Consider the following 65,875-nt stretch of genomic DNA (forward strand, 5'->3'; position numbering starts at 1 on the left):
ATTTAGTTCCAAAACTTGTCACTAGATGGCGCTGATTTCAACACTTAGAAAAACGCACTTCTACTGCTCAGAACCATGTGAAACAAACATATTCTTGATCAGCATTTCACGCTGAACACGATGCGATCATAAGAAAATTTAGTTCCAAAACTTGCCACCAGGTGGCGCCTATTTCCATACTTAGAAAAAGGCACTTCTACTGCTCAGAACCATTTGAAACAAACATATTCTTGATCAGAATTTCACGCTGAGCACGATGCGATCAAAATAAAATTTAGTTCCAAAACTTGTCACTAGATGGCGCTGATTTCAACACTTAGAAAAACGCACTTCTACTGCTCAGAACCATTTGAAACAAACATATTCTTGATCAGAATTTCACGCTGAGCACGATGCGATCAAAATAAAATTTAGTTCCAAAACTTGTCACTAGATGGCGCTGATTTCAACACTTAGAAAAACGCACTTCTACTGCTCAGAACCATGTGAAACAAACATATTCTTGATCAGCATTTCACGCTGAACACGATGCGATCATAAGAAAATTTAGTTCCAAAACTTGCCACCAGGTGGCGCCTATTTCCATACTTAGAAAAAGGCACTTCTACTGCTCAGAACCATTTGAAACAAACATATTCTTGATCAGAATTTCACGCTGAGCACGATGCGATCAAAATAAAATTTAGTTCCAAAACTTGTCACTAGATGGCGCTGATTTCAACACTTAGAAAAACGCACTTCTACTGCTCAGAACCATTTGAAACAAACATATTCTTGATCAGAATTTCACGCTGAGCACGATGCGATCAAAATAAAATTTAATTCCAAAACTTGTCACTAGATGGCGCTGATTTCAACACTTAGAAAAACGCACTTCTACTGCTCAGAACCGTGTGAAACAAACATATTCTTGATCAGAATTTCACGCTGAGCACGATGCGATCAAATAAAAATTTAGTTCCAAAACTTGTCACTAGATGGCGCTGATTTCAACACTTAGAAAAACGCTTTTCTACTGCTAAGAACCATGTGAAACAAACATATTCTTGATCAGCATTTCACGCTGAACACGATGCGATCAAAATAAAATTTAGTTCCAAAACTTGTCACTAGATGGCGCTGATTTCAACACTTAGAAAAACGCTTTTCTACTGCTAAGAACCATGTGAAACAAACATATTCTTGATCAGCATTTCACGCTGAACACGATGCGATCATAAGAAAATTTAGTTCCAAAACTTGCCACCAGGTGGCGCCTATTTCCATACTTAGAAAAAGGCACTTCTACTGCTCAGAACCATTTGAAACAAACATATTCTTGATCAGAATTTCACGCTGAGCACGATGCGATCAAAATAAAATTTAGTTCCAAAACTTGTCACTAGATGGCGCTGATTTCAACACTTAGAAAAACGCACTTCTACTGCTCAGAACCATGTGAAACAAACATATTCTTGATCAGCATTTCACGCTGAACACGATGCGATCATAAGAAAATTTAGTTCCAAAACTTGCCACCAGGTGGCGCCTATTTCCATACTTAGAAAAAGGCACTTCTACTGCTCAGAACCATGTGAAACAAACATATTCTTGATCAGCATTTCACGCTGAACACGATGCGATCATAAGAAAATTTAGTTCCAAAACTTGCCACCAGGTGGCGCCTATTTCCATACTTAGAAAAAGGCACTTCTACTGCTCAGAACCATTTGAAACAAACATATTCTTGATCAGAATTTCACGCTGAGCACGATGCGATCAAAATAAAATTTAGTTCCAAATTTGTCACTAGATGGCGCTGATTTCAACACTTAGAAAAACCTCTTCTACTGCTCAGAAACATGCAATCTAGGGTATATTCTTGATCAGAATTTCACGCTGAGCACGATGCGATCAAAATAAAATTTAGTTCCAAAACTTGTCACTAGATGGCGCTGATTTCAACACTTAGAAAAACGTACTTCTACTGCTCAGAACCATGTGAAACAAACATATTCTTGATCAGCATTTCACGCTGAACACGATGCGATCATAAGAAAATTTAGTTCCAAAACTTGCCACCAGGTGGCGCCTATTTCCATACTTAGAAAAAGGCACTTCTACTGCTCAGAACCATTTGAAACAAACATATTCTTGATCAGAATTTCACGCTGAGCACGATGCGATCAAAATAAAATTTAATTCCAAAACTTGTCACTAGATGGCGCTGATTTCAACACTTAGAAAAACGCACTTCTACTGCTCAGAACCGTGTGAAACAAACATATTCTTGATCAGAATTTCACGCTGAGCACGATGCGATCAAATAAAAATTTAGTTCCAAAACTTGTCACTAGATGGCGCTGATTTCAACACTTAGAAAAACGCTTTTCTACTGCTAAGAACCATGTGAAACAAACATATTCTTGATCAGCATTTCACGCTGAACACGATGCGATCATAAGAAAATTTAGTTCCAAAACTTGCCACCAGGTGGCGCCTATTTCCATACTTAGAAAAAGGCACTTCTACTGCTCAGAACCATTTGAAACAAACATATTCTTGATCAGAATTTCACGCTGAGCACGATGCGATCAAAATAAAATTTAGTTCCAAATTTGTCACTAGATGGCGCTGATTTCAACACTTAGAAAAACCTCTTCTACTGCTCAGAAACATGCAATCTAGGGTATATTCTTGATCAGAATTTCACGCTGAGCACGATGCGATCAAAATAAAATTTAGTTCCAAAACTTGTCACTAGATGGCGCTGATTTCAACACTTAGAAAAACGTACTTCTACTGCTCAGAACCATGTGAAACAAACATATTCTTGATCAGCATTTCACGCTGAACACGATGCGATCATAAGAAAATTTAGTTCCAAAACTTGCCACCAGGTGGCGCCTATTTCCATACTTAGAAAAAGGCACTTCTACTGCTCAGAACCATTTGAAACAAACATATTCTTGATCAGAATTTCACGCTGAGCACGATGCGATCAAAATAAAATTTAGTTCCAAAACTTGTCACTAGATGGCGCTGATTTCAACACTTAGAAAAACGCACTTCTACTGCTCAGAACCATTTGAAACAAACATATTCTTGATCAGAAATTCACGCTGAGCACGATGCGATCAAAATAAAATTTAGTTCCAAAACTTGTCACTAGATGGCGCTGATTTCAACACTTAGAAAAACCCCTTCTACTGCTCAGAAACATGCAATCTAGGGTATATTCTTGATCAGAATTTCACGCTGAGCACGATGCGATCAAAATAAAATTTAGTTCCAAAACTTGTCACTAGATGGCGCTGATTTCAACACTTAGAAAAACGTACTTCTACTGCTCAGAACCATGTGAAACAAACATATTCTTGATCAGCATTTCACGCTGAACACGATGCGATCATAAGAAAATTTAGTTCCAAAACTTGCCACCAGGTGGCGCCTATTTCCATACTTAGAAAAAGGCACTTCTACTGCTCAGAACCATTTGAAACAAACATATTCTTGATCAGAATTTCACGCTGAGCACGATGCGATCAAAATAAAATTTAGTTCCAAAACTTGTCACTAGATGGCGCTGATTTCAACACTTAGAAAAACGCACTTCTACTGCTCAGAACCATGTGAAACAAACATATTCTTGATCAGCATTTCACGCTGAACACGATGCGATCATAAGAAAATTTAGTTCCAAAACTTGCCACCAGGTGGCGCCTATTTCCATACTTAGAAAAAGGCACTTCTACTGCTCAGAACCATTTGAAACAAACATATTCTTGATCAGAATTTCACGCTGAGCACGATGCGATCATAAGAAAATTTAGTTCCAAAACTTGCCACCAGGTGGCGCCTATTTCCATACTTAGAAAAAGGCACTTCTACTGCTCAGAACCATTTGAAACAAACATATTCTTGATCAGAATTTCACGCTGAGCACGATGCGATCAAAATAAAATTTAGTTCCAAAACTTGTCACTAGATGGCGCTGATTTCAACACTTAGAAAAACGCACTTCTACTGCTCAGAACCATGTGAAACAAACATATTCTTGATCAGCATTTCACGCTGAACACGATGCGATCATAAGAAAATTTAGTTCCAAAACTTGCCACCAGGTGGCGCCTATTTCCATACTTAGAAAAAGGCACTTCTACTGCTCAGAACCATTTGAAACAAACATATTCTTGATCAGAATTTCACGCTGAGCACGATGCGATCAAAATAAAATTTAGTTCCAAAACTTGTCACTAGATGGCGCTGATTTCAACACTTAGAAAAACGCACTTCTACTGCTCAGAACCATGTGAAACAAACATATTCTTGATCAGCATTTCACGCTGAACACGATGCGATCATAAGAAAATTTAGTTCCAAAACTTGCCACCAAGTGGCGCCTATTTCCATACTTAGAAAAAGGCACTTCTACTGCTCAGAACCATTTGAAACAAACATATTCTTGATCAGAATTTCACGCTGAGCACGATGCGATCAAAATAAAATTTAGTTCCAAAACTTGTCACTAGATGGCGCTGATTTCAACACTTAGAAAAACGCACTTCTACTGCTCAGAACCATTTGAAACAAACATATTCTTGATCAGAATTTCACGCTGAGCACGATGCGATCAAAATAAAATTTAGTTCCAAAACTTGTCACTAGATGGCGCTGATTTCAACACTTAGAAAAACGCTTTTCTACTGCTAAGAACCATGTGAAACAAACATATTCTTGATCAGCATTTCACGCTGAACACGATGCGATCATAAGAAAATTTAGTTCCAAAACTTGCCACCAGGTGGCGCCTATTTCCATACTTAGAAAAAGGCACTTCTACTGCTCAGAACCATTTGAAACAAACATATTCTTGATCAGAATTTCACGCTGAGCACGATGCGATCAAAATAAAATTTAGTTCCAAAACTTGTCACTAGATGGCGCTGATTTCAACACTTAGAAAAACGCACTTCTACTGCTCAGAACCGTGTGAAACAAACATATTCTTGATCAGAATTTCACGCTGAGCACGATGCGATCAAAATAAAATTTAGTTCCAAAACTTGTCACTAGATGGCGCTGATTTCAACACTTAGAAAAACGCTTTTCTACTGCTAAGAACCATGTGAAACAAACATATTCTTGATCAGCATTTCACGCTGAACACGATGCGATCATAAGAAAATTTAGTTCCAAAACTTGCCACCAGGTGGCGCCTATTTCCATACTTAGAAAAAGGCACTTCTACTGCTCAGAACCATTTGAAACAAACATATTCTTGATCAGAATTTCACGCTGAGCACGATGCGATCAAAATAAAATTTAGTTCCAAAACTTGTCACTAGATGGCGCTGATTTCAACACTTAGAAAAACGCACTTCTACTGCTCAGAACCATGTGAAACAAACATATTCTTGATCAGCATTTCACGCTGAACACGATGCGATCATAAGAAAATTTAGTTCCAAAACTTGCCACCAGGTGGCGCCTATTTCCATACTTAGAAAAAGGCACTTCTACTGCTCAGAACCATGTGAAACAAACATATTCTTGATCAGCATTTCACGCTGAACACGATGCGATCATAAGAAAATTTAGTTCCAAAACTTGCCACCAGGTGGCGCCTATTTCCATACTTAGAAAAAGGCACTTCTACTGCTCAGAACCATTTGAAACAAACATATTCTTGATCAGAATTTCACGCTGAGCACGATGCGATCAAAATAAAATTTAGTTCCAAAACTTGTCACTAGATGGCGCTGATTTCAACACTTAGAAAAACGCACTTCTACTGCTCAGAACCATTTGAAACAAACATATTCTTGATCAGAATTTCACGCTGAGCACGATGCGATCAAAATAAAATTTAGTTCCAAAACTTGTCACTAGATGGCGCTGATTTCAACACTTAGAAAAACGCTTTTCTACTGCTAAGAACCATGTGAAACAAACATATTCTTGATCAGCATTTCACGCTGAACACGATGCGATCATAAGAAAATTTAGTTCCAAAACTTGCCACCAGGTGGCGCCTATTTCCATACTTAGAAAAAGGCACTTCTACTGCTCAGAACCATTTGAAACAAACATATTCTTGATCAGAATTTCACGCTGAGCACGATGCGATCAAAATAAAATTTAGTTCCAAAACTTGTCACTAGATGGCGCTGATTTCAACACTTAGAAAAACGCACTTCTACTGCTCAGAACCATTTGAAACAAACATATTCTTGATCAGAATTTCACGCTGAGCACGATGCGATCAAAATAAAATTTAGTTCCAAAACTTGTCACTAGATGGCGCTGATTTCAACACTTAGAAAAACGCACTTCTACTGCTCAGAACCATTTGAAACAAACATATTCTTGATCAGAATTTCACGCTGAGCACGATGCGATCAAAATAAAATTTAGTTCCAAAACTTGTCACTAGATGGCGCTGATTTCAACACTTAGAAAAACGCACTTCTACTGCTCAGAACCATTTGAAACAAACATATTCTTGATCAGAATTTCACGCTGAGCACGATGCGATCAAAATAAAATTTAGTTCCAAAACTTGTCACTAGATGGCGCTGATTTCAACACTTAGAAAAACGCTTTTCTACTGCTAAGAACCATGTGAAACAAACATATTCTTGATCAGCATTTCACGCTGAACACGATGCGATCATAAGAAAATTTAGTTCCAAAACTTGCCACCAGGTGGCGCCTATTTCCATACTTAGAAAAAGGCACTTCTACTGCTCAGAACCATTTGAAACAAACATATTCTTGATCAGAATTTCACGCTGAGCACGATGCGATCAAAATAAAATTTAGTTCCAAAACTTGTCACTAGATGGCGCTGATTTCAACACTTAGAAAAACGCACTTCTACTGCTCAGAACCATTTGAAACAAACATATTCTTGATCAGAATTTCACGCTGAGCACGATGCGATCAAAATAAAATTTAGTTCCAAAACTTGTCACTAGATGGCGCTGATTTCAACACTTAGAAAAACGCACTTCTACTGCTCAGAACCATTTGAAACAAACATATTCTTGATCAGAATTTCACGCTGAGCACGATGCGATCAAAATAAAATTTAGTTCCAAAACTTGTCACTAGATGGCGCTGATTTCAACACTTAGAAAAACGCACTTCTACTGCTCAGAACCATGTGAAACAAACATATTCTTGATCAGCATTTCACGCTGAACACGATGCGATCATAAGAAAATTTAGTTCCAAAACTTGCCACCAGGTGGCGCCTATTTCCATACTTAGAAAAAGGCACTTCTACTGCTCAGAACCATTTGAAACAAACATATTCTTGATCAGAATTTCACGCTGAGCACGATGCGATCAAAATAAAATTTAGTTCCAAAACTTGTCACTAGATGGCGCTGATTTCAACACTTAGAAAAACCCCTTCTACTGCTCAGAAACATGCAATCTAGGGTATATTCTTGATCAGAATTTCACGCTGAGCACGATGCGATCAAAATAAAATTTAGTTCCAAAACTTGTCACTAGATGGCGCTGATTTCAACACTTAGAAAAACGCACTTCTACTGCTCAGAACCATGTGAAACAAACATATTCTTGATCAGCATTTCACGCTGAACACGATGCGATCATAAGAAAATTTAGTTCCAAAACTTGCCACCAGGTGGCGCCTATTTCCATACTTAGAAAAAGGCACTTCTACTGCTCAGAACCATTTGAAACAAACATATTCTTGATCAGAATTTCACGCTGAGCACGATGCGATCAAAATAAAATTTAGTTCCAAAACTTGTCACTAGATGGCGCTGATTTCAACACTTAGAAAAACGCACTTCTACTGCTCAGAACCATTTGAAACAAACATATTCTTGATCAGAATTTCACGCTGAGCACGATGCGATCAAAATAAAATTTAGTTCCAAAACTTGTCACTAGATGGCGCTGATTTCAACACTTAGAAAAACGCACTTCTACTGCTCAGAACCATGTGAAACAAACATATTCTTGATCAGCATTTCACGCTGAACACGATGCGATCATAAGAAAATTTAGTTCCAAAACTTGCCACCAGGTGGCGCCTATTTCCATACTTAGAAAAAGGCACTTCTACTGCTCAGAACCATTTGAAACAAACATATTCTTGATCAGAATTTCACGCTGAGCACGATGCGATCAAAATAAAATTTAGTTCCAAAACTTGTCACTAGATGGCGCTGATTTCAACACTTAGAAAAACGCACTTCTACTGCTCAGAACCATTTGAAACAAACATATTCTTGATCAGAATTTCACGCTGAGCACGATGCGATCAAAATAAAATTTAATTCCAAAACTTGTCACTAGATGGCGCTGATTTCAACACTTAGAAAAACGCACTTCTACTGCTCAGAACCGTGTGAAACAAACATATTCTTGATCAGAATTTCACGCTGAGCACGATGCGATCAAATAAAAATTTAGTTCCAAAACTTGTCACTAGATGGCGCTGATTTCAACACTTAGAAAAACGCTTTTCTACTGCTAAGAACCATGTGAAACAAACATATTCTTGATCAGCATTTCACGCTGAACACGATGCGATCAAAATAAAATTTAGTTCCAAAACTTGTCACTAGATGGCGCTGATTTCAACACTTAGAAAAACGCTTTTCTACTGCTAAGAACCATGTGAAACAAACATATTCTTGATCAGCATTTCACGCTGAACACGATGCGATCATAAGAAAATTTAGTTCCAAAACTTGCCACCAGGTGGCGCCTATTTCCATACTTAGAAAAAGGCACTTCTACTGCTCAGAACCATTTGAAACAAACATATTCTTGATCAGAATTTCACGCTGAGCACGATGCGATCAAAATAAAATTTAGTTCCAAAACTTGTCACTAGATGGCGCTGATTTCAACACTTAGAAAAACGCACTTCTACTGCTCAGAACCATGTGAAACAAACATATTCTTGATCAGCATTTCACGCTGAACACGATGCGATCATAAGAAAATTTAGTTCCAAAACTTGCCACCAGGTGGCGCCTATTTCCATACTTAGAAAAAGGCACTTCTACTGCTCAGAACCATGTGAAACAAACATATTCTTGATCAGCATTTCACGCTGAACACGATGCGATCATAAGAAAATTTAGTTCCAAAACTTGCCACCAGGTGGCGCCTATTTCCATACTTAGAAAAAGGCACTTCTACTGCTCAGAACCATTTGAAACAAACATATTCTTGATCAGAATTTCACGCTGAGCACGATGCGATCAAAATAAAATTTAGTTCCAAATTTGTCACTAGATGGCGCTGATTTCAACACTTAGAAAAACCTCTTCTACTGCTCAGAAACATGCAATCTAGGGTATATTCTTGATCAGAATTTCACGCTGAGCACGATGCGATCAAAATAAAATTTAATTCCAAAACTTGTCACTAGATGGCGCTGATTTCAACACTTAGAAAAACGCACTTCTACTGCTCAGAACCGTGTGAAACAAACATATTCTTGATCAGAATTTCACGCTGAGCACGATGCGATCAAATAAAAATTTAGTTCCAAAACTTGTCACTAGATGGCGCTGATTTCAACACTTAGAAAAACGCTTTTCTACTGCTAAGAACCATGTGAAACAAACATATTCTTGATCAGCATTTCACGCTGAACACGATGCGATCAAAATAAAATTTAGTTCCAAAACTTGTCACTAGATGGCGCTGATTTCAACACTTAGAAAAACGCTTTTCTACTGCTAAGAACCATGTGAAACAAACATATTCTTGATCAGCATTTCACGCTGAACACGATGCGATCATAAGAAAATTTAGTTCCAAAACTTGCCACCAGGTGGCGCCTATTTCCATACTTAGAAAAAGGCACTTCTACTGCTCAGAACCATTTGAAACAAACATATTCTTGATCAGAATTTCACGCTGAGCACGATGCGATCAAAATAAAATTTAGTTCCAAAACTTGTCACTAGATGGCGCTGATTTCAACACTTAGAAAAACGCACTTCTACTGCTCAGAACCATGTGAAACAAACATATTCTTGATCAGCATTTCACGCTGAACACGATGCGATCATAAGAAAATTTAGTTCCAAAACTTGCCACCAGGTGGCGCCTATTTCCATACTTAGAAAAAGGCACTTCTACTGCTCAGAACCATGTGAAACAAACATATTCTTGATCAGCATTTCACGCTGAACACGATGCGATCATAAGAAAATTTAGTTCCAAAACTTGCCACCAGGTGGCGCCTATTTCCATACTTAGAAAAAGGCACTTCTACTGCTCAGAACCATTTGAAACAAACATATTCTTGATCAGAATTTCACGCTGAGCACGATGCGATCAAAATAAAATTTAGTTCCAAATTTGTCACTAGATGGCGCTGATTTCAACACTTAGAAAAACCTCTTCTACTGCTCAGAAACATGCAATCTAGGGTATATTCTTGATCAGAATTTCACGCTGAGCACGATGCGATCAAAATAAAATTTAGTTCCAAAACTTGTCACTAGATGGCGCTGATTTCAACACTTAGAAAAACGTACTTCTACTGCTCAGAACCATGTGAAACAAACATATTCTTGATCAGCATTTCACGCTGAACACGATGCGATCATAAGAAAATTTAGTTCCAAAACTTGCCACCAGGTGGCGCCTATTTCCATACTTAGAAAAAGGCACTTCTACTGCTCAGAACCATTTGAAACAAACATATTCTTGATCAGAATTTCACGCTGAGCACGATGCGATCAAAATAAAATTTAGTTCCAAAACTTGTCACTAGATGGCGCTGATTTCAACACTTAGAAAAACGCACTTCTACTGCTCAGAACCATTTGAAACAAACATATTCTTGATCAGAATTTCACGCTGAGCACGATGCGATCAAAATAAAATTTAGTTCCAAAACTTGTCACTAGATGGCGCTGATTTCAACACTTAGAAAAACGCTTTTCTACTGCTAAGAACCATGTGAAACAAACATATTCTTGATCAGCATTTCACGCTGAACACGATGCGATCAAAATAAAATTTAGTTCCAAAACTTGTCACTAGATGGCGCTGATTTCAACACTTAGAAAAACGCTTTTCTACTGCTAAGAACCATGTGAAACAAACATATTCTTGATCAGCATTTCACGCTGAACACGATGCGATCATAAGAAAATTTAGTTCCAAAACTTGCCACCAGGTGGCGCCTATTTCCATACTTAGAAAAAGGCACTTCTACTGCTCAGAACCATTTGAAACAAACATATTCTTGATCAGAATTTCACGCTGAGCACGATGCGATCAAAATAAAATTTAGTTCCAAAACTTGTCACTAGATGGCGCTGATTTCAACACTTAGAAAAACGCACTTCTACTGCTCAGAACCATGTGAAACAAACATATTCTTGATCAGCATTTCACGCTGAACACGATGCGATCATAAGAAAATTTAGTTCCAAAACTTGCCACCAGGTGGCGCCTATTTCCATACTTAGAAAAAGGCACTTCTACTGCTCAGAACCATGTGAAACAAACATATTCTTGATCAGCATTTCACGCTGAACACGATGCGATCATAAGAAAATTTAGTTCCAAAACTTGCCACCAGGTGGCGCCTATTTCCATACTTAGAAAAAGGCACTTCTACTGCTCAGAACCATTTGAAACAAACATATTCTTGATCAGAATTTCACGCTGAGCACGATGCGATCAAAATAAAATTTAGTTCCAAATTTGTCACTAGATGGCGCTGATTTCAACACTTAGAAAAACCTCTTCTACTGCTCAGAAACATGCAATCTAGGGTATATTCTTGATCAGAATTTCACGCTGAGCACGATGCGATCAAAATAAAATTTAGTTCCAAAACTTGTCACTAGATGGCGCTGATTTCAACACTTAGAAAAACGTACTTCTACTGCTCAGAACCATGTGAAACAAACATATTCTTGATCAGCATTTCACGCTGAACACGATGCGATCATAAGAAAATTTAGTTCCAAAACTTGCCACCAGGTGGCGCCTATTTCCATACTTAGAAAAAGGCACTTCTACTGCTCAGAACCATTTGAAACAAACATATTCTTGATCAGAATTTCACGCTGAGCACGATGCGATCAAAATAAAATTTAGTTCCAAAACTTGTCACTAGATGGCGCTGATTTCAACACTTAGAAAAACGCACTTCTACTGCTCAGAACCATTTGAAACAAACATATTCTTGATCAGAATTTCACGCTGAGCACGATGCGATCAAAATAAAATTTAGTTCCAAAACTTGTCACTAGATGGCGCTGATTTCAACACTTAGAAAAACCCCTTCTACTGCTCAGAAACATGCAATCTAGGGTATATTCTTGATCAGAATTTCACGCTGAGCACGATGCGATCAAAATAAAATTTAGTTCCAAAACTTGTCACTAGATGGCGCTGATTTCAACACTTAGAAAAACGTACTTCTACTGCTCAGAACCATGTGAAACAAACATATTCTTGATCAGCATTTCACGCTGAACACGATGCGATCATAAGAAAATTTAGTTCCAAAACTTGCCACCAGGTGGCGCCTATTTCCATACTTAGAAAAAGGCACTTCTACTGCTCAGAACCATTTGAAACAAACATATTCTTGATCAGAATTTCACGCTGAGCACGATGCGATCAAAATAAAATTTAGTTCCAAAACTTGTCACTAGATGGCGCTGATTTCAACACTTAGAAAAACCCCTTCTACTGCTCAGAAACATGCAATCTAGGGTATATTCTTGATCAGAATTTCACGCTGAGCACGATGCGATCAAAATAAAATTTAGTTCCAAAACTTGTCACTAGATGGCGCTGATTTCAACACTTAGAAAAACGTACTTCTACTGCTCAGAACCATGTGAAACAAACATATTCTTGATCAGCATTTCACGCTGAACACGATGCGATCATAAGAAAATTTAGTTCCAAAACTTGCCACCAGGTGGCGCCTATTTCCATACTTAGAAAAAGGCACTTCTACTGCTCAGAACCATTTGAAACAAACATATTCTTGATCAGAATTTCACGCTGAGCACGATGCGATCAAAATAAAATTTAGTTCCAAAACTTGTCACTAGATGGCGCTGATTTCAACACTTAGAAAAACCCCTTCTACTGCTCAGAAACATGCAATCTAGGGTATATTCTTGATCAGAATTTCACGCTGAGCACGATGCGATCAAAATAAAATTTAGTTCCAAAACTTGTCACTAGATGGCGCTGATTTCAACACTTAGAAAAACGTACTTCTACTGCTCAGAACCATGTGAAACAAACATATTCTTGATCAGCATTTCACGCTGAACACGATGCGATCATAAGAAAATTTAGTTCCAAAACTTGCCACCAGGTGGCGCCTATTTCCATACTTAGAAAAAGGCACTTCTACTGCTCAGAACCATTTGAAACAAACATATTCTTGATCAGAATTTCACGCTGAGCACGATGCGATCAAAATAAAATTTAGTTCCAAAACTTGTCACTAGATGGCGCTGATTTCAACACTTAGAAAAACGCACTTCTACTGCTCAGAACCATGTGAAACAAACATATTCTTGATCAGCATTTCACGCTGAACACGATGCGATCATAAGAAAATTTAGTTCCAAAACTTGCCACCAGGTGGCGCCTATTTCCATACTTAGAAAAAGGCACTTCTACTGCTCAGAACCATTTGAAACAAACATATTCTTGATCAGAATTTCACGCTGAGCACGATGCGATCATAAGAAAATTTAGTTCCAAAACTTGCCACCAGGTGGCGCCTATTTCCATACTTAGAAAAAGGCACTTCTACTGCTCAGAACCATTTGAAACAAACATATTCTTGATCAGAATTTCACGCTGAGCACGATGCGATCAAAATAAAATTTAGTTCCAAAACTTGTCACTAGATGGCGCTGATTTCAACACTTAGAAAAACGCACTTCTACTGCTCAGAACCATGTGAAACAAACATATTCTTGATCAGCATTTCACGCTGAACACGATGCGATCATAAGAAAATTTAGTTCCAAAACTTGCCACCAGGTGGCGCCTATTTCCATACTTAGAAAAAGGCACTTCTACTGCTCAGAACCATTTGAAACAAACATATTCTTGATCAGAATTTCACGCTGAGCACGATGCGATCAAAATAAAATTTAGTTCCAAAACTTGTCACTAGATGGCGCTGATTTCAACACTTAGAAAAACGCACTTCTACTGCTCAGAACCATGTGAAACAAACATATTCTTGATCAGCATTTCACGCTGAACACGATGCGATCATAAGAAAATTTAGTTCCAAAACTTGCCACCAAGTGGCGCCTATTTCCATACTTAGAAAAAGGCACTTCTACTGCTCAGAACCATTTGAAACAAACATATTCTTGATCAGAATTTCACGCTGAGCACGATGCGATCAAAATAAAATTTAGTTCCAAAACTTGTCACTAGATGGCGCTGATTTCAACACTTAGAAAAACGCACTTCTACTGCTCAGAACCATTTGAAACAAACATATTCTTGATCAGAATTTCACGCTGAGCACGATGCGATCAAAATAAAATTTAGTTCCAAAACTTGTCACTAGATGGCGCTGATTTCAACACTTAGAAAAACGCTTTTCTACTGCTAAGAACCATGTGAAACAAACATATTCTTGATCAGCATTTCACGCTGAACACGATGCGATCATAAGAAAATTTAGTTCCAAAACTTGCCACCAGGTGGCGCCTATTTCCATACTTAGAAAAAGGCACTTCTACTGCTCAGAACCATTTGAAACAAACATATTCTTGATCAGAATTTCACGCTGAGCACGATGCGATCAAAATAAAATTTAGTTCCAAAACTTGTCACTAGATGGCGCTGATTTCAACACTTAGAAAAACGCACTTCTACTGCTCAGAACCGTGTGAAACAAACATATTCTTGATCAGAATTTCACGCTGAGCACGATGCGATCAAAATAAAATTTAGTTCCAAAACTTGTCACTAGATGGCGCTGATTTCAACACTTAGAAAAACGCTTTTCTACTGCTAAGAACCATGTGAAACAAACATATTCTTGATCAGCATTTCACGCTGAACACGATGCGATCATAAGAAAATTTAGTTCCAAAACTTGCCACCAGGTGGCGCCTATTTCCATACTTAGAAAAAGGCACTTCTACTGCTCAGAACCATTTGAAACAAACATATTCTTGATCAGAATTTCACGCTGAGCACGATGCGATCAAAATAAAATTTAGTTCCAAAACTTGTCACTAGATGGCGCTGATTTCAACACTTAGAAAAACGCACTTCTACTGCTCAGAACCATGTGAAACAAACATATTCTTGATCAGCATTTCACGCTGAACACGATGCGATCATAAGAAAATTTAGTTCCAAAACTTGCCACCAGGTGGCGCCTATTTCCATACTTAGAAAAAGGCACTTCTACTGCTCAGAACCATGTGAAACAAACATATTCTTGATCAGCATTTCACGCTGAACACGATGCGATCATAAGAAAATTTAGTTCCAAAACTTGCCACCAGGTGGCGCCTATTTCCATACTTAGAAAAAGGCACTTCTACTGCTCAGAACCATTTGAAACAAACATATTCTTGATCAGAATTTCACGCTGAGCACGATGCGATCAAAATAAAATTTAGTTCCAAATTTGTCACTAGATGGCGCTGATTTCAACACTTAGAAAAACCTCTTCTACTGCTCAGAAACATGCAATCTAGGGTATATTCTTGATCAGAATTTCACGCTGAGCACGATGCGATCAAAATAAAATTTAGTTCCAAAACTTGTCACTAGATGGCGCTGATTTCAACACTTAGAAAAACGTACTTCTACTGCTCAGAACCATGTGAAACAAACATATTCTTGATCAGCATTTCACGCTGAACACGATGCGATCATAAGAAAATTTAGTTCCAAAACTTGCCACCAGGTGGCGCCTATTTCCATACTTAGAAAAAGGCACTTCTACTGCTCAGAACCATTTGAAACAAACATATTCTTGATCAGAATTTCACGCTGAGCACGATGCGATCAAAATAAAATTTAGTTCCAAAACTTGTCACTAGATGGCGCTGATTTCAACACTTAGAAAAACGCACTTCTACTGCTCAGAACCATTTGAAACAAACATATTCTTGATCAGAATTTCACGCTGAGCACGATGCGATCAAAATAAAATTTAGTTCCAAAACTTGTCACTAGATGGCGCTGATTTCAACACTTAGAAAAACCCCTTCTACTGCTCAGAAACATGCAATCTAGGGTATATTCTTGATCAGAATTTCACGCTGAGCACGATGCGATCAAAATAAAATTTAGTTCCAAAACTTGTCACTAGATGGCGCTGATTTCAACACTTAGAAAAACGTACTTCTACTGCTCAGAACCATGTGAAACAAACATATTCTTGATCAGCATTTCACGCTGAACACGATGCGATCATAAGAAAATTTAGTTCCAAAACTTGCCACCAGGTGGCGCCTATTTCCATACTTAGAAAAAGGCACTTCTACTGCTCAGAACCATTTGAAACAAACATATTCTTGATCAGAATTTCACGCTGAGCACGATGCGATCAAAATAAAATTTAGTTCCAAAACTTGTCACTAGATGGCGCTGATTTCAACACTTAGAAAAACCCCTTCTACTGCTCAGAAACATGCAATCTAGGGTATATTCTTGATCAGAATTTCACGCTGAGCACGATGCGATCAAAATAAAATTTAGTTCCAAAACTTGTCACTAGATGGCGCTGATTTCAACACTTAGAAAAACGTACTTCTACTGCTCAGAACCATGTGAAACAAACATATTCTTGATCAGCATTTCACGCTGAACACGATGCGATCATAAGAAAATTTAGTTCCAAAACTTGCCACCAGGTGGCGCCTATTTCCATACTTAGAAAAAGGCACTTCTACTGCTCAGAACCATTTGAAACAAACATATTCTTGATCAGAATTTCACGCTGAGCACGATGCGATCAAAATAAAATTTAGTTCCAAAACTTGTCACTAGATGGCGCTGATTTCAACACTTAGAAAAACCCCTTCTACTGCTCAGAAACATGCAATCTAGGGTATATTCTTGATCAGAATTTCACGCTGAGCACGATGCGATCAAAATAAAATTTAGTTCCAAAACTTGTCACTAGATGGCGCTGATTTCAACACTTAGAAAAACGTACTTCTACTGCTCAGAACCATGTGAAACAAACATATTCTTGATCAGCATTTCACGCTGAACACGATGCGATCATAAGAAAATTTAGTTCCAAAACTTGCCACCAGGTGGCGCCTATTTCCATACTTAGAAAAAGGCACTTCTACTGCTCAGAACCATTTGAAACAAACATATTCTTGATCAGAATTTCACGCTGAGCACGATGCGATCAAAATAAAATTTAGTTCCAAAACTTGTCACTAGATGGCGCTGATTTCAACACTTAGAAAAACGCACTTCTACTGCTCAGAACCATGTGAAACAAACATATTCTTGATCAGCATTTCACGCTGAACACGATGCGATCATAAGAAAATTTAGTTCCAAAACTTGCCACCAGGTGGCGCCTATTTCCATACTTAGAAAAAGGCACTTCTACTGCTCAGAACCATTTGAAACAAACATATTCTTGATCAGAATTTCACGCTGAGCACGATGCGATCATAAGAAAATTTAGTTCCAAAACTTGCCACCAGGTGGCGCCTATTTCCATACTTAGAAAAAGGCACTTCTACTGCTCAGAACCATTTGAAACAAACATATTCTTGATCAGAATTTCACGCTGAGCACGATGCGATCAAAATAAAATTTAGTTCCAAAACTTGTCACTAGATGGCGCTGATTTCAACACTTAGAAAAACGCACTTCTACTGCTCAGAACCATGTGAAACAAACATATTCTTGATCAGCATTTCACGCTGAACACGATGCGATCATAAGAAAATTTAGTTCCAAAACTTGCCACCAGGTGGCGCCTATTTCCATACTTAGAAAAAGGCACTTCTACTGCTCAGAACCATTTGAAACAAACATATTCTTGATCAGAATTTCACGCTGAGCACGATGCGATCAAAATAAAATTTAGTTCCAAAACTTGTCACTAGATGGCGCTGATTTCAACACTTAGAAAAACGCACTTCTACTGCTCAGAACCATGTGAAACAAACATATTCTTGATCAGCATTTCACGCTGAACACGATGCGATCATAAGAAAATTTAGTTCCAAAACTTGCCACCAAGTGGCGCCTATTTCCATACTTAGAAAAAGGCACTTCTACTGCTCAGAACCATTTGAAACAAACATATTCTTGATCAGAATTTCACGCTGAGCACGATGCGATCAAAATAAAATTTAGTTCCAAAACTTGTCACTAGATGGCGCTGATTTCAACACTTAGAAAAACGCACTTCTACTGCTCAGAACCATTTGAAACAAACATATTCTTGATCAGAATTTCACGCTGAGCACGATGCGATCAAAATAAAATTTAGTTCCAAAACTTGTCACTAGATGGCGCTGATTTCAACACTTAGAAAAACGCTTTTCTACTGCTAAGAACCATGTGAAACAAACATATTCTTGATCAGCATTTCACGCTGAACACGATGCGATCATAAGAAAATTTAGTTCCAAAACTTGCCACCAGGTGGCGCCTATTTCCATACTTAGAAAAAGGCACTTCTACTGCTCAGAACCATTTGAAACAAACATATTCTTGATCAGAATTTCACGCTGAGCACGATGCGATCAAAATAAAATTTAGTTCCAAAACTTGTCACTAGATGGCGCTGATTTCAACACTTAGAAAAACGCACTTCTACTGCTCAGAACCGTGTGAAACAAACATATTCTTGATCAGAATTTCACGCTGAGCACGATGCGATCAAAATAAAATTTAGTTCCAAAACTTGTCACTAGATGGCGCTGATTTCAACACTTAGAAAAACGCTTTTCTACTGCTAAGAACCATGTGAAACAAACATATTCTTGATCAGCATTTCACGCTGAACACGATGCGATCATAAGAAAATTTAGTTCCAAAACTTGCCACCAGGTGGCGCCTATTTCCATACTTAGAAAAAGGCACTTCTACTGCTCAGAACCATTTGAAACAAACATATTCTTGATCAGAATTTCACGCTGAGCACGATGCGATCAAAATAAAATTTAGTTCCAAAACTTGTCACTAGATGGCGCTGATTTCAACACTTAGAAAAACGCTTTTCTACTGCTAAGAACCATGTGAAACAAACATATTCTTGATCAGCATTTCACGCTGAACACGATGCGATCATAAGAAAATTTAGTTCCAAAACTTGCCACCAGGTGGCGCCTATTTCCATACTTAGAAAAAGGCACTTCTACTGCTCAGAACCATTTGAAACAAACATATTCTTGATCAGAATTTCACGCTGAGCACGATGCGATCAAAATAAAATTTAGTTCCAAAACTTGTCACTAGATGGCGCTGATTTCAACACTTAGAAAAACGCACTTCTACTGCTCAGAACCATGTGAAACAAACATATTCTTGATCAGCATTTCACGCTGAACACGATGCGATCATAAGAAAATTTAGTTCCAAAACTTGCCACCAGGTGGCGCCTATTTCCATACTTAGAAAAAGGCACTTCTACTGCTCAGAACCATTTGAAACAAACATATTCTTGATCAGAATTTCACGCTGAGCACGATGCGATCAAAATAAAATTTAGTTCCAAAACTTGTCACTAGATGGCGCTGATTTCAACACTTAGAAAAACGCACTTCTACTGCTCAGAACCATGTGAAACAAACATATTCTTGATCAGCATTTCACGCTGAACACGATGCGATCATAAGAAAATTTAGTTCCAAAACTTGCCACCAGGTGGCGCCTATTTCCATACTTAGAAAAAGGCACTTCTACTGCTCAGAACCATTTGAAACAAACATATTCTTGATCAGAATTTCACGCTGAGCACGATGCGATCAAAATAAAATTTAGTTCCAAAACTTGTCACTAGATGGCGCTGATTTCAACACTTAGAAAAACGCACTTCTACTGCTCAGAACCGTGTGAAACAAACATATTCTTGATCAGAATTTCACGCTGAGCACGATGCGATCAAAATAAAATTTAGTTCCAAAACTTGTCACTAGATGGCGCTGATTTCAACACTTAGAAAAACGCACTTCTACTGCTCAGAACCATGTGAAACAAACATATTCTTGATCAGCATTTCACGCTGAACACGATGCGATCATAAGAAAATTTAGTTCCAAAACTTGCCACCAGGTGGCGCCCATTTCCATACTTAGAAAAAGGCACTTCTACTGCTCAGAACCATGTGAAACAAACATATTCTTGATCAGAATTTCACGCTGAGCACGATGCGATCAAAATAAAATTTAGTTCCAAAACTTGTCACTAGATGGCGCTGATTTCAACACTTAGAAAAACGCTTTTCTACTGCTAAGAACCATGTGAAACAAACATATTCTTGATCAGCATTTCACGCTGAACACGATGCGATCAAAATAAAATTTAGTTCCAAAACTTGTCACTAGATGGCGCTGATTTCAACACTTAGAAAAACGCTTTTCTACTGCTAAGAACCATGTGAAACAAACATATTCTTGATCAGCATTTCACGCTGAACACGATGCGATCATAAGAAAATTTAGTTCCAAAACTTGCCACCAGGTGGCGCCTATTTCCATACTTAGAAAAAGGCACTTCTACTGCTCAGAACCATTTGAAACAAACATATTCTTGATCAGAATTTCACGCTGAGCACGATGCGATCAAAATAAAATTTAGTTCCAAAACTTGTCACTAGATGGCGCTGATTTCAACACTTAGAAAAACCCCTTCTACTGCTCAGAAACATGCAATCTAGGGTATATTCTTGATCAGAATTTCACGCTGAGCACGATGCGATCAAAATAAAATTTAGTTCCAAAACTTGTCACTAGATGGCGCTGATTTCAACACTTAGAAAAACGCACTTCTACTGCTCAGAACCATGTGAAACAAACATATTCTTGATCAGCATTTCACGCTGAACACGATGCGATCATAAGAAAATTTAGTTCCAAAACTTGCCACCAGGTGGCGCCTATTTCCATACTTAGAAAAAGGCACTTCTACTGCTCAGAACCATTTGAAACAAACATATTCTTGATCAGAATTTCACGCTGAGCACGATGCGATCAAAATAAAATTTAGTTCCAAAACTTGTCACTAGATGGCGCTGATTTCAACACTTAGAAAAACGCACTTCTACTGCTCAGAACCATTTGAAACAAACATATTCTTGATCAGAATTTCACGCTGAGCACGATGCGATCAAAATAAAATTTAGTTCCAAAACTTGTCACTAGATGGCGCTGATTTCAACACTTAGAAAAACGCACTTCTACTGCTCAGAACCATTTGAAACAAACATATTCTTGATCAGAATTTCACGCTGAGCACGATGCGATCAAAATAAAATTTAGTTCCAAAACTTGTCACTAGATGGCGCTGATTTCAACACTTAGAAAAACGCACTTCTACTGCTCAGAACCGTGTGAAACAAACATATTCTTGATCAGAATTTCACGCTGAGCACGATGCGATCAAATAAAAATTTAGTTCCAAAACTTGTCACTAGATGGCGCTGATTTCAACACTTAGAAAAACGCTTTTCTACTGCTAAGAACCATGTGAAACAAACATATTCTTGATCAGCATTTCACGCTGAACACGATGCGATCATAAGAAAATTTAGTTCCAAAACTTGCCACCAGGTGGCGCCTATTTCCATACTTAGAAAAAGGCACTTCTACTGCTCAGAACCATTTGAAACAAACATATTCTTGATCAGAATTTCACGCTGAGCACGATGCGATCAAAATAAAATTTAGTTCCAAAACTTGTCACTAGATGGCGCTGATTTCAACACTTAGAAAAACGCACTTCTACTGCTCAGAACCGTGTGAAACAAACATATTCTTGATCAGAATTTCACGCTGAGCACGATGCGATCAAAATAAAATTTAGTTCCAAAACTTGTCACTAGATGGCGCTGATTTCAACACTTAGAAAAACGCACTTCTACTGCTCAGAACCATGTGAAACAAACATATTCTTGATCAGCATTTCACGCTGAACACGATGCGATTATAAGAAAATTTAGTTCCAAAACTTGCCACCAGGTGGCGCCTATTTCCATACTTAGAAAAAGGCACTTCTACTGCTCAGAACCATGTGAAACAAACATATTCTTGATCAGAATTTCACGCTGAGCACGATGCGATCAAAATAAAATTTAGTTCCAAAACTTGTCACTAGATGGCGCTGATTTCAACACTTAGAAAAACGCACTTCTACTGCTCAGAACCATGTGAAACAAACATATTCTTGATCAGCATTTCACGCTGAACACGATGCGATCATAAGAAAATTTAGTTCCAAAACTTGCCACCAGGTGGCGCCTATTTCCATACTTAGAAAAAGGCACTTCTACTGCTCAGAACCATTTGAAACAAACATATTCTTGATCAGAATTTCACGCTGAGCACGATGCGATCAAAATAAAATTTAGTTCCAAAACTTGTCACTAGATGGCGCTGATTTCAACACTTAGAAAAACGCACTTCTACTGCTCAGAACCGTGTGAAACAAACATATTCTTGATCAGAATTTCACGCTGAGCACGATGCGATCAAAATAAAATTTAGTTCCAAAACTTGTCACTAGATGGCGCTGATTTCAACACTTAGAAAAACGCACTTCTACTGCTCAGAACCATGTGAAACAAACATATTCTTGATCAGCATTTCACGCTGAACACGATGCGATCATAAGAAAATTTAGTTCCAAAACTTGCCACCAGGTGGCGCCCATTTCCATACTTAGAAAAAGGCACTTCTACTGCTCAGAACCATGTGAAACAAACATATTCTTGATCAGAATTTCACGCTGAGCACGATGCGATCAAAATAAAATTTAGTTCCAAAACTTGTCACTAGATGGCGCTGATTTCAACACTTAGAAAAACCCCTTCTACTGCTCAGAATTATGTGAAACAAACATATTCTTGATCAGAATTTCACGCTGAGCACGATGCGATCAAAATAAAATTTAGTTCCAAAACTTGTCACTAGATGGCGCTGATTTCAACACTTAGAAAAACGCACTTCTACTGCTCAGAACCATGTGAAACAAACATATTCTTGATCAGCATTTCACGCTGAACACGATGCGATCATAAGAAAATTTAGTTCCAAAACTTGCCACCAGGTGGCGCCTATTTCCATACTTAGAAAAAGGCACTTCTACTGCTCAGAACCATGTGAAACAAACATATTCTTGATCAGAATTTCACGCTGAGCACGATGCGATCAAAATAAAATTTAGTTCCAAAACTTGTCACTAGATGGCGCTGATTTCAACACTTAGAAAAACGCACTTCTACTGCTCAGAACCATTTGAAACACACTTATTCTTGCATCTTTTAAGTGTAGTTTGGTTAAATTCTGAGCTATTTTAATTTTCAAATAGGTGGCGCCACTTTCGGAAATGAGGTTTTAGTACTGTTGAGTAGACGGCGCTGCAATCGAAAATTTGTAAACTACGTTTTGAAGCATTTCTACTGGCCGGATAATTTTTGTAATCCGATATTCGTGTTCCTCGTGTCCAGTCGCATCTTCTAAGTGTATTTTGGTAAGATTCTGAGCTACTTTAATTTTGTCAAAAGATGGCGCTGACGTCGAAACTTTGAATTGAGTTTTGAAGCACTTCTACTGGTCGGATAATTTTTAAAAACCGATATTCGTGTTCCTCGTGTCAAGAACTACATGAATAAGTTATTTATGGGCTTTTTTTTCATTTTGCAGTGGTTGTCAATAGATGGCACTGATGTCAAAACTTTCGAATTACATTTTAACGCACTTCTACTGGTCGGATCATTTTAATTACATTTCAATTATTTTATTAATGCTTTTTTTCGAAAAGTTAAATGTGTTAATGCTGATTCGAAACGTGTTCGCTTGGAAAGCTAATATCGCTGTGTTGTGATTCGCAAAATTCGTCTGCTCTTGTAGAATTGAAAACAAATTTGTTGAGATTTGAGAAAAGATTTTTTCCTTGAAAATCGTTACTACCTAAGTTGATCCTTCATCATTATTAACCATCAAACTGGTTCAATTCGAAAGTCGAAACTGCCCTAGACTTGAGGTGAAATTTTGAACAGTTGTTCATTTTCATTTAATCATTTTATTCTCATGAAATACACCAGAGTTGAGTTCAAGGAATTAGCCAAATAACACATCACCGCAAATAAAAATGAAGGGTATGTACAAAGTCATTCGTCAGATTATTGCAAACCGAATCCCTGAATTAAGAATGAACCCCGACACCGCACAGGAAGAATCGAATAACAAAAGATCGCGAATAATAATTTAAAAAAAAAAATGTCTGTAAAAAGCCACTAAAGAGCAATCAAATAACTCTGTACGAACTACGAATGAATAGTCTTGGCATGAACCTAGAATATTCAGACACTTGTCGGAAACATATTATGCTTCAAAAGTTTGAAAATGTGACTTGAGCCGAGATTTAGACGACGCATCTTGGGAATGCTAATGATGTTTCTTCAACGGACTGCGTATCTTTTTGGTTTCATTCAAAAGCCTCGTTATATAGGACAGTGCGTCATCGAAAACGTCATCGACAGGAATATTGGCCGACTTGGAAACTTCAAGGCTAACGTCATCGGATTCTTCTTCGCTAGAGCTCGGCAAGGACTGCTTGGAGCTGGGCGATTGTAGAATGAGCCAAAGATCTTCGAGATCTTCGTCGGAAGCATCCGAAAAAATCGTAGGATCGGACGTTGCGTTCGGGTAAAATGACGACAAGGACAGGATCGAGTCGGGAGATATTTGGGAGTAGGTACTAGTCTGGTGAGGAGTTATAAAGTTTTCTTTGGCTAAGAGATCATCCCCTGGATTGGTTTTCGACTGTGGGTAATCACCAGAGGACGGTTGATACACATCCGGTAAGACGACCTATTAAGTATCCAATAAAAATGATTATGTCATCAGTAAATTAGAATTATTGATCATTTTTAATCACCGTAGGGACTCCCAGGTTTAGAGATTGACTCGCGAGCTGCTGCATCCAGCTGTTGTAGGATTTGGAGGCTTTACTTTTCGTCAAATCCGATTCGTCTGTGAGACATTCGCCTATTTTTTTGTTGTGCAATGAAATTTCGTCATCACTGAGATTCGGTTAAATCAAACAATTAAATTTGCTGACTGACCTGATAGGGTGAAAGCCAATCCTTCGGAGTAACCATCGTTGAGTCCGACATGTTTCAAGATAATAGTGACGTCTTCCGGCTGTTGGTTGTCGACGTACCACTGGAAGGCAGGAACGGTATGGACACGGCCGCAAATTCTTTTGAGAAAATAAAGAATGAATCCCTCCCAAATCATTTCAGAATCGTGTAAAGAATAGAGTCAGTAACTTACTTGGATTCGTTCATGAAGGGAGCCACACGATAATAGCCTCTCAAACAATCCTCATCATCGGCCAGTCGACTGCGTTCGTCAACGGTCATGGTCACGACTCCGCGACGACAGTTGTTGCTCACCTAAGTATAGGCGCAGTAGTATTAGTGCACAGGGAATAAACGGGCGAAATGAAGCCCAGCAGTTTAACGACTCGACGTACCTTGACATTCCAAGAGCATATGAGAGGAGTGATGCGATTGAACGGGAACCAAGTCGATTTGACCGTGATAAACTCTTGATGCGAATTCGGATCACTTGACAGGGGGACCAAGACGTTGCCTCGGCACGTATCTGCCGTGAAAATCAAATCATTTCAATCATTGATACTCCGCCTTCAGAAAAATCATTGACTCTGCTCGATTTAATACCTAGACGCAGTTGACCGCCATTGACAGTTGGCACGAAAGTTGAGGAGCTGTCAGTGTGCCATTCCGTGTTGTAAAATCCAGCCTGGATGCCCACACTCGGCTCTGGTGTTGTTGACGGTGTTCTAGGGGGTCGGGTGCTGGTCGTCGTCGTCATTTTAGGGACTATTTACACGCAGATGAGAAATAAACGGCCAGTGATGAATAGGAACTTTAATGAGTTCGATAGATTACCTTTCGGTGTGTAGCTGATGGTCTGGCTCGAAAGAGATGGCCGTTTAGTAAATGGACGGGCCGTTGTGGTTGGAATTTGTGTAGTTGGACGAATGCTACTGGGCCGTGCGGTAGTCGACGGGAGGCGGTAATCGGAAGTGGAGTATATGTCCGACCAGGATTGCTGGGTTGAATTGGGAGATTTCAATATGAGCCAGGGGGTCTCAGGACTATGGCTGAAAATGACGGGGCTTTTGGTGGACGTTGGCCTTGCGCTAGTCGCAGGACGTCGAGTAACTGGAGGAACTGAAGTCGATGGAACAACTTGAGTCCAAGGACGAACAGTGGTTGTTGTGGTTGACGAAGTGTGGACAAGTGGCCCAGTTTCCGACTCGTAGGAATCGTAAAAGTTGATCCAGGAACTCTTGACTGTACTAACAGGGGCTCTGGTGGTAGTAGACGGCTTCACAGTTGTCGACGGTTGGCGAATGATAACGGAAGGAATCGAGTTCGATGAGACTGGAACTGCCGACGGACGATCGGGAGCCAATATTTGAGAGGATTGCACGGTAAAATGAGTGGCTGCTGGATAAGCATTCGTCGAGGAACGATTGCCGCCGGTTTGGGGAGCTTGCAGTTGGGTGACTGTTGGTGGTGCAAATTCATCCTTGTGGCCGACGGAATTGGAAAACGAAGAGTCGTCGTACGGTTCGTCGGCTTCAATTTCGGAATAGGCCGAGTTGGTACCAAGGCCAAATACGCCAGGAATGTGAACTCTAGGGCCGTCTCCACTTTTAAAGTCTTCCAAGACACGACTCATCCATCGATTTTGAGACCAATAATTGTCAATGACAACGTCCAGTTTCTTGGCATCCGGCTTGCTCGGAATACACTCACCTAATCAAATTATAAGCCGTTACTATACCCATCGAAAGTTTAATAAAAATTTATTCTCGTCACCTTGAAGGCTAAACGAGAAACCTTCAGCTCGTCCGTCGTCGAGTCCAATGTTCTCCATAACTATCGTCACATCTTCGGGTTGCTGGTCGTCAATATACCAGTGCAGAGGCGGGGCAGTTCCGATTCGACCGCAGATTCTGTTCGTAATAACCGATTCTAGTCGTGTAATAATGAATGGGCGCAAATATTAAGCAAATGCCGTGCGACACGTACTTGGCTTGCATCATGAACGGGAAAACGGTGTAATATCCCTTGGTGCATCCCTTGACGTCAGCCAGTCGACTCCGCCCATCAACTCTCAACGTTATCCGTCCACGGCCATTCGTGCAGTTGGTGTTTCTCACCTTTTTAATTTAAAAAACAGTTGATTAAATTGTAGCCGGGAGAAATAATAGGGAATCATCACTTGATTATACCTTGACATTCCAAGTGCAGGACAATGGGAAGTTGCGTCCGGCAGGGAAATGCAACGATTCGTACGAAGAGAGACGATCAAAAGACAAGGGAACATTGATGGTACCTCCGCAAGTATCTGAAAGTAGTACAAAGTAGGTATGCAAATTGATTGTTAAAACCAATAGCGTTTAAACCATTCAAACTAAACAGGCAAACACTTTTATCTATAAAATGTTGTCGACATTTCAACGTGAAGAAAATGACATACCGTATTGATCCCAACTAACGGAATGAACCATTGTTGGACGACGAATATATGAGAGGCCGGAATCTGATGACACGCTCGGCTGGACTGGACATACCGGACAAACTGGACTCTGAGGACATGTTGGGGGACTGGCCGAGGTATTTGGTTGACGACCTTTGACGTTTGGTTGGCTCGTTGTGCTTTTACTTTTACTTTTGCTGGGTTTTTTGTTGGGCTTTTTGGTAGTTTTAGTAGCTGGACGTTTGGTAACTAACGTAGAACTGACAACCGGCTGAACTTTCGGCAGCAACTGATTGTGATTGGGAGTTTTCATTATGAGCCAAGGGATCTCGCCATTCTCGTTGATGGGCATAGGAGCGATTTTGTTCACGTGGGTATTGACTGGATTCTGCTGGTAAATGTCGGACGAGAAGGGCTGGCCTCCAGAGGAAGGCGATTTCAGGACAAGCCACGGCATATCCGAGTTATCATCATCATCAACATCCGGCCGTCGAGTTGTCGGTCGAGTTGAAGGACGTTTGGTAGTCGGCCTACTGGCGGTGGTCGTCCTAGGGCGAGTTGTTGGCTTTTTAGTTGTGGTGGCCGGGCGGGTAGTTTTGGGCGGCGACCGAGTAGTCGAGGACCGCTTAGTCGGCGGTCGAGTGGTGCTCGTTGGAGCACGAGTGGTTGGCCGATTTGTTCCGGTAGTTGGTCGGACAGTCGTCGAAGGAGGTCGGGCTGTGGACGGCTTCTTAGTAGTGGGGCGGGCAGTGGTCGATGAGACTCTCGGTGTTGGTTTCTTGGTCGTGTTTTTAGTCGTCGGCTTCTTGGTAGTTGGCTTCTTGCTAGTTGTCGATTGAGGCCGTTTCGTAACTGGTTTTTGGCTTACCGACGATTTGGCATTGGCCGGGCTACGGGTCAACACGTTTGGGGAGCCGGTCGTTGGATTCTCCCACGTTTGGTGGTCGACAGTCGATTTGTGGCTGCGGTAGTAGTCCAGGCTGAACGGCATGGTGACTATCGAAGGCGACATGGTCGTCGTTGCTAGTGGAATCTCGGAATTCCCTCCAAGCATTTCCGTGAAGTTATTGCTCATTGAAATGTCGTTGCCGGAATCATCGGTAGAGAAGACCACGATCGGGACGCCGTAATCGGTTGAATTTCTCGCGAGCCAGTGGCTGGTGGAATTCATCGAGGATTCGTCAATGGTCACGTTCACTTCGTTGGATAGACATTCACCTGATTGTAATTTGTTAATTGAGGAAATTGTCATCGCTTTGAACATTGTTTTGTTAAATATCTAACGCATTACCTGTTAGAGTAAACGACAATCCTTCCGAATTGCCGTCATTGAGGCCGATATGTTTCAAGCTGATGGTAACATTTTCGGGCTGCCGATCGTCGACGTGCCATTGAAAAGGCGGAACAGTTCCAATACGCCCGCAGATTCTTTAAAGAAAAAAAAAAGGTGTCGAATCATTAGATTGGGCATCAATGACTAATGTCGAATGGGCTGATTATACTTGGCTTCCTTCATGAAAGGTGAGACGCGATAAAATCCATTGAGACATCCTTCTTCATCCGACAGCCGACTGAGCTCATCGACAGTCATGGTCACCAGCCCGCGATTGCAGTTCGTATTGCTCACCTGCTCATTGTGAATAAAACAGAGGTGCAAAGTTTTAGAAAAATCCTAATTGACTGAACAAATCAATGTGGAATTTTTACCTCCACTTTCCAAGAGCAAACCAACGGGCGGGTTCGTCCGGCAGGAAAATCAATTGATTTGTAGGTCTGCTCAATAAGGATATTCCGGTCATTTGATAAGGGGACCAGAATATTACCACCGCAAGCATCTTTCGATAGAAATCCAAGCGTTAATCAACACATTTCGTATAGAGGAAAGAGTGTGAAGGAAAAACGTACCATATTGGCCCCAGCTAACGGGCCGGGGGCTTTTCATTGGACGCATGCTGCTAGCTGGCCGACTGCGTCTGTAAAACGAACGCAAACTGTCTCTGTCCATCGACAATGTGGGCATCGTCGGCACACTCGGATCCAATTTCTTTTCCAGCAGTCGGCTCGATATGGAACCTGTCAAAAACAAAAGTCCAATTGATCGTAAACAAACCCCCTGGTGAGCCAAACAATCAAAACGTTTACCTGTCAAAGCGAGCGGCACGAGGACACAAAAGCTGAACAACAAGACGTGCCAATTTCGACGCATTATCTAAAGTGAATGAATAAGCATCGTCTTTGTATAGTTCCAATTAATTTTTAATGATTGCAATTGGTTACCTTTTCAGTGTCGAATCTCAGTAAAAGAAAGCTGGGCATCATCACTGCACAAAGGGACTTTGCAAAGCGATGCAGTGGCGACGAGATCCTGTTTCGTCCACAGGAGCTGATTCAAATGCTGGGCGAAGACTGAACAATTACGGAAACAAACAATCGCCTTTTTTCTCCTCTTTTTGGCTCAGATGGTCGACAAAAATCAAGTCGCACACTCTAGACGACAACATAAACTTTTGGTTTCCTCGTGTGTGCGTCTCTTCTCGGTTCTCACGTGCACCGCGTATAGCGCGTGCAGCCAAACATCTGTGAAATGAAAAGTTTTAAAAATAAAAAAGTGAGATTACGATTGCCCGTATCGCCAGCAGTTCCGTTCGATTGGTCATTCAACCGATGACTTTCTCCGCAGTAAACGAGTATAGACGGGCGCAGTAGTACTGTTTGTTCTCTTACCTTCCAAAGCATTTCCCTAGCCGTGATTCACCGTTTTAGCCTTTAATCAAGCCGGAATTCCGCATAGTACGACCAGGTAACCTTTACTCGTCTAGAGCCGAGACCTTCTTGGAAGACGGAAATTGGCCCCATCAATTTCAATACTAAATTAGCGCAAAAGACTAGAATCAAAACTTAATGATTTAAAATTGTGTGCGAAGAAATGTAGAAGCCCTTGCATCATCATCTCCTCGATGACCACGAAACCATTCATCCGCATCGTATCCAAATAAAGATTGCGTTACGTGAGAAGATGTAGGGTTGGATGGGGACGCCAGTCGAAGGAAAAGTTGATCCCGTAATACTCGCGTGTATAAAACTGTACAAAATCATTAAAAAGATGTTCAGTTATTTGAAGCTTTTTAGCGGTACAATTAGAAACTGTTACCTATTAAATTCGGATTCCAAGCGGCACATCTTCTTCCGTAACTGATTTTCTTTTTCGACGGCGGTCAGCAATAGTCGCAGGGGAAAGATTTTTGTTTCTATTGATTCTTTCGGTACAGAAATACACATCAAATCTATGCATGATTTCTCGGTACGGTTAAACTTTTTCCAATTTATTGGTCTTCATTGAAACTACAAAATAGGAAGGCCCTTAGAATGCCAGCAAAGTGCGATATTCCTTCAATGTTCCAAAATAAATAGGCGAAAACTTAACGAGATGAGTCAAACAAGATGATAACTAAATAACGGTATAAAGTTAGTTTCAATAATATTAGAAAATTGCCTTTCATATAAAACGGGATTTAAAAGAATGATGGGAATTCGTTAAAGTCTTTAAATACTAGCCGATTCGGCGGATGGATTTGTTGCCGGATGGGCTTCTTGGGCAACGATTTTTGTAGCAGTGGTTTGTCCAGCAGCGTCGTGATGTAAGACAAAGCATCGTCGAAAACCTCATCGACAGGGAAATTGGCTAAATCTGGGTTTTCAATGGTGACAGAATTGAAATCTTGTCCATCAACGACAGCAGTTTCCGACAGGTACGTTTCAGGGCTGGGGAGGATGGCGGGAGTCTCGTAATAATCGCTGACGACGGGCAGATAGGCGGGAGTGCTGCTCGTAGGAGGATCGAGGTCGGGAGTCGAAGGTTGCGCATTGGGCTGGTAAGTCGCCACCGATTGGTTGCGATGGTTGTACTTGAGGATGACGACTTCCTGAGTCGTTAATGGTTTACTGTGACTGGTCGTTGCTGAAATGGGAGATAAACTTGTCGGGGCAACGGTAACGGTAGACGGTGGAGGAGATTCAGTCGAGGGCATGGAATGGATTTTCAGTTCGTCCCAAGGAGTCTCCAAGTCAAAAACGGAAGGTTTCGGCGGTTTAGTCGGGGGTTTCGTGTTGCTGCTCATTGGCAAAGTTGTCGCTGACGACGACGTTGAATGGATTCGATTAGGGAACTTGATGTTGAGAATGGGATGAGGTTTGGGGTTGTTGTCGAACGGCAAGGGCAGAGGTCTGGGGGTAGGTGTTGTACTCGTCGAAGGAGATCCTGATGAGGATTGGTTGGGAGGTTGGAGAGGCTTGAGGACGTCCCAAGGAGTCTCCAGATCGAAATCAGGAATGGGGCGCTTGGTGGTTACAGTAGTGGTGGTCGATGTGGTCGAGGTTGTTGTTTTTTTGGGAGGTAGTGTTGTTTCGACAGTGGTCGATGTCGTCGACGTGGTCTGGTTGCGTTCCTTATCCTTTTGAATGAGCATGAGCATCTCAGCATCGCTATTGCCCGTGTCAACTGGCAGTGGCTTGGCAGATTCAGCGTTTGCTGCAGTTTGGGTCGGCAAAGGACTGTTACCTGTGGCCGCTACGACGCCCGGAATGACCACCGTAGGAACGCCCGATAGAGCAGAGTCGGATAACATTCGATACATCCACCGACCATTGGCCCCGCTGTTTTCCTTGCCGATGTCAAACTTTTTAATGCCAATTTCAATCGGCAGACATTCACCTATTGAAAATAAATACGAATTGTATTTGATACCTTTTGAGCCAGTACGAATCAATAAGTCTCACCTGAGAGAGTAAATGAAAATCCCTCGGCAAAGCCGTCGTTCAGTCCGATATTCTTCATCGTGATGGTGACAACTTCGGGTTTGGAATCTTCAACGTACCAGTAGTAGGGCTGAATGTAATTGATGCGACCGCAAATCCTATTTGACCACACGTCAAAATTATCGAGAAAAACAAATTCTATTTTATACAAGCGTAGTAATTACTTGGCTTCCTTCATGAAGGGGGAAACACGAATGTATCCTTTGGAGCATCCTTCTTCATCCGGCAATCGACTGCGTCCGTCCACTCTCAACGTGATACTATTAGGGAAATATTATATTAATTATATTATAATAATTATTAAATAATAATTTATTAATACCGGGCACGACTGCAGTTCTTAGTCGCCTGTTCAAATTTCCTCAACAACACGTTAGTGAATTTTTTACGATAGCATATTAAACTGTTAATAGAAATACCTGAACATTCCAATTGCAGACCAAGGGATAGGTGCGTCCGGCCGGAAAATCAGTCGACTTGTGAGTGGGTTTGATCGTTTGCTCTGCCAGGACCTTTCGGTTATAAGTCAAGGGGACAACGATGGTGCTCCCGCACGTATCTGTCATCAAAATACAAATCATTTTAAAATATTGAACACAAGTTTCCAAATCAGAATGTCCTGGAACGGAAAGATTGGCCTGGATCGATTAAAGCTTATTACCGTACTGATAAGTTCCCTTTTTTGGCGGAGCAATGGGAATGGATGAGCTCCCAACGTAACCCGGCGTAGATAGAGTGTGAGCAAACGACTGCACGACTTCCGGGTTGTAATAAGGTTTGTAGTCGTCGGTGGCACTAAAGTAACCCACGTAATCGACCACGTTTCCCATATTTTTGTTTAGCGTTTTGTTGGCGCTGTTCTTCACATTGGCGAACAGCGACGTGATCGGGTTCGAGATGCGCGAATGGACTTTGAAGACTCCTAATTTCAAACACACACGAAACCAATCAGAATGTTAAAATGAAGCCTACTGAAATGATTTCTACCTGCCGATGTCAAGGGGACGGCAAAGCAGAACAAAACCCAAAGAAACAATTGACGCATTTCGGCCTGCAACAAAAATGAGAAAAAATGATGAATCCAAAAATATGGTCAAGGAGACAAAGCACAAACAACAAAACGAGCAAGAGAATATCTACAGTCTGTGCAACTCACCACGCAAATCTCAATCCAAACTGAGGTCTACCAATTATTAGCGATTCAAATTCTCCGGAGGTTGGAAGAACACTGGATAAATACTTGATGAAACCGTCGCCTTTTTCCCTAGAATTTTCTCCAACATCCAAGGAGCCTCCCAATACCAAACTACATAACAAAGCTTTCTCTCAATTCAGTTTTTTTTTTCTTCTTCTGTTTTTGGTTTGTTTGTCTTTTTCAAAAGTTTTTCCTTCCCTAGCTATTCTGTCGACTGTATAGACCTATAAAAGAAAGCACCCCGATAGCAAATAGGACATCATTGATTCTCGTATCCATTTTTCCGGACGGCGAGGTGTCCACTCATCCGCAAAAAAGAAAGGACACGCACCAAGTTGTTTCGTCATTCAATGGCAAACAGGACGCTTCATTTTTGTCTAAAGGGCAGATACAAATGTCAAGATTAAGTCTGAGGATTAAATGCGCATCAAGTGTTATCTCTAATATACCTGCTATCGCGACTGCTCTGCTCAAAAACGCTTCCTTTAGCCTAGAACTACACGTTGGGCGTCAGGAATCAGCTCAACAGACGCGGACGCCATACAGAGGGCCTCAATCGCATAGAGATGACCTAGATAAGTAGGGTTTTACGACGATATGAAAGTCGTTTAACCGCTATACCAAGTGAAAGAGTTGTGAATTGTTTCCAATTCATGTCGTTAGTGAAACCTTCTATTTATACTTTTCATTAGCCTACTAATAATAATACATAATAGGTTTCTATGGGCATTTCTAATGTAGATTTTAATAATGCCCAGTTACATTCAATGGCCAATAAGAATAAAGATCCGGAGTTCAACTACTTACTGATCTGCAGGCAGTAAATTATTATCTCTATCTCCAAGTAGATGTCAGACGTGGTTTGACTTGGGATTGAAACGCAACTACGCACAGGCTACATTGTGCAAGAGCGACGTTTTATCCGTTTTATCTTGTTTCGTCTTGAAAGTTCGACCGTCAACTGCATAATCTCGCATCTGGCCAAGAGTTGGCAAAGTCTACACAAAAAACCAAAACACATTAGATGGACAGGGTATTGAATACTAATGTCTTTTTTCCTTAGAAGATAGTTCAAGCGTAAATACTAAATTAAAAAAGTTTAATTTGGTAATAGTAAATCTTGAGTCAAACGATCACGAAGGATAGACGGGCCACAACTACAGTTATTTATAATGCTTTTATCTTCTGCCCACTCAATCTTCTGCCCACTTATCATCTCCACCCAAGTTTTGGCTTTGTTTGAGCCTGTCTTTTTATCAGAAAAATTGTACATATCTAAAAAAAACAGTGTCTGGGAGTGTAATAAAACTTACCTGGTGGTTCTCTCCACTTCAGGTGTCAGTGCCGTCCATACCTTTGGGAGCTCATCTCTACAAGTTTGGGTTCTCGGTATCAACCACTAAAAAGAAGAAAAAAAAACGCCTCCATTATGGGTAAATCCATTTTTCCCTTCTCCAAACGTTGACTTGCATTAATGGCCAATACCATACGCCAGAAAATGAATGCAAAACATGAATTAATTCTAAACATTGTGATAGGTGTGACAGATTATTTGCCGTCAATATCGAATATGTTCAACAGTAATTCAAAAGAAAAAAATTCCACCTATGGCTTCATTCAAATCATTTCCAATCCAGCAGGAGCGACCATAACTTCTGGAGCTGTAGTGGGCATTTTTGTGTCTGGCATTGCCACTGGTTTGGCTATTGCAGCAGTCGTTGGATTGGGTGCCACAACATACATTTGTTACAATCAAATGAATACAATGAAGACCCAAATTACAGAAACTGCACACCGAGAACACCATAAGCAACCGACCGGCTGCGTCAATTGACTGAAGATTCATGTCTTTAGTTTATCCTTCTTAGCCACTTTACCACTTTCATTAGCCTACTGGTAAAATACACATGTTTCTATGGCATTTTTAATTTTTATTGCGATTTAAACTTAGCGCAGTTGAATTCAATCATCATTACGAATAAAGATCCTGCAGCAAACGTGGTTAGGATGAGGATTGAAACGCAACTACGCACAGACTGCATTGCGCAAGAGTGACGCACGTTTTAGTCTGAATTCCGCTTATTAAAGGTTCCACCATAATCTGCCTCAGCTGGCCAAGAGTTGGCAAAAGTCTTGCGAAAATATTTCCATTTGTCCAATCCATGGAGTTTTAAGTCGAATGGACCCGGAGAAAACGTCAAGAAAAAGACGATAAACATCCAAATTGCTGAGAATGCATATTTACCATTATATCTAGCACAACAGCAGCAACCAACTGAATCGTGAAGTCAATTATTATCATGACATTCGAAAACAAAAAAAAGGAAAACGTTTCGCACTGGTGAACGAACAAAGTTCTTCAGAAAACTGTTCATTTGATTCGGCGGTGAAGCTTTTCGACGAGACTTATCCGACTTGAGAATCAAGGAGAAAAAAGAATTTCAAAGGTCTCATCCAATACAGTATCCAATGTCTAAAAATGTCGAGGCGAAATCCAGTTTAACTACGTGGGGCACTGGGGCAGTCTGTCAACGATATGGCGACGCACGGGGATACTACACAATCACTTAAACAAGAAACACTCGCGGAATGAACGACGTGCCAACCGAAAACCTTTCAAAAGATTACAAAATCTACACGATCTAGGCGACAACACAAAGTTGAAAAAATGTACGGACGACTCCCGCATTCGTCGTTGCTGGAAAATGTTTTATCAGTGGGTCTAGAGAGTGTAATGGAATCTGACGGCGGTGGCAGTACTAGTAGAATAGTCTAGTAGATAAACACGGACGGGCATTTTGAAAAAGCAGCTCTTTGTAGCAAATCACCCCAAAAATACTATTTCTAGGAAATCGGGTAACTTCACTCAAAGCACACGTGAAGATTAAAGGAAATAACGAGAGCTGCTGATCTTGATCGCAGTCAAGTGCTCATTTTAATGTTTGAAAATAATATGGCCATATTTCCGTTAGCACTCGAGATTCCTAAATATTCACGCAACGACAGGGGGGAAAATATGAAATACCTAAGAATGTTAGTCTGCTGCTGATAAACTTGACTTGTTGATTGTAGTAATGACAGGCACCAATTTTCTCACCAAGGGTATCCGCAGCTTACACCTGAACAGAAGAAAATATTATTAAATTTCTAAAATCGAGAAAGGAATTCCAAGTTCAACATTCAACAACTTCTTCATTGAGTTCATACTACTAAAAAAAACCAGTATGGGATATTCACTCACATCCATCATATTGCTTTTTAGGCAGATAAAACATTGTTTCTGAGCAGCCTACAACTACATGTATGAATCCAGTCGATTCATAGTAGTGTGAACAGCAGATTGTCGTTGGACCTCAGATGAATTCCACTTTCTGCAGCAAAAAAATAAAAAAAAGTTGACAGGTTCTACATGCTGCTGTCCTACTGCTATATGTGAATACAGAGACTTTCATGTAGACAAGACGTCTGACAAGGTGGACAAACCTTGAACAGTCAATAAACTATGGGCCACACACAAACCCAAGGACATAATGGAATTCAAATTTTTCATAGTTTATGCCTTGGTAAATGTTAATTAGTGTCTAGGCATCTTTAAAAAAATGTGTGATTTTAATGAAACACTACATATCGTAACACATCACCAATAGAAAATAGATTTAAGTAAAATTTTAAGTTGAACTAACCAAGATTTCCTCTGATTCGATGTGATACACATGGTGAATCCCTAGATTTTGACACAGCTAAGCATATTTCACTCTAATTATTCAGAAAACTTCGACATTCATTTAAAGCTGAGACTGAGAAAAAATACTAGGAAAAATTCTATAATGCCTGATGTAGGAATCGTGTGAAAAGACGTTTGCTCCAGTCCATGCTCGAGTCCGATTAACGTGATGGAACTCCCAAGTGAGTCAAAACAAGTCGGCCATTAAAATGGAGAATGTGGAGTGAAATCGGTTTTGGCAACCTAGCTGAACCCACCTACCTGCGCGATTCCTGAATAATCTAAAAAAAAAATTCTACATCGATTACATTCTAATATATTTCACAATCTCTTGTAAACAAAATAAAAATATGCATTCAAGACAATCGGAACATGCTTTTAACTTGATAAAATCGAATGTAACTCGGCAATAATTCATATGGACAGCAGTATAACACTGAAATAATAAATGATAGTAAAACAGGAGGATCATGGGAACACGGTTTATTGTTTCGTTAATGGCTTGCGTGCCTTTAATGGCTTATCCAATAGTGTCGTGATATACGAAATAGCATCGTCGAGATCTTCGTCGACAGCAATCGGAATGTTGGGTCTTTGTGGAGTCGTTTGCTGCTGGGTTGTTATTTCATGTGGATAACTTTGCGACCAGGACGACTGATGAGCGGGAGTGGTTGACACTGGACGATTTGTCTGTGATGGTTTGCTGGCTGCCACAACTGGCACAACTGGAGTCAGAAAGGAACTGGGCGTCCAAATCTGATCGGGAGAGATTGGCTGGATGGGAGGCTCGGAACCGGAATCAAGCGAAGGATTCAAGACGAATAAAGAATCAGAATTGTCGTCTGGCGGATTATTAGTTTCCGCTACGGTAACGCTGGCCAAATCCAAACCTGGGATGACCACGGTGGGATAACCGTTGGTTGCGTAATCTTTGTAGAGTTTCTGCATCCAGGTGCTGTAGGATTTCAAGGCTTTGCTTTTCGTCATGTCGGAATCGTTTGGCAGACATTCGCCTGTGGGATTTTAAAAAGATTTAAAATAATAAAGAAAAACATGGACATTGGTAATATCTAAAATTCACCTTGAAGGGTGAAACCCAGTCCTTCAGAGTATCCGTCGTTGAGTCCGTCGTGTTTCAAAGTGATGACGACATCTTCCGGTTCTCTTTCGTCGACGTACCACTTGAAGGGCGGAACGGTGTCGACACGTCCACAAATTCTGTTCCGCAAAGAGCAGATTTACATAAACTGTTGTCATCATAACCCAATTAACTCATATTCTATTTACTTGGCTTGTTTCATGAACGGAGAAACCCGATAAAATCCATCGCCGCAATCCTCTTCGTCCGAGAGTCGACTGAGTTCATTGATTTTCATGGTGATGAGTCCCCGGCGGCAGTTTTTACTCACCTGTCAGTCGGTTAAACGAAATATGAAATAATTAAATTAAAATTTGAATGAAAGTCGAATTACCTTGACATTCCATATGCTGACGAGGGGCGTTTTGCGTTCGTACGGGAAACTGGGCGATTTGACCGTGAACTTTTTGTTGAAATCGGGATTGGTTGAGATGGGGACGAGGATCGTTCCTTTGTACGTGTCTGTCGATTAATTTAATTAAAACAAAAGTTAATCTTTGCCTCCATATTCTATCAAATAAGAGTAACTTACTGGTTTTCTTGTTGTTGTACTGGGCATTGTAGACATCGTCTAGGGAACTTTCGTACGACGATTCGACGACTTCACCGTTTAAAATCTGCGAGTGTGTATTACTGGAATAGTAATTGCTCCCGTGGCCGTTTGTGGTTTGCGAACTGTGAGAACCGCTGGTGATGACCAGTTGCCTCGTCTCGGGACTGTCATCTGCTTTCGATTCGACAGCTGTTGTAACATTATTCAGCAGCTTTTCGTCTGATTTGACTAGCGTCGGAACGTGCGGAGGCTCTGGCGTGCTAGTGTTGAAATGACCCAAACTGCCAAAAATAATTCGGTTGGTGGCTTTTTCGATTTTGCTGCTGCCAGCTTTCAAGCCCCGCCAAAACGACGAAATGGGATTGGGGAGTCGCTGGATTCGCACCCTGAGTCCTTTTTTTAGAGAAATTAATTAAGTTTGAAATGGAATAAGAAAGACAATTGGAATTACCAGCCGAAGAGGTGAGTGAGACGACAAGGCAGAGGCCGAGCAACAAGACGAGAAACGGTTGGCGCATTTCTATCGTCTGCAAGAAATCAGAAAATTGAAATTGTCAATGAAAAGGCGGAATATTAAAAAATATTAGTATACTTGCCTTAGTAGTTTGGTAGCGATTCAATCAAAGGAAACAATTTGAATGATGCTCCCAGCAGTCGATTCCAATGCTTCAAAGATCGAACCGAGACTGAAAGACGATAGGATCTTGCAATGGCTTTTTGACTTTTGCATTTTATCCGCAGGCAATGGGCACTGAGCAGAGATATGTAAAACTAGGATATTCCCGCGTATACTTCTCACGCTCACGAAAACTACCGCGCTCAAATGGGTTTCTCAGTTTTTGATATTTACCCGTGCATTGTGCCCTCTAGCAAAGAACTGCTGGCGTATAAATAGGACATTATACACGCACGCGATATCCGATTTGAAACGTCCCACATTGGTTTTAAGCACAGGGAAAAGAGGCTTGAGAACTCTTTCAACTTTTTCAGATGTTTTTGTTTTTTTCTCTCTAATTAGCCTGCTTTCAAACAGTTGTGCTTATAGACAATAATCAGCTCATCCTCTTTGGCTCCTCTGCTGTTGAACGAAATAAAACAGATTTTTACGGATCAAGAATTAATGCAACTTACAAATGTGATACCACCAATAAAAACCACGCTGGTTGTAGAAAACTAAAAATGGGAGCCAAATATTTCACAATGTGCGGCAGTTAAAACCGTAACGGTTTTCTATTGCTAGGCACTGCCATTACAAATTTACAAGCATTGTAAATGTGTGCTAAAATATTTGGAATCGTTCCCAGCACAGTCAAAAACTGACTACGCAATTTCCCAGTCAATTTGTATAGGCGTTTTTGGCGTAAATTGTGATGAAATAAGTTAACGTGTATTCGTCGAATTAGTGGATGCATCCAACAAAGTCGTGATATCAGTTAGGGCGTCGTCAATATTGTCTTTGGCTGGGACGGCCGGCGTCAACCAAGATGAATATTTTTGATTGGGGTCGTCCAGGTGAATGGGTGGCAAAATGGGAGGGTCAAATGGTGTCTGGTGCGTACTTGCTGGGATGGAAATGGTGGCGCCGTGTCCCTTGGTCGAAGCTTCCGTCAACAGACGGTCCATCCAGTTGGTGTAAGCCTCGCGGTTTTCCTGGCCGACGTCGAACGTTCCCCGTTCGATCGGCAGACATTCACCTGAAAAATTGTTTAATTCCATTATTGCCAGATGCCGCCATTTTATTCGTCGCTTTGACTCAACAACCGTCGCAATTCCCACCTTGAAGAGTAAACGCCAGTCCTTCGGAGAAACCGTCGTTGATCCCGATATTCTTCATCATAATCGACACATCGTTGGGCTGTTGATCTTCGACGTACCAGTGGAACGCCGGAATGCTATCGATCCGGCCGCAAATTCTGTGAACGTAAAAACAATTATTTTCTGATTGGCATAGAATGAAACAATAAGAAAGTGAAGGTCAAATTTACTTGGTTTCGTTCATGAATGGGGAAATGCGGAGGTATCCTTTGGCGCACTCGTCTTCGTCCGGTAGTCGACTGCGTTCGTCCAATTTCATCGTGATGCGTGCACGACGACAGGCCTTATTCACCTTGCGAGAAAATCGTGAGACAACCGAGAGCATTCACGTAACCCAAATGAGGAAAATACCTTGACGTTCCAAGTGCAGACCATAGGATAGTCGCGTTCTTCCGGGAATTTCGTTGACTCGTAGCTGGGCTTGATGGCTTGTTCCATCAGGATTGTCCGATCAGCCGTCAAGGGGAGAATAATGTTTTTTCCGCACGTATCTGTCAATCGGAATTTCTAATTAAATCAATGAATTCTTCTTTTAAATAGAATTATGAATGAGTACCGTATTGATAAGTTCCTTTGACGCGCGGAGGTAGGGGAAGTCTGAGGGGTCGATCCAGCGGTTTGCGATCGATCATGGCCTGGACACGATTGCGCGGGTCGTTTTTGATGAGGACGGGATTGCGGCCCCGTCTGATTTCTTCTAGGGACACGAGTTTGGTCCAGCTGGTCGTGTTGACCCAAATGTGGTAGGAATCTTTGTTGCCGGAAATGGATAAAATTGAAAATTTTGAATTGAATTTTGATTTGATTTAATTGAAAATTTAATTGTAGATTTCCTTTGTTTCTAACCTTTGTTTCCAGCCGCAATAGAGTCGCTGTCCAGTGCGGAGCCGAGCGGCACCGGTTTGGGTATACCCGGCCCGTTGAGCCACAAACGTCCATCTGAAGTGAAGACTGAAATCTCGCCCATGTGGGTGGCCACGACGGCGTGAGCTCCGGTGACTGGCAATTCTCCAGATTCGGGAAGAATGACACCCGTCACCGAGTTGACCCTGGGACGTTTCGTAGTAGTCGTCCTGCGTCTCGTTTTGGAAACAGACGAAGGTCTTGGCCGTGTGGAAGCTGATGGGCGTGGTCTTGTGGCTGTTGATGGTCTGGGTCTTGTTGCAGCTGCTGAAGGTTTGCGTTTTTTAACGGGCCGTTTCTTCTGGGCAGTAGCTGCTGTTTCCTTGTCGGGCTTGTTTTTGTTGACCATGACCGGTGGCTTAATGGCGTAGGATTCAGGAATGTCCAAGTCGTCCAACGTGAAGATGCTGAGGTCTTCGTTTGAATAAGTGTCCTTGGAATCTTTGGTCTTGAAGCCATTGAAATAGGATTTGATGGGATTCGAGATGCGATCAACGATTCCTGATTAAACAAACAAGAAATGAATATCAGACTAATAAAAATGCCAATGAAATGCTGTTCCAATAACCTGTCGACGTGAAAGTGACGCCGAGTAAAACCAGCAACAACACGATAAATATTCCACGCATTCTTCTGTTCAAATAAAGACAAAACAAAAGGCGTCAATGAATGAAACAAAATGATAAAGCAAATGACGATACAAATCGACTCACACAAGGATCTCGACTGCTGATGCTGAAGTGAATGTCTGTGCTGCTGCTGAATGAAATGAGGCTGGAGTGAGACTGAACGAGGACGCCATCGAGTCCTTTCATTTATTCGCGCCTCATTTTCTCTTTTGTCGAAAGTGTCTAGCTGCAGTTTCTCCGTTAAAGATGTTCCACTAAAAGCTGGCTAAAATGGCGGTGAAAGGTGTACAACATGGAAGACTCTGTGCAGTTAACGAGACAAAAAAAGGAAAAGGGCATTACACCGAATTGTAAACAACATCCGTACGATAGGCCCATGTTCTCTTTCCCCTAATAAAGGGAAACAGATAATAATATTATGGGAAATGTCCGTAAACCGAAATCAGTTCCCATCAGCTGATCGACACACACATTGTTTATATACCCAAATAGTACGGCCAAAACAAAAGGAAATTTCACGTTACCCCAAATAGTAAATAGGACAGCGACAAAAGAGTTTCGTGTCATCCTTTCCGGCCGCAAAATCTTTTTTCTCAGATGTTAAAAAACATTCACGCCAGGAGAAATGTACAGAATCACGCACAGACCACAATTTAAACCGCATGCCTCTATACCGACGAACCGACTGAGAGGCCGGAACCGCCCCCTACCTCCCAAATGATGATTAGAGGTTGCCAAATCGTTAATTAGCTTACAAAACATGGAAAAATTTCATTTCATTTATTCGTTTATTTAAAAAATAAAAACGTCCAAATACAATAAATAATCAATCAAGCAACAGACATAAATAAATAAATAGCTTATATTAAGCGAATGGTTAGGTTAATTATTTTGAAGACATTTGATAATGAACTCTAAAGTCGTAAAAGAATGGCGACTAAGAACTTTTTGGTTCATCTTTAGACAACGGTGAGATCCACCGTTTCCGACTCCTTGGAAAGATTTGCCATCCAGGTGCTGTAAGATTTCAAGGCCTGGCTGCTCGTCATGTTGGAATCGTTTGGCAGACATTCACCTGCATCAGGATCGAATTTTAATTTATGTGAATTTAAATAGGATTTCTTTGATATTACCCGACAGAGTAAAGGATAATCCCTCCCAGTATCCGTCGTTGAGTCCGGCGTGTTTCAACACGATACTGACGTCATCCGGCTGCTGGTCTTCGACGAACCACTGAAAAGGCGGGACAGTTTCGATCCTTCCGCAGATCCTACATAGTCAAATTGACATTTCATTTCCGGCCATTATTTAAAAAAAGAATAAAGTGTCTTGTTGGTCTACTTGGCTTCTTTCATAAAAGGAGAGACTCGATAATATCCTTTACTGCATCCGTCCACATCGGCTAATCGACTGCGTTTGTTGATCCTCATCGTGACGACACCCCGGCGGCAATTGTCACTCACCTATATAAAAACAGCCCCACATAACCGTTATTAATATTCGTAATTAAAAATAAACAAGTCCATGGATAATAGTACCTTGACATTCCAGGTGCAAACGAGGGGATTGGTGCGTTCGTACGGGAATTTGGTCGACTTGTACGTCTGCTCAATCAACGTGTTGCGATCGTTGGACAGCGGAACGACAATATTGGCTTCGCACAAATCTATTCCAGCAGAGAAAAATTAGTTATATTATTCCTGTATACATTTCTATAGATTTATTATAATTTGCATATTACCCACACGGCGTTGTCCGTCGACACCCGAGTAGGGCAGCGTGATGGCCGAGCTGTGCGTTTCACCTTCGATGTTGTAATAGGAATTCAACGCGTTGGGCAGGATCGGCGGCAAGGTAGTGCTCTCGATTTCACTGCCGGCAGCCGCTCCTTCCTGCAATCCCACCAGGAACGGAGTCGGTAACGCTGGCGGTTGACTGCTGCTGGTGGTTGGTTCCGTTTTGTTGGCCTCCCTCAATCCCTGGAAGAAGAACGTCAACAAGTTCGGGATTCGAGGGAATTTCTGCTTAATCCCCGGCTCTAATTGAACGACAAATAATAAATCACTAAAGGGAATAGAATATTATAACCAGTAGAACTCACCTGCCGATGTGAAGGAAACGACAAGGCAGAGCGCCAAAATCAAAACGGCAAATAATTGGTGGCCCATTCTCTTTAATTCAATTACAAATTTGTATACAGTCAGACCGATGAGATGCCGAATTCTCTTGGTTGAACGAGTGGAACTGCAAAAAGTGGCCGGCCAATGCTGCAGAGGCTGAACGAAGACTGGAGTGTCGGGATCGAGTAACGGCCCCTTTTTTGTTGTTGGCCATTTTGCAGCCCAGCTGGAAACAAGTCACACCATGCAGCAACCAGCAGGCAAATCATTTGATAAGTGTAATCTGTGCGGGTCGTTCTCACGTTTCCATTACAGCACAAATCATAGCCACTAATAGTCGGGAGCCGTTCCTAAATAGGACGTCACACGCGGGTAAAAACGGCCGCAAAATTGGCCAGTCCATTCATCCGCGCGCAATACTGAAGCCAACTAATAGCTCAGATAAACACGCGTGAATACACAATTGTTTCATCAGAAACCCGAATCCATTTGCCCAATTTACATGGGCCACATTTATATCGACGCCATCAGCACCACGGTATTTTATATCCAATAAAAAATTTAACTTTTGGGAACGTTTTGAACTTTACACGACTAAATTCCAGTTTTATCTATTTTCAACCGGCCGTTCATTAATAGCCGGGAATGCAGCGTATTTCGTTTTATCACCGGAAATAAACGGACCCTGTTTGACCGTCACGATATTGTTATAAAGGTAAAAAAGTTCACTTTTTCTCTCGTTTATTCGATACGACAAAATACAGGATTATTCGTGGTTAAAAAGTATACAATTTTAAATTATGCCTGGGGGGATACGTGAATAAGAAATTGCATCACTTTCCTAAATAATTCAATTTGGGTGGAGATAATAAATAATAATAAGAAACCATGGCGACAAGTCTAAGAGTGAGTAAAACACCTTTTCTCTTAATAAAAACCTTTATAGACGAGATTCCCCTTTTATCGCACGACTCCCGACCGGTGGGTTATTATAAATGATTCGATTAGGGCGTGACCACTACAAGATCCAAGGCTTCTGACTCTCGTTCGAGCTGATGCAACCAATTGCTGTAGGATTTGACGGCCTTGCTGACGGACAAATCCGATTTGTTTGGAAGACATTCACCTAGATAGATTCATTTCAAAATGGAAATTATCACGCCGTCAAGTTTAAATTTTAATTAGATGACTCACCAGACAGGGTGAAAGATAATCCCTCCCAGTATCCGTCGTTGAGTCCGAAATGTTTCAAAACGATCGTCACATTTTCCGGCTGCTGATCTTCCACGTACCACTGGAAGGTGGGGATCGTCTCAATACGTCCGCAGATCCTACATAGTCAAATTAACATTTCATTTTCGGTTATTATTTAAAAGAGAATAAAGTGTCTTATTGGTTTACTTTGCATCTTTCATAAAAGGAGAGACTCGATAATATCCTTTGGCGCATCCGTCCATTTCGGCCAATCGACTTCGCTTGTTAATTGTCATCGTGACAAGTCCCCGTCTGCAATTGTCACTCACCTGTTGATAAAAATAAAAACACGGAAAATGAATTATTAATTCATGGCACTGTTAACTAGTGGCTTATTTACCCTGACGTTCCATGAACAGATGAGCGGAGTCGAGCGCTCGTACGGGAATCGTGTCGATTTGAACGTTTCCTCGATCAAAGTGTTGCGGTCGTTGGACAGCGGAACGAGAATATTTCCTTCGCACAAATCTGCAAATCAATTCGTTGTTGGTTAATTGAATATCACTTTATCATTATTTCCTTTTTGGTGTTGATTGTGTTTACCTACATTTCGTTGGCCGCCGTCTGCCGTGGGCACGACTACTGTGGTGCTGACCGTCAGTCCCTCTGATTTGTAATGCGAGTAGCTCGTCACGTTGGGGTAAACGGTCGGCAATGGCGGCGGACTCAATTTCTCCACAGTCTCGTCCGTTTCCGTGGCGTTGGATTCCTTCCATCCCTGCAGGAATGAAGACAAAGGATTCGGGATCTGCTGGATCCGCTTGATAAGTCCTGTAAGAAAAGCAGCGAATATTATTCAAGTGTTAAAGGGGAATTAATTGAAGAATTTGAGTAAAATACCTGCCGAAGTGAAGGAAACGATCAAGCAGAGAGCTACCAGTGAGACAAGGTGGCAATTTGAACGCATCTTGCTGCCGTCTGAAATCAAAGCCCAAACTGATTGAACAACGCGGGGTAAAAATCCCAAATTTCCTGTATAATTCCAATTAGGAGAATAGAGACGATCTGGTGCTGTGTGTTTGGCGATTCAAATGGTTAGGAGGGTGACTAGAGACTGGACGAGGAAAACAACAGGTAGTGGCCTTTTTTCCTGGACATCATTTTCCCAAACCAACAGCAGAACCGTACGTGTATACGGCGACGACGACTATATATAGATAAACTCCTTGGGGTTTTCTTCCATATTGCTGTTATGTTGACACCGTAGGGGGGTCTTCTCTCCTATTCAACATCTTCCCCTCGATAGCAAATGGGCCAAACATTCTCCGTGTTCCGTTTTATTCCGCTCGGAAAGGTCCTCATTCATCCGTTAAGATGGGTCGATAGCTTCTCTAATGAAGCTCAAGCCATTATTCAATCGTTAATTAGACGAGTCATTGCGTCGTCATTGATCAACTGGGCCAAATAAAATTTATTGCTATTATTAGATAAATTAACAACATCTTAATAATTAATAATTAAGGCAAAACATCAAACAATAACGAAATCAATCCTAAAATAATAATAAAAAAAGTTGCAATTAATTCAATAACAAACTATAAATTGTAACAGGGGAGTATAGTAAGGGGTTTAGATGGAAACCATTCAAGTCCACAAAATGGTCTCTACCGTCTGGATAGCAGCAGCAGCCGCAGTGACGTTCAAGGAAACATTTTGGGTCTTATTCTTTAATGGAGGAGAAGAAATGGCTGGCGCCATTAACGACTGGTTTTTGAGTACGTGCCATGGAGTCTCAAGATTGAAATGGCTGCTGGAAATCAAGGGCTTGGCCGGGGGAGGAGGTTTTGGGGTGGTGGTCGACGAGATGATGGCCGTCTGGTTGAGGATTGTGTAATTCAAGTTGATGATGGGATGCGGTTCGACACTATTGGCGTTGCTGCTGATGTTGGGAGAGATGGATGGAATCTTTGGTGGTTTCGTACTGGTCGTCGTCGTGATGGGTGATGGCGCTATAGTTCTCAATGGCGCCGAATGGTTTTTAAGGACGTGCCACGGGGTTTCCAGATCGAAATCCAGCGCAGCAATTTTCGTCGGCTGTTTGGTGAAGTTGGACTGGACGATGTTCAGTTCAGTGTCATCTGCTTCATATGCCCAGAATGGACTGGCCGTTGTGGCGTAAACTTCGTCGTCTGGTACGACCAGTGTGGGTACGCCAAAGTTGGCAGATTGGTCCAGCAGCTGTTGCATCCATTTCGTATACGATCGGTTGGCTTTACTTTGCGTCATGTTCGAGCCTTCAGCCAGACATTCACCTAATTGTTTTTAAATCAAAACACATCGATATTTAGTTATGAGCTATGCAATTATAAATATACTAGACATCGACCCACCTGACAAGGTGAATGCCAATCCTTCAGAGTATCCGTCGTCGAGTCCGACGTGTCTCAAGTTGATGGTCACTTCGGGTTGTTGGTCTTCCACGTACCACTGGAAGGCCGGCACAAAGTTGATGCGACCGCAAATTCTGTCAAGAATAACAAAGAGATGGTGATTCAACTATAAATAAAACGTAATTTAAATATTGAGAGCAATAATACCTGACGTTATCCATGAAGGGAGAGACGCTGTAGAATCCGTTGAGACATCCTTCGTCACCCGCCAGTCGACTGCGTTCGTGAATGGTCATCGTCACCAATCCCCGGCGGCAATTCTTGCTCACCTGAACTTGATTTGTTAATACAATTGAATAAAAAGTGAATCCACCTGTCCATTATTATACCTTGACATTCCAAGAGCAGATGAGAGGAGTCGAGCGTTTAAACGGGAACAGAGTCGATTTGACCGTGAAATTCCTTTTGACGTTGCGAGAGGAAGACAAGGGGACGACGATGTTGCCTTCGCACATGTCTGTCACAAAATAGGCGTTAGTTTACTCGTTACCTTCAATTCAAAGTGAGAAAAAGGTCTGATTTGTACCTATCCGCAGTTGACCACCGTCGGCATTGGGCACGACGGCCGCCGAGCTGTTTGTCGGCCACTCCAAAGGCCCCGCACCCAATTTCGATGGCGACTTTTTCCTTTTCGGAATTTTTTCCAACACTCCTGAAAGATAAAAATTTAAACGTGAATCAGTAAACGTGTACGAATCAAAACGACCGTCCAAGTAAATATTTTCTAAAAGGTCTCGATTGTAATTAAATACCTGCTGAAGTGAATGTGACAAAGACGCAGAGACCGACCAACAGTAAGACTAGACCAGATTGACGCATTTTGATTATCTGACAAAAGAGAAAAATTAATTTAAAATTTAAATCACTGTAAAATACTACAAACTCACCTTGAGTTAAGTGGACTATCCTCTAACAGGTGTGAAGCGGCAGTAACAGATTTTTCCAGTATAAAGGCGGAGGATGGAAAGAAACAACAGCCGTCCAGATGGAATTGCGAGCGATTGGCTTTTTTTTGTTGGTCCCTTTGCAGTTTCCTCAGCGACTGGATGGACGAAAAAAAATCCACAGGGAATTATATAACGTGGTGGTCTTCTTTCCTCGGGGTACTTCCCATTTGCTCGTGTGTGACGCTCAAAGGCGTTGCCATGCACATAAGACGAGAGAGTACAAACACGTAATTATTCCAACTGGAATATAAAAACCAAATAAAAAGAAGAGAAAGTAGAAGCGCGAAGAATAAGCCGCAGATGATGTGCTACGCATCTCATATCGAAAAATGTTGTTGAACAACTAGGACGATTCCAATTAACGATCGAACTCGAAAGTCGTTAAACGGTGCGCCACATTACACGCTCACAGCAGATCGGAAGATGATGGCCTAGATTTCCGGTTTAACTGGCCAACGCAACATTCGACTAGACTATGTCGATTCTGGAACTTTTAGGAGAAAGTTTCACGCCGAAAATTTCACTAATAACAAAAGCGGATTCAGTTAAAAGTGTATAAACACTTTCAAATGCACACCGATCTATAGGAGCCCACTAGAATGATGTGTAATAATTTTGGCACACTTTCGAGTGAAATTTTTGGCTGCCACGATTTCTTTAAAATCGCAACATTATTCACACGCCTCTTTTAGTAGAGAATCTTAAAGAAAAGACTATTAAGCCAAGAACAGAGAATGTCAAACTCTTCTCAAGAGAATTATGGAATCATTTGGAAACAGAGAAGTTTGGAAATCACAAGTTGGCGTGAGAAAATAGTTTTTACTTTTGGCTTGGGACGTTCTGAGCCTAAATCGCTTTTGCCGCTTTCTGCTGCAGCGAGAACGGCCGTGTGGGAAATGGTGGGACAATTGTCTAGGTCTAGGGACGTTCACACCAATCAACTAGCATTATCAATCGGTACTTTAAATGTTTTTGAAAAGGAAATAATTTGACCTTACCTGATGGATATCTCCTTAAAGAGACGGTAGATTTTGATTGAGCGGAATTTGCAGGCATCTTTCGATCGATCCGCAGGCTGGAATATAACGGAACGATGCGGAAATGAAAGATAAATCAACTATAACTCAGAAAATTACTCAGCGAATATTTGATGCTTTGTGTTGTTCTCAGATGTTTATCACAAGTTGATTTCAGACGATGGTAGACTTGGTCAAATCCCTTTCACGCATACGCTTCACTGCACCTTTATCGCCCATCAGTCAACTGGCACAGTTCCACAGCGGACCTGAAAATAAAAACGACAAATAACTCATCACATGATCAAGGTATTAATACTTCCTTTGTTACCCACACACGTTTGAAAGAGCTGTGCACACATTTGCGGTAAACGTCTAGTTAACGGTCGCACAAGATTCAACGAGCAGCCTCACAACAATTATTTCTATTAGCCCAGAACGAATTTCTAAAGAAATGAATTCTAAACTTCCACAAAGGTAAACTGAAAAAAATGAAAATCGGTGGTCTTTTCTTTAAATAATTATTTCAAAGTAGTGCTAAAAGTAGCGTTGCACCTCTCACATTGTGAAATTGGACGAATGCGAAGAGGAATTCGACCAAACGAATTTAGAGAGGCTCATTTGGGATTTCATTTCACGGAACTGTACAAGCGTTCATCCGCCGTTGGGGATGAATTTGACAAATGGATTTAGAAATATAATGCACATAGACAACTTAAGATAAAATCAAATTCTGGTGGCGAATCTTGAATAGTCAAGAGGTTTCCTGTTCTTTCATTGTCATGTCGCTTGTTTAAACATATAATAGATTCCAGATCTTATTATATTCATATCATGAAACCCAGATGGAAGTCATGGAAATTCCATTTAAGTGAACAATTTCACCAGCTGGAGATGCCAGGGAATTTAGTTGTACTGTATAAACTGAATTTGTATAACAGTACAGTACCTTTTTTTAGTTTGATTGAAACAAAAAGACGAGATCCTAAGAGCATCCACGATCCACCTCATTTACCAAGCACCCAAACTCATTACGTACAAACTAGCTACAACCCTCACTCAGCAAGTTTTTCCTTACTTGAATCACAGCATCAGACAAGTCTAGTCTAGATTAGAAAAAAAATTGCATGCAATGTTTAAAACAGATGAATAATTGCTTGTTAAAATACAGTTCAACCTACACATCACAGCTGATATTGGATTCTAGTGTCTTCTCTGCCGCTCTATGCTGAAAAGTCAACCTGACATTAGCCGAGGAATTATAACAAGAGAATGTAACATATTACCATAACTGCAAATTGAAAGGTAATTAAGCTTACCAAGAGTACGAGTCACTTGTTTGTGATGAGCAATAATGGCGCCATGAGTCAGCATAGCAGTAGAGGGGAAATAGTGGGCTTGATCCTTCAGCTCCTGGGTTTCCCGTTCTTACATATCGAGCAATTTCTTTGGCTGCAAACAGGGAATGAATTCAAGCCAACACTTTTAAAAAAGAAGTTTTAAATCTGAAAATATCTTCCTACCAAATCCAGTTGACTCGCACTTGGAGAAATAGCGTAGAACCCGCCAATCCGGCACGTTTAAGCTTATTTTGATTATTAAGTCGTCTGCTTTGTTTTTATTTTACCAAGTTGAAATTGTGGCTGCCGTTTATTTCTTTTTTCATTTTCTAAATAATTTAATAATTACGACAAATGGAATACTATGGCATGAAAACGTTAACACAAAATTTTTACCGTAATTATTAATCCTTAAAATTCTCTCCCGAATTAGTTCTATGTACCTTAAGCATACTCAAAATCCATCTATTGAGCTTAGTAGGCGAATAATAATGCCTCGACAGTCGCCCTAGATCCCTTCATCTGTTCATCACATCATTCCTTCAACCGACGAACTTTATTGACCAGACCGTAGTAGAAACGAGAAATGATCTCATTTAATTCATTTAATGAAGGTATGAAGACTTTTTTAAATATCGTTGGTTTATAACGGCTGTAAAAAATTTGGTTGTCGTGAACGACCGTACGAATATCGAATATCTTCATCAAACGTGTTTGAACCACACGTCTTGCAATTTCTGAAAGGCCGCCGCCGCCAGAAAAACAGTAAAGTAAAATATTGATTAGCCAAGTTATTTGAAATGAAATCACAATTGAACCGCTGTTGCAATATCCATGAATCATTATTAATTATGCCTTTCGACGACACAACAACGTATAATCGACCAATTAGCCGCCATTTATTCTTCCAGTGCATCTCCTTCACTTTCATTTATGTCTTTTCCTCATGCGCTCGATTTATTTTGCTTGGTAAAATAGCTTTTAATTCATCTGCTGCTACCAAAATTGTTGATTCCACTGCCCATCTTCTTCCAAGGTAATCAAACCGCATAATTTAAAAAAAAAAAGACTCGTTTCATTGATTCTTCGTGTTTGTTGTTCCAAAATCATCCAGTCATAGCAGCGCCAAATTTTACAACGTTGTCAAGTTGGGAGAATGTGTAGAAGAATTTGACATGACGAAAAGAGAAGCCAAATTTGCATTTCGATCCACTGATTTGGGCAGTTGGGATTCTGATTTTTTCGCAAGTGTAAGCGACATCACCAATTCGAAGCCCAAGACGATCCAGCATTGGGCACTGGTCGTTCACTTTCCCAGAGGCAAGAAAACGTATTTCTTTAAAGCTCGGGCCGACAACGGCCTTCTTCTCGCCTATCGTGCAGAGGGCGTCGCCTATCAAGTGTTCGAGAAAGCCACGTACATTGGCACGATCGAGACTTGTCCCAGTGAACTACTGGAGAAAGCCAAACAAGTTCCATCAGGAGAGTACGACGTGTTATTGAATAACAGTCAAACATGGCTCAAAGACTTTTTACTTCTCATTTCTCCCGAATTGTTGGTAGCGCTACACGATAAAGTTCCTGGCACTGAAACCTACTTGAATAACCTTGTCAGAAAATTTAATAAATAATCTAATAGTCCGCCTTGTAATTGACTAGAGTAATGTAATTTAGGGATAACATAAATGAAAGAGGCACAAGGTTTAACATTTCAATTGGTTAATCGGGTTTGGGTAGTAACCCGACATACATAACACGACCATTGGTCTCGGCGCATCTCGGCGTTATAAGATGCCAAGCCAAGACAACCTAGTCGAAAACATCTTTAATCGAAAATGACATTCACAACTTTTCAATGATAAGACCAGCAGATCAACCAGCCAATCGATTTTATAAGGAATTTATAGCACTTATTATTAACCGAGTTATTCACCATGAGATTGGGTGGTAGAAAAGTGCAATTCATTTTCCCTTCAATTTTTGCTATGCAATCACAGCAAAATCAAACGCAAAAAAAGTGTGCCGGTAAACTTTCACAGAGTTAGACTATCCTAATTACACTCGACACTGTCAATGACTCCGAGCACGCTCTAGACGAGTTCTAAGCGTAAGGAGAGTTCTAGAAGTCCTTATAGTACTTATAGTAGGGGAGACCGGGGCTGTGTGGGACATGGGGCTACATGGGACATCGCAGTTTTGAGCATGTTCCCGTAATTTTTTTAAAATAATTTTTTACTATATTTGAGCATTTACCATGCCCCATGTTGGGTAAAAAAATTATTTAAAAAAAATTACGGGAACATGCTCAAAACTGCGATGTCCCATGTAGCCCCATGTCCCACACAGCCCCGGTCTCCCCTACGTACCTTTAATTTATTGGCAATCAAAATATATAGTATTATGCTGACACATTTCGTCGGAGCGGTGGTATTACTGGGATAGCGATATAACATTATTTCCACGCATCTTTTGCTAAGGAATCTAGAAAAAGACTATATATAGTCAAGAACAGAAAATGTCAAACTCTTTTCAAGGGAATATGGATTCATTTTTGGAAATCATAAGTTGGGAGTGAGAAAATAGTTTTTACTTTCGGCTTGTAGGGCGTCCTGCCGTCCTGAGCCTAAAACGCTTTTCCCGAGCTTTCTATTTCGCAAACGGGCCGTGTGGGAAACTGTGGGACAATTGTCTAGGTCTAGGGACGTTCACTCAAATCAACTAGCATTATCAATCGGTACTTGAAATGATTCATAGAAAAGATTTGGCAACTTGACTTACCTGAAATATAAAAAAGGCTGGTGTGAGATTTTGCAGACATGATTCGTAGGCTGGAATAACGATGATGCTGACTTGACTGACGATGCCACATATTTTTTTGCTGCAAAAATTATGAGACAATATTTTTGTTATTACAGTTTTCTTTAAGGGGGTCGGAAAATGTTGATTTAGGCAGCAGTTTATCAGAACGATAGAAAAACAAAACAAAAAACTTTATCGCTTCTAACATGGCGAGGTAGTGCCTCCTATCAACAGTATACTTAAACGACGTTACCTGATAATTCCTTTCACGTACGTACGTTTCACTGCACCTTTATCGCACATTAGTCAACTGGCATAGTTCCACAGCGGATCTGGAAATAAAAACGACAAATAACTCATCACATATCATAACATTAATACTTCCTTTGTTACCAACACACGTTTGAAAGAGCTTGTGCACAAATGTGTTTGTAGTCAAACAGTCGCTCAAGACTCAACGAGCAGACACACATCAATAGTTCAATACGAAAGGAATGAGTTCGTTTATTAGAAAATCTAAACTTCCAGAAAGGTATTGTTAACGGATTGTTAACTAAGAAGAAAACTAGAGATCCTTTCTTTGAATCAATTTTGTCTGATTTCCAAATTAAAAGTACCCAAAGTAGCGCTGTAACCTCTCAGACTTGCGAAATTGGAAGAATGTGAAGAAGAATTTGACGACACGAAACGAGTGGCCAAATTTGCATTTCAATCCACTGATTTAAGCAGCTGGGATCCTAAGTCATTCCAGTGTTCGGCGCTAGTCATTCATTTTCACAGAGGAAAGAAAACTTATCTCTTCGAAGCTTTGCCCCTAAATGACGTTGTGCAACCCGTCCGTGCAGAAAATGTGAATCGCGAAGTTTTCGACGGGGCCATGTACATCGGAGCGTTCGAGACTTCTCCCCGCCAATTACTGGAGAAAGTTAAACGAATTCCAACAGGACAAAAATATGATTTGTTTAGCACAAACTCGTGGGTGAAAGTATTTCTGGGTCTTATCTCATCGGATTTATTGAATTCGCTGATTAAAATGAAATTCCCTAACGAGTCAATCAGGGACATCAAGCGTTTTATCACAAACACTATGCGAGTCAAATCTTCCACATTTACCAAATAAAATTGGACGAATGTGAAGAAGAATGCGACCACACCAAAAAAAAAACGCTCAATTGGCATTCCACATAACTGAACCATACATGTTGCGTCCATCTGGTGCTGGAGATGATAAATCAGATCGTGAGGATATTCAGCATTGGGCGCTGGTCGTTCATTTCCCTGTAGAGAACAAAACGTATATCTGTTTGAGCCTAGAGAAGAACCAAGACCGCCGTGCAGCTTTTTCATTGGAAGACATCCAAGTGTCGGAGAAAGTCAAATTTTTCGGTACTGTCAAAACTTCTTCCAAGGAACTGTTGGGGAAAGCTAAACAAGTTGGAACAGGAGAGTACCGCGTTTTGTTTAATAACTGGCAAACCTGGCTCAAAGAATTTCCCCCAAGTTATCGATGATGGCGCTAAAAATACAAATTCTCAAGACTAAAACGAAAACATTCCTTGATCAACTAATAGTGAATATTAAGCGTGTTTGTATACTGATTGTTGGTGGTGGTGTTGGTACTGTTACTATTGTTGTTATAGTTGGTCTCATGCTGGGTAGTAACAAATAATGCATTTTTATTAATTGATTGCTTACTTGAAAGGGCGTGTGTTGTTGAAGATACACTTCCAAGGAGTAGAATAACAGAACGGCCATCCATGCGGAGACAACATCTCCTTTTCTGTATGAAAGAAAACATGATAGGGATTAAAATTTGATATTTCAATTGATAGATGGGTCGGCAGCTATACAGTGCTGAATTCGTTTCAATAAGTTGTGGCGTATACCACTGGAAACCCGGCACGGTGCTGATACACCCGCAAATCATTACGGGAAGAAAAGCGTTAGATTAAAAGGCATTTTGCATTTTGATGGTGCCATTTACTTGGTGTCGTTCATGAAGGGAGAGACGGTGTAGTCCATGATGACATCGGCCAGTTGACTGTATCCGTCGATTGTCGTGTTAACCAGTCTAGGTCTAGGGACGAATAATAAGAATAAGAGTGACAGTTAAACCGATATCCCAGTTATTACTACATCTATTGGATCTTATCTACTAACTGCAGTCAACCTGGCTAATACGTGGGTGTGGAATCGCATTAATTATTACCACACGCCCAGCAGGACTATACTGACTGAGATAAAAGCGAACAACAGATAATCAGTTAATTCAGCTTATTATATTAAAAGAGATTTACAGAAGATGAAGCCGATGACAATCAAAATGAAGAAAATAAGCACTAATTTGTTCACTTAATTGAATTAGAAGAAATAAATCGAAACTCGTTGTCATTTTCTGTTGGATCGTTACGTTCAGTGTATACAACACACAACTATTGATAAACAAGAGATAAAGTCGATAATCGAAAGACATATTCAACAGATAAGATTGAAGGCTCTCCGTGCTGACCAGTTTGATTAAGTTCATTACCCAATGACGTCAAGTGAGAAAGTCAAATTCAAACTCAATGTAATCCGAGAGATCTGCACTGGTCCTTAAATATGTTGGCGAATGAACCGTCATCATTTTCATGAAAAATGTGGAAAAATGCTTTTCATCTAAATTTGGATAGGCTCAGAGGAATATCGATTGGTAACTATTGCTCCAAGATGACGATTATTTAAGAGAGAACTCGAGATAAGGGCCGTGTCAAAATCATTATTAGCGACTACTTTGTAACCAACTGTTATCAGTTAGCTTCGTGTCTTAAACCTATACGCTCGGATCACTGTCCGCCATTTTCCAGCTTTGTTCAATTATTCTCCGATTTGAACATTGGTATTGCCACAAATTTCGCATTTTTTTAAGTACTAACTGGACCAAAAAGTAACGAGGACATTCCGGAAGACGAATAAGATTTCTGTTACGTAAAAGCTACGATGGGAAATTCAGCACCGAGGTACGTTATCGAAATAATTTGATAAAATTCATTCAAATTGAGATGTACTTATTCCTACTACTCTTTTTTGTTACAACGCGGGCGACAAATAGTGGTTTCTTTACAAACTTTAATTTTGTCGAGTTGGAAGAATGCGAAGAATTCGACAGCACAAAAAGAGAGGCCAAATTCGCGTTTAGCAGACCAGTTCCTAACTCAATCCAGCAGCAGTGGACACTGTTTATTCATTTTCCCAGAGGCAATAAAACGTATCTGTTTCAAGCTAGAGAAGAAAATGGTCTCCTTCAAGCCTATCGTGCAGCTACAATTTCATTGGAAGAAACCGAAGTGTTGGAGAGAGCCACGTACTTCGGTACCGTCGAAACTTCACCCAACGAATTATTGACGAAAGCTAAAAAAGTGCCAACAGGAATATACCACGGATCCTTAAATAATTGGCAAACATGGATGACAAGACTTTTGGATCGTTTATCTGAAGACTACACCCTGTCGATGGAGCTAAACAGAAATATTCTACAGATTAAACAAGAAAAAGAATCAGAAGATAAACAATTCGAGATAATTAGAACTGGTACTTTAGCCCTGGGTGTCGTTTATGCTGCAACTCGCATTGGTTTCATGATGGGTAGGCCCTAGTGGAAGATAATGCATTTCCATATTAATTGATTTCTTGCAATTGCTTATACTTGAAAGGGCAATAATCAGTATACTTGACCCTACCAGTAGTATTGGCCCTCATTGTTTGCTGTCAATTACGAAGTAACCGATTTCAGACTTAAACCTACAAACTATTAGAAACCATTTATGTACAACGCTGCTGTATTCACTGCTACACTCGACGGGACTAAGTCAAGGCCAGTCTTAATTGCAATGATTTCAACATGCTCTCGCGTATTCAACCAGATGTAAACAATAAACGGCTGTCCATGAGACAAATTTCGTGAAAATTCAATTGATCGAAAGACATACTAGAACAATACTCGATAGAATTTCCTTTTCCCAATAGGTACCTTGTAAATTCAGAGAAGAACGAATGGGAAAATGAATTAGATTACATACCATCCCACACCCACAGCACTAAAATCCTGGCAATCAGAAAAACTAGGAGTTGCAGGAAATAAACGCACATCACGGAAGAAATCGGCCGTCCGGGGAATTGCGGGACAATTGTCTGGTTCTTAACACGTTACTTCAATTCAACCCAGCACAATAAATAAATAACCACTTCAATCGACTCGAAACAAGAAGTAAATTTGTTCACTCGACTTACCTGATACAAGGTACGTATTTTATGGGTTGTCAGCTACAGTGCTGGATTCGTATCAATGAGTTCCGACGTACCACTGGAAATCAAGATAGGTGTTGATATACACTTGATGCAAATCTTTATTGAAAAAGAAAAGCACTGGATTAAGTTTGAGACTATTTTGACTTATTTGCTGATTATAATCATATCCTTATGCAGCAGGCTCAACTGTGCGATCATGTAGCCATTTTCCATCGTATCCGCACTGAAATAACGAAACGGCGACGATGCGTACACGCGGCAGCAAAATCGTTTCTAGAAGATATCAATCAGGATTCGGTCATCGCTTTAATTAAACTACATCATATCATTGCATGCAAAAGAAAACTGTTGATAAACTTAAGATAGAAATCGATAAGATTTTTCCGTGTTGAACAGTTTTCGATTAAGGTCATGCCCAATTTAAGAAAGTCAAATTCAAACTAAATGTGATCCGCAGGATTTGCATCAATTCTTAAATATATTGGTGAATGGGCCGTCATTATTTTTACGGCAAACGCATTTTCTTAACTATTTGAAAATGCTTGGACTATCGAACAGAAACATCCTCTATGCTCACAGAGAACTCAGATAAGGGCCGTGTCGAAATCATTCTCAACTATATTTTAACCGACGATTATTATCAGTTAGCTCCGTGTCTTGAACCAATTCTTTACCTCAGTGCTCAGTCACAGAGAAAAAAGCAATCATTATCTCTAGGTTTCAAATTTTTTTCTCTCCAGTTACCCTCGAACATGCAACGGCCTTTACTTTTCTTATAAATTTGTTGATTGGATGAAAAGTTAACACGGATACAGATTCCTAAAGTAAATTTTAAAAGTTTTAAAAGCTACGATGGGAAGCAGTACGAGGTAAACGTCACCTAAATATCTAATCCTTAATAAAATTTAACAAATCCTTATTAATGAATTCTTTTCATGTAAACGGCGAAAAAATAGTGATCTCGACATTGTCAAACTGGAAGACTGCGAAGAAGAATGCGACTGCACGAAAAGAGAGGCCAAATTCGCATTTAGATCCAGTGATTCTCTACCTGGAAACAGCCCCACGTCAGCCCAGCACTGGACCCTGGTCATTCATTTCCCCAGAGGCAAGAAAACGTACCTGTTTCAAGCAAAAGAAGAAAATGGTCTCCTACAAGCCAGCCGAGCAGAAATTCCATTCAAAGACATCCAAGTGTTTGAGAAGGCCACGTATTTCGGTACGGTTGAGACTTCACCCAACGAATTATTGACCAAAGCTAAAAAAGTCAAAACAGGAAATTACAACGTGTTATTCAACAACTGGCAAACATGGATCAAAGAATTCTTACGTCTCATTTCCCCCAAGTTGATGACGTGGCTAAAAGAAAAAGTTGCCGCAACTGGAAGTGACCCAAGCATTTCGTCGTCTTCAGTCGGAAACGAAAATGAGAAACAAAAAGTAGACAAATCAAATTTAATTCAAAATAAGAAAAACTTGCTTGGGGCTCCTTGATTAGTAGAAAGAAGCTTATACGGGCCCTCACAGATAATTGTCTTGATATTTAGATCTCCTTTAGGTCGTTAGTTTCCCAAGTGAAAATAATGTATTAATAGCTTGTGTATAACCTATCGGTGGTTTGTTCAGGCAGTCTCCAAAGTTGTTGACTTGCTTTATTCAGCACCGTGCACTTCTAGTTGGAACAAACTTTCATTGAAATGCCCTTTATTCATGTAATTTAACCCAATGTCAACAATAAAACTGTAGTAAACACATGCCACACGGACTGAAATGAAACCTTTAAAAAAAGATTCGGCGCAGATCACGTAAGGAAATAACAAGTGAGAGCTACTGCACAGCCTCCCTACTAGCACAGAGATATCCATAGGATATACTATGGATGTCAGAGCCGATCCAGTTGGATGTCCCAGTTGGACGTCCTATGGATGTTTAAAGGATATACTAATGTCCTCTCCTGTGGACGTCCAACTTTGGATATCCATGGACGTCCGAAAAACGGACGTCTTTGGTATCAGTTAAAAATTTGGGAAAAATTAAAAGATCTAATTTCATCGGGGATCGAACCCGGGACTCCTGAATGCCATGCCAGTGCTATGCATCCATGCTATACTTGTTCTTATTAATTTGAAACAAAGGGGATATTCAAGCTTCCCTACTAGCACACAATGTCCACAGGACGTTCTATGGATATCCTGTGAACGAAAACCGTCCGTCTGTTTAGCGTCAGCTACGGATATCCTATGGATGGAATGTTTGGATCAAGAAAACACGGTCCATACTGGGATGTCCTATGGATGTCCATCGGTACCAATCTGGGATTTGAAGTTAATCGTTCGTTTCAGATCCTTAGTCTGATATCCATACGATGTCCAATACTCATCACGAATGTACGGCTGACTTCACATCCGAGATTGGTACCAGATGGACATCCATAGGACATCCCAGTATGACCATCCGCGACCAACCGTTATCTGGATCAAAATATACCATCCATAGGATATCCGTAGCTAACGCTAAACGGACAAACGGAAAATGGACCGTCGGATATCCAATGGACGTCCTATGGACAATGTGTGCTAGTAGGGCTGACAATAAGAAATCTGCTAACCGGGCAACAAGTTATGAACAGAATGCTATGAAAAGATATGCTCACCGTATCAAATTAGAAAAGGAGAGTGATTCCCCAATAAAGATGAACTCTCACAAGATCCAAATGCTCCATCTGAGACAAATGGAAAGAGCTTCAACAAGTAGAGGAAATGACACACTCAATTTTAAGTTTCTTTCGCAACATTTTCCTTGTAAAAATTCAATACGTATTGAAATCAATGCAGAGAGAAGCAGAACAAACCTAACTGGCTAAAATAAATCGGATGATCACCCCGTGTACATGCGGTCTAGTCTGGGTCCACACAGCAGGGCAGCACATGTCATCCCTTCCCATTTCCAATCCTTTTTTAACCTTGAAATTATTCAGCAAATATTTGGGCGGGAGATGTAGAAAAAAGGCAGCCCTACCTCCACATTATTACCATATTTTGTTTTCATGAAACACGTGCAAAAGGTTTTCAAATGACCTTCACTTTTTGTTGGCAAATTAATCAAGTAAGAATCAACTTAAACTATTCCCACATCTTGCCAATGAAACAAAATAAATGTAATATCAAGACTAGACAATTGATGTCGTGCGTTCTGAAAGTAAAGACAAACTTTTATTTGTCGAATAAAAATCTAGAATTGAAAAATAAGTTAAACAGAATCTGGTAACAGATGAAAGCAACGACAGATAAACACTTAACAGGCAACCCATGCTAAGGGAATTGCACATGTTTAATTGTTTATCCGAGTTATTTTCAGTGCCATTTGAGTTAATGAGTGATTAAGTTTCAATCATTTAAAAAAATAAAAATCAGCGTGCAATTAGTCTTCAAATGTCAACAAAGGGTTACGAAGGGGTGGCTTGTAGAAATTGGGTCGATTGCTGCTCGACGCTTTGATGGTCGTTGATGGCGGAAGTTTAATAGGCGAATGACTCGAGTTGCTGGATGGAGGCACCATCTTGCCCGGCTCACTAATCATGGCGGAAATGTCGTTGCTGGTATTTTCCGGCTTGTTGCTGGGCGATTTCAAGACGACGTCGATCAAAATGACTTCAGAATTGTTCTCTGCCAAATTGGCAACGCCATTCGATGGTTCTTTTTTGTTCGACAACAATGGGTGACGATGATCAGTTATCGTGGGAGGTTCCGGATTATTCCCTGACAAATTCGGTCGCTTAATTCTAGGAGGAACTTGGACTTTTGCTGGTGGCAATTGCGGTTTACGTTTGGAATAAGGTTTGCTAGTATGGATGGTTAATGGGAGGGTATCAGCAGGATCACGGATTCTATCGGGAATGTCAATGTCTACAAAGAGCTCTGCAAAGGATGGGCTAATGGGGTTATTGCTGGGTTTGGGCGATTGAATGGACACGGGGACATTGGGTCGATTCAACGGAGAATCCACAGCAACGGGCGACGGATGATGATATTCCGGCAAGAATTCTTCCGCTGGCGCTTTCAAAATGAGCCAGGGAATATCGGGATCGCCGTTGGAAGTGTAAGCAGACGACGGACGTTTTGTGGTGGGGCTAAAACTGCTAGTCGGCTGAGTTGACGACGTGGTTGGATTTTCCGCAGTCAAAGAGCCAACAACTGAGGAACTATTCAGCAAGGAGCTCGAACCGGGCAAATCCACAGGATCACTGCCCGTTGTAGTATTAGTGGTTGAGATTGTCGAGGACGGCATCAGGGTGGTCGTCAAAGGGATCTCCGTGACATTGTTGGACTCCGTGGATAAATTAGCAGATACGGTCACATTATGCGGATGAGATTCCGCCAAGGATTCGTTAGTAGAGATGTTGGACTGGAGGAGAGGAGGTTGAACGGCAGTCGTACCAAGATCCTGATGACTGGCGGCAACAGTTGTGCTGCTGATTTCCGTAGTCGGCGACAAAGTGGTGGGCGCCGTAGAATTATCGATGGAATCGCTGGAATCATTTTCCGACGGTATGTAAACCGTGGGTCCACCCTCTGATTGTTTAGTTGAAAGCTGTTGTAGCCAGCTGCTGTAGGATTCTGTGGCTTTTTCGAGCGTCATGTTTGACGCGTTGGGAAGGCACTCTCCTGTTTGTTATTGTAAAGAAATTGAATGAATTCCGGAATTCGTTATTGATAATCGATTGTGTTTGTTTCTCACCTGACAAGGTGAAACCCAATCCTTCGGCGAAGCCATCGTTGAGTCCGGCGTGTCTTAGAGTGATGGTCACATTTTCCGGCTGTTGGTTTTCGACGTACCACTGGAAATCAGGGACGGTGTTGATACGCCCACAAATCCTTATTGAAACAAGAAAAGCGTTGGATTATAAGACTATGTAAAAGGCCTTTTGCTGATTGCCATTTACTTGGTGTCGTTCATGAAGGGAGAGACGGTGTAGTATCCATGGCGACATCCGCCGAGATCGGCCAGTCGACTGTATCCGTCGATTTTCATGGTGACCATTCCACGCCAGCAGTTCTTAGTCACCTGAAACATTTCAGGAAATGGGTTACAAAAGTATATAAAAGTAGCTCAATAAAAATAATGAAATACCTGGACATTCCATGAACAAATGAGCGGAGTTGATCGTTTGTATGGGAATTTGGTGGATTTGACGGTCACTTGATCCTTTCCATCAAATGTCAACGGGACAACGATGTCACCTTCGCACAAATCTATTTGAAATATCCAATTAATCAAGAATTATTAAAGCACAACCAACCCATGACAACTGTGAATATTTGTACCTATACGAAGTTGACCGCCGTCATCGGTCGGCACATAGAATGAGGAGCTGTTGGTGTGCCACTTGCCGGTGTATTTGGCGATGGCCGTCTGGCTATTTCCAGTCGACTCGGATGACGGTGGGCTGTTGCTAGTCGACGTCGTACCTTCTGAGGCTGAATGCAGACCGAGGAGGAAAGAATCGAGGATACCTGATGATCAATATTTCAACTGACATTAGAGTAAAATAAATCTAATCAAACGACAGCAGCACAACTGGAATTGTATCCATCTCGTTTTCTGTGCAGTTCATCACTTTTGACAGATTCGACAAATTATTTACCTGCCGAGGTGAAGTAGACGACGACGCAAAGGTCGAAAAACAAAACGAGAAATAGTTGGCGCATTTCTTGCTGTTGCTGTCCGCCTAGAATTAAAAAAGAAAAATGATGTAAATGAAAAAGAATTTGGTTGGCAAAGGAAAATGACAGCCGAGTCTAATTGATCCGCCCTCCCTCAGACAGAACATGAAACAAGTTGTAAACATATTTAGAAATAAACTCCAGCCTGTACACATTGTCCATCAGACCACGTAACCCAAAGGTACACAAAAGTTTTTCCCCCAACAGAAAAGTTACAAAATATCATCCGCGGAATGACACGGCAGACTGGGCAATTAAAGGGCAACTATTGCAACAATAAACACACGGAAACACTATAAACCTTCGACACATCCATTAAGTAATTGAATCTAGCTCTACTCGGTACCTGGTAAACTTACACACAAGTCCAGTCAGTTGCTCAATTCATTTCCAAATGAGTTGTCGACTGTAAATGCAGCCGGACGGGATATCACCCAAAAATGGGCTTCCTCCTATAGAGTCTGTTGCCACTTGTGTCCGTCCGTGACGCTCCTAGATAAACAATTCCAAAAATAAATATAAAAACAAGAATGAGGACGAGTCATTTTTTAATTGACGTTAAAACTAGGCCGATTGAAATTAAAAAACTCGAAAGTCGTATTAAACGCGTTGGGCCAGATCACACGTCCATTATAATAACAATAATAGCATCTAATACATACCCACAACTTTTATTCATTTGTTATTTGTAGTCCCCCCCGTGGTGAGAGTTTCAAGGAAGCGTTTACGTTCGTATAAAAATGGGCTGAACGTCAATGAATGTGGGTAATTGGGTGCTGACTACAAGCGACCGTGAAATGTGTTATTATTGGGTTTTATTTTGTCGTAATAAATAAAAAAGAGTCGAAATTACAAGAGTCAAACAGTCACAAGTCAATTCTAAGTAGGTCTGGTGGTAGTTAAATTGTTGGAACAAAATAGCCGGGGAATGAATCTTTCCGTTTGTAGAGTTGGTTTGAAGGAACGTCTGGGTAATAATGATTCATTTCCGACGAGGATTCTGATGACGGGTGAAGAGGATCGGGCGGCGAGGCGAGAATGAGCCACGGAATTCCTTGGTGGTCGACAACTGGAACCTTTGGGCGGATTGGAGCCGGTCGCTTCTTCTTTTGATTTTTGTTGGTTTGTGGAGATTTTAAAATGACCCACGGATTTCTGGAAGAACTTGACGCTGGGCGGACAGTTGTTGATGGTAAACGGACAAGTGGGCGTCGTTTAACTGGACGGACCATTTCTTGATGATTTGGAATGAAAGGACGGGCGGTGGTGGTGGTGGACGACGGAGTCCGGTACATTTCCGATAACGACGACTCATCAGGAGATTTGAGAATGAGCCAAGGAATGTCCGAGGGATTATCGTTGGAAACTGGAACGGCCGGCCGCTTCCTGCTGGCGGGGAACACGCTAGTCGGTGGACGTCGACTAATAGGGGCTCTGGTGATTGGCTTTGGGGTGGTAGGTAATGGACGACGACGGAT

At 40.6% G+C, this 65,875-nt stretch overlaps 11 protein-coding genes and 2 long non-coding RNA genes across 27 annotated transcripts in view; 3 read left to right on the forward strand and 10 right to left on the reverse strand.

The window, feature by feature from the left end:
* Positions 1-24,229: 24,229 nt before the first annotated feature.
* Positions 24,230-30,727, reverse strand: LOC124316064 (mucin-5AC-like). Its single transcript, XM_046781804.1, has 18 exons — positions 30,474-30,727; positions 30,027-30,326; positions 29,892-29,958; positions 29,655-29,822; positions 29,457-29,584; positions 29,252-29,376; positions 29,041-29,177; positions 27,750-28,967; positions 27,502-27,617; positions 27,299-27,429; positions 27,086-27,222; positions 26,147-27,022; positions 25,916-26,077; positions 25,708-25,838; positions 25,506-25,627; positions 25,295-25,431; positions 25,108-25,217; positions 24,230-25,040 (listed from the first exon to the last, which is right to left on the reverse strand). The coding sequence occupies exons 2-18, from the start codon at positions 30,066-30,068 to the stop codon at positions 24,615-24,617; spliced, it is 4,233 nt and encodes a 1,410-aa protein (XP_046637760.1). The 5' UTR covers positions 30,069-30,326; positions 30,474-30,727; the 3' UTR covers positions 24,230-24,614.
* Positions 30,728-31,051: 324 nt separating this feature from the next.
* Positions 31,052-34,486, reverse strand: LOC124316065 (mucin-5AC-like). The gene is made up of 10 exons (XM_046781805.1): positions 34,209-34,486; positions 34,091-34,136; positions 33,721-33,983; positions 33,552-33,615; positions 33,226-33,486; positions 32,984-33,123; positions 32,887-32,912; positions 32,729-32,824; positions 32,526-32,662; positions 31,052-32,460 (listed from the first exon to the last, which is right to left on the reverse strand). The coding sequence occupies exons 4-10, from the start codon at positions 33,607-33,609 to the stop codon at positions 31,262-31,264; spliced, it is 1,917 nt and encodes a 638-aa protein (XP_046637761.1). The 5' UTR covers positions 33,610-33,615; positions 33,721-33,983; positions 34,091-34,136; positions 34,209-34,486; the 3' UTR covers positions 31,052-31,261.
* Positions 34,487-34,707: 221 nt separating this feature from the next.
* On the forward strand, positions 34,708-35,680 carry LOC124316067. 3 transcript variants are annotated; one of them, XR_006911786.1, is made up of 3 exons: positions 34,708-34,792; positions 35,102-35,192; positions 35,298-35,680. It is a non-coding gene; the product is annotated as an uncharacterized LOC124316067 (long non-coding RNA). The 3 variants fall into 3 exon arrangements; XR_006911785.1 differs by having other exon boundaries at positions 34,709-34,792; positions 35,095-35,192; XR_006911784.1 differs by lacking the exon at positions 34,708-34,792 and having other exon boundaries at positions 34,799-35,192.
* A 2,138-nt stretch (positions 35,681-37,818) lies between these two features.
* LOC124315832 lies at positions 37,819-40,524 on the reverse strand. Of its 3 annotated transcripts, none has more exons than XM_046781528.1 (7): positions 39,780-40,524; positions 39,626-39,710; positions 39,154-39,567; positions 38,956-39,083; positions 38,771-38,892; positions 38,565-38,701; positions 37,819-38,496 (listed from the first exon to the last, which is right to left on the reverse strand). In XM_046781528.1, exons 2-7 carry the CDS (start codon positions 39,690-39,692, stop codon positions 37,967-37,969), a joined length of 1,398 nt encoding a protein of 465 aa, XP_046637484.1. In that variant the 5' UTR covers positions 39,693-39,710; positions 39,780-40,524; the 3' UTR covers positions 37,819-37,966. The 3 variants fall into 3 exon arrangements, with proteins under 3 accessions (XP_046637484.1, XP_046637485.1, XP_046637483.1); XM_046781529.1 differs by having other exon boundaries at positions 39,626-39,704; positions 39,772-40,524; XM_046781527.1 differs by having other exon boundaries at positions 39,626-39,701; positions 39,771-40,524.
* A 15-nt stretch (positions 40,525-40,539) lies between these two features.
* Positions 40,540-43,204, reverse strand: LOC124315831. 2 transcript variants are annotated; one of them, XM_046781526.1, is made up of 9 exons: positions 43,046-43,204; positions 42,606-42,823; positions 42,461-42,525; positions 41,848-42,393; positions 41,546-41,752; positions 41,341-41,480; positions 41,160-41,281; positions 40,951-41,087; positions 40,540-40,868 (listed from the first exon to the last, which is right to left on the reverse strand). In XM_046781526.1, exons 2-9 carry the CDS (start codon positions 42,692-42,694, stop codon positions 40,555-40,557), a joined length of 1,620 nt encoding a protein of 539 aa, XP_046637482.1. In that variant the 5' UTR covers positions 42,695-42,823; positions 43,046-43,204; the 3' UTR covers positions 40,540-40,554. The 2 variants fall into 2 exon arrangements, with proteins under 2 accessions (XP_046637482.1, XP_046637481.1); XM_046781525.1 differs by having other exon boundaries at positions 41,546-41,740; positions 41,836-42,393.
* Positions 43,205-43,306: 102 nt separating this feature from the next.
* Positions 43,307-44,824, reverse strand: LOC124315835. The gene is made up of 6 exons (XM_046781534.1): positions 44,623-44,824; positions 44,263-44,559; positions 44,060-44,187; positions 43,863-43,984; positions 43,655-43,791; positions 43,307-43,596 (listed from the first exon to the last, which is right to left on the reverse strand). Exons 1-6 carry the CDS (start codon positions 44,687-44,689, stop codon positions 43,481-43,483), a joined length of 867 nt encoding a protein of 288 aa, XP_046637490.1. The 5' UTR covers positions 44,690-44,824; the 3' UTR covers positions 43,307-43,480.
* Positions 44,825-45,365: 541 nt separating this feature from the next.
* Positions 45,366-46,962, reverse strand: LOC124315836. The gene is made up of 6 exons (XM_046781535.1): positions 46,736-46,962; positions 46,439-46,666; positions 46,236-46,363; positions 46,043-46,164; positions 45,836-45,972; positions 45,366-45,767 (listed from the first exon to the last, which is right to left on the reverse strand). The coding sequence occupies exons 1-6, from the start codon at positions 46,800-46,802 to the stop codon at positions 45,646-45,648; spliced, it is 804 nt and encodes a 267-aa protein (XP_046637491.1). The 5' UTR covers positions 46,803-46,962; the 3' UTR covers positions 45,366-45,645.
* A 326-nt stretch (positions 46,963-47,288) lies between these two features.
* Positions 47,289-50,691, reverse strand: LOC124315834. Of its 3 annotated transcripts, XM_046781530.1 has the most exons (11): positions 50,580-50,691; positions 50,369-50,517; positions 50,231-50,307; positions 50,056-50,150; positions 49,173-49,327; positions 49,038-49,113; positions 48,812-48,937; positions 48,615-48,742; positions 48,433-48,554; positions 48,226-48,359; positions 47,289-48,147 (listed from the first exon to the last, which is right to left on the reverse strand). In XM_046781530.1, the coding sequence occupies exons 6-11, from the start codon at positions 49,102-49,104 to the stop codon at positions 47,480-47,482; spliced, it is 1,245 nt and encodes a 414-aa protein (XP_046637486.1). In that variant the 5' UTR covers positions 49,105-49,113; positions 49,173-49,327; positions 50,056-50,150; positions 50,231-50,307; positions 50,369-50,517; positions 50,580-50,691; the 3' UTR covers positions 47,289-47,479. The 3 variants fall into 3 exon arrangements, with proteins under 3 accessions (XP_046637486.1, XP_046637487.1, XP_046637488.1); XM_046781531.1 differs by lacking the exon at positions 50,056-50,150; XM_046781532.1 differs by lacking the exon at positions 50,056-50,150 and having other exon boundaries at positions 49,173-49,472.
* A 1,418-nt stretch (positions 50,692-52,109) lies between these two features.
* Positions 52,110-53,231, forward strand: LOC124315837. 2 transcript variants are annotated; one of them, XM_046781537.1, is made up of 3 exons: positions 52,110-52,202; positions 52,567-52,624; positions 52,703-53,231. In XM_046781537.1, the coding sequence occupies exons 1-3, from the start codon at positions 52,175-52,177 to the stop codon at positions 53,217-53,219; spliced, it is 603 nt and encodes a 200-aa protein (XP_046637493.1). In that variant the 5' UTR covers positions 52,110-52,174; the 3' UTR covers positions 53,220-53,231. The 2 variants fall into 2 exon arrangements, with proteins under 2 accessions (XP_046637493.1, XP_046637492.1); XM_046781536.1 differs by lacking the exon at positions 52,110-52,202 and having other exon boundaries at positions 52,213-52,624.
* A 2,651-nt stretch (positions 53,232-55,882) lies between these two features.
* On the reverse strand, positions 55,883-60,094 carry LOC124315839. Its single transcript, XR_006911724.1, has 3 exons — positions 60,005-60,094; positions 59,797-59,932; positions 55,883-56,167 (listed from the first exon to the last, which is right to left on the reverse strand). It is a non-coding gene; the product is annotated as an uncharacterized LOC124315839 (long non-coding RNA).
* Positions 57,324-60,168, forward strand: LOC124315838. Of its 2 annotated transcripts, none has more exons than XM_046781538.1 (2): positions 57,324-57,386; positions 59,631-60,168. In XM_046781538.1, the coding sequence occupies exons 1-2, from the start codon at positions 57,367-57,369 to the stop codon at positions 60,166-60,168; spliced, it is 558 nt and encodes a 185-aa protein (XP_046637494.1). In that variant the 5' UTR covers positions 57,324-57,366. The 2 variants fall into 2 exon arrangements, with proteins under 2 accessions (XP_046637494.1, XP_046637495.1); XM_046781539.1 differs by lacking the exon at positions 57,324-57,386 and adding an exon at positions 59,461-59,543.
* A 1,650-nt stretch (positions 60,169-61,818) lies between these two features.
* On the reverse strand, positions 61,819-64,849 carry LOC124315842 (mucin-5AC-like). Of its 3 annotated transcripts, none has more exons than XM_046781543.1 (7): positions 64,757-64,849; positions 64,319-64,402; positions 63,999-64,187; positions 63,805-63,926; positions 63,617-63,738; positions 63,412-63,548; positions 61,819-63,338 (listed from the first exon to the last, which is right to left on the reverse strand). In XM_046781543.1, the coding sequence occupies exons 2-7, from the start codon at positions 64,380-64,382 to the stop codon at positions 62,095-62,097; spliced, it is 1,878 nt and encodes a 625-aa protein (XP_046637499.1). In that variant the 5' UTR covers positions 64,383-64,402; positions 64,757-64,849; the 3' UTR covers positions 61,819-62,094. The 3 variants fall into 3 exon arrangements, with proteins under 3 accessions (XP_046637499.1, XP_046637500.1, XP_046637498.1); XM_046781544.1 differs by having other exon boundaries at positions 63,999-64,151; positions 64,744-64,839; XM_046781542.1 differs by having other exon boundaries at positions 64,744-64,839.
* LOC124315843 (mucin-2-like) overlaps positions 64,789-65,875 on the reverse strand; it is a 6,582-nt gene continuing 5,495 nt past the window's right edge. Inside the window, exons 8-9 of one of the 4 annotated variants that reach the window (XR_006911725.1) lie at positions 65,060-65,177; positions 64,789-64,889 (exon numbers count right to left, since the gene is read on the reverse strand). Coding sequence is in view for 3 of the 4 variants with exons in the window: in XM_046781547.1 (XP_046637503.1) it covers positions 65,297-65,875 (579 nt within the window). In the remaining variant the exon portion in view is untranslated. The other 3 variants (XM_046781547.1, XM_046781548.1, XM_046781546.1) reach the window with 3 other exon arrangements.

This window comes from Daphnia pulicaria, chromosome 11 (assembly GCF_021234035.1).
Source record: "Daphnia pulicaria isolate SC F1-1A chromosome 11, SC_F0-13Bv2, whole genome shotgun sequence".
Lineage (NCBI taxonomy): Eukaryota > Metazoa > Arthropoda > Branchiopoda > Diplostraca > Daphniidae > Daphnia > Daphnia pulicaria.

What these genes read in the sequence shown, in the direction of transcription:
- LOC124315838 (XM_046781538.1), top strand. Translation starts at nt 57,367, where the DNA reads ATGGGAAATTCAGCACCGAG. An exon ending in ATGGGAAATTCAGCACCGAG is followed by an intron (nt 57,387 to 59,630) that starts GTACGTTATCGA and finishes GCGAAAAAATAG; the next exon opens with TGATCTCGACATTGTCAAAC.
- LOC124315837 (XM_046781536.1), top strand. Translation starts at nt 52,389, where the DNA reads ATGAAATCACAATTGAACCGCTGTTGCAATATCCATGAATCATTATTA. An exon ending in ACTGCCCATCTTCTTCCAAG is followed by an intron (nt 52,625 to 52,702) that starts GTAATCAAACCG and finishes AAAATCATCCAG; the next exon opens with TCATAGCAGCGCCAAATTTT.
- LOC124315835 (XM_046781534.1), bottom strand. Translation starts at nt 44,689, where the DNA reads ATGGGCCACCAATTATTTGCCGTTTTGATTTTGGCGCTCTGCCTTGTC. An exon ending in CGTTTCCTTCACATCGGCAG is followed by an intron (nt 44,560 to 44,622) that starts GTGAGTTCTACT and finishes TCGTTCAATTAG; the next exon opens with AGCCGGGGATTAAGCAGAAA. An exon ending in ATTATCCTTTACTCTGTCGG is followed by an intron (nt 43,597 to 43,654) that starts GTAATATCAAAG and finishes ATCCTGATGCAG; the next exon opens with GTGAATGTCTGCCAAACGAT.
- LOC124316064 (XM_046781804.1), bottom strand. Translation starts at nt 30,068, where the DNA reads ATGATGCCCAGCTTTCTTTTACTGAGATTCGACACTGAAAAG. An exon ending in TGAGATTCGACACTGAAAAG is followed by an intron (nt 29,959 to 30,026) that starts GTAACCAATTGC and finishes CATTCACTTTAG; the next exon opens with ATAATGCGTCGAAATTGGCA. An exon ending in CCTTTCATGAAGGAAGCCAA is followed by an intron (nt 29,178 to 29,251) that starts GTATAATCAGCC and finishes TTTTCTTTAAAG; the next exon opens with AATCTGCGGGCGTATTGGAA.
- LOC124316065 (XM_046781805.1), bottom strand. Translation starts at nt 33,609, where the DNA reads ATGCGTCAATTGTTTCTTTGGGTTTTGTTCTGCTTTGCCGTCCCCTTG. An exon ending in AAAGGGAACTTATCAGTACG is followed by an intron (nt 33,124 to 33,225) that starts GTAATAAGCTTT and finishes TTTTGATGACAG; the next exon opens with ATACGTGCGGGAGCACCATC. An exon ending in CCCTTCATGAAGGAAGCCAA is followed by an intron (nt 32,663 to 32,728) that starts GTAATTACTACG and finishes GTGGTCAAATAG; the next exon opens with GATTTGCGGTCGCATCAATT.
- LOC124315832 (XM_046781528.1), bottom strand. Translation starts at nt 39,692, where the DNA reads ATGCGCCAACCGTTTCTCGTCTTGTTGCTCGGCCTCTGCCTTGTCGTC. An exon ending in GTACAACAACAAGAAAACCA is followed by an intron (nt 39,084 to 39,153) that starts GTAAGTTACTCT and finishes ATTAATCGACAG; the next exon opens with ACACGTACAAAGGAACGATC. An exon ending in TCAGCATATGGAATGTCAAG is followed by an intron (nt 38,893 to 38,955) that starts GTAATTCGACTT and finishes ACCGACTGACAG; the next exon opens with GTGAGTAAAAACTGCCGCCG.
- LOC124315831 (XM_046781526.1), bottom strand. Translation starts at nt 42,694, where the DNA reads ATGGCGTCCTCGTTCAGTCTCACTCCAGCCTCATTTCATTCAGCAGCA. An exon ending in CAAAGGAACTTATCAATACG is followed by an intron (nt 41,481 to 41,545) that starts GTACTCATTCAT and finishes TCCGATTGACAG; the next exon opens with ATACGTGCGGAAAAAACATT. An exon ending in ACTGGCGTTTACTCTTCAAG is followed by an intron (nt 40,869 to 40,950) that starts GTGGGAATTGCG and finishes ACAATTTTTCAG; the next exon opens with GTGAATGTCTGCCGATCGAA.
- LOC124315834 (XM_046781531.1), bottom strand. Translation starts at nt 49,104, where the DNA reads ATGCGTCAATCTGGTCTAGTCTTACTGTTGGTCGGTCTCTGCGTCTTT. An exon ending in TGTCACATTCACTTCAGCAG is followed by an intron (nt 48,938 to 49,037) that starts GTATTTAATTAC and finishes TTTATCTTTCAG; the next exon opens with GAGTGTTGGAAAAAATTCCG. An exon ending in CGGTGGTCAACTGCGGATAG is followed by an intron (nt 48,743 to 48,811) that starts GTACAAATCAGA and finishes ATTTTGTGACAG; the next exon opens with ACATGTGCGAAGGCAACATC.
- LOC124315836 (XM_046781535.1), bottom strand. Translation starts at nt 46,802, where the DNA reads ATGCGTTCAAATTGCCACCTTGTCTCACTGGTAGCTCTCTGCTTGATC. An exon ending in TCTGTTCATGGAACGTCAGG is followed by an intron (nt 46,165 to 46,235) that starts GTAAATAAGCCA and finishes TTTTATCAACAG; the next exon opens with GTGAGTGACAATTGCAGACG. An exon ending in CCTTTTATGAAAGATGCAAA is followed by an intron (nt 45,973 to 46,042) that starts GTAAACCAATAA and finishes TTGACTATGTAG; the next exon opens with GATCTGCGGACGTATTGAGA.
- LOC124315842 (XM_046781543.1), bottom strand. Translation starts at nt 64,382, where the DNA reads ATGCGCCAACTATTTCTCGTTTTGTTTTTCGACCTTTGCGTCGTCGTC. An exon ending in TTTGTTCATGGAATGTCCAG is followed by an intron (nt 63,739 to 63,804) that starts GTATTTCATTAT and finishes GAAATGTTTCAG; the next exon opens with GTGACTAAGAACTGCTGGCG. An exon ending in ATTGGGTTTCACCTTGTCAG is followed by an intron (nt 63,339 to 63,411) that starts GTGAGAAACAAA and finishes AATAACAAACAG; the next exon opens with GAGAGTGCCTTCCCAACGCG.